This window comes from Nicotiana tomentosiformis, chromosome 8, assembly GCF_000390325.3.
Source record: "Nicotiana tomentosiformis chromosome 8, ASM39032v3, whole genome shotgun sequence".
NCBI classification, from domain to species: domain Eukaryota; kingdom Viridiplantae; phylum Streptophyta; class Magnoliopsida; order Solanales; family Solanaceae; genus Nicotiana; species Nicotiana tomentosiformis.
Window position 1 is genome coordinate 68590440 of NC_090819.1, and position 72089 is coordinate 68662528.

At 40.0% G+C, this 72089-nt stretch overlaps 1 protein-coding gene across 1 annotated transcript; it reads right to left on the minus strand.

Moving 5' to 3' along the window:
* Nucleotides 1-32264: 32264 nt before the first annotated feature.
* On the minus strand, nt 32265-34029 carry LOC138897640 (secreted RxLR effector protein 161-like). The gene is made up of 2 exons (XM_070183634.1): nt 33687-34029; nt 32265-32398 (listed from the first exon to the last, which is right to left on the minus strand). The coding sequence occupies exons 1-2, from the start codon at nt 34027-34029 to the stop codon at nt 32265-32267; spliced, it is 477 nt and encodes a 158-aa protein (XP_070039735.1).
* Nucleotides 34030-72089: the final 38060 nt, after the last annotated feature.

A 72089-nucleotide genomic window follows, 5' to 3' on the forward strand; every position in this document is an offset into this window, starting at 1 on the left:
AATAAATCTGGATAATATATAGGGATTTTTTACACAAATAGCCGTCCAAATTAATTGTTTACTTTTTTAAACCTTATACATAGATTATACATTGATTATACATAATTATACACATTTAATATATAAATTATGCATCTAATATACATTCGCTGGCTATTTTTAGTTTAAGTTGTAGGGTGGTCGACTATTTGGATTAATTCTTCTAATATATAAGGATGAAGAATTGGGCAGAATCAATGTTATTCTTGTTGGGTAAATAAGGTCTTGGTTCCTAAAAAACTAAAATCACACAAACAGAAAATTATCGAAAATCATTAGACGGCTAAACTGAAATTTAGGAAAGACCATAGCTGCTACTTGTATAACACTTGGTATTATCATCAACTAAGTAGAATTTTGGGGTAATAAGGATCAATCAATGTGGCGCCAGTGATCAATGAAAGGAACTAAAGAAACTTCTATTTCAGTTGTGCAGTCGGCAAGTCACAAGGTATTTGAGTACTTTTTATGTTGTAATTATTACTTTAAAACATGAATACTGTTAAACATGAATTGTTTATTGGATATTGGGTGTAATTTGTGATATTGAAATATGTGAAATTACTTTTAAACTCATGGATTGAGGTACAGAATATTGAAACTTAGGTCTAAGCTTAAAGTATAACAGAATTGAGAGTTGACCCATCAATTTACATAAAAATTGAAACTTGAAAATAGATTTGGATTCTTCAACTTATGGGTAACTCGAACACGTCGTGATTTGACCATATTAACATGAAGTTGACTTTTTAGTTGACTTTTATTTGACATTCCAAAAATTATGAAATAACCTCGACTAGCATAATTGACTTCGTTAGTCAATATTTTTATAGATTAAGGTCTTTGGAGGCAGTTTGGTTATTATTTTTTTTTAACGTCGCAAGGTTAGAGGACTTTCCATTTGCGAGGTAAGTGGGACTTTAAGCTTTAATGCTTAATTTTCCAAAATCCGTTGTGAAAATGTATTTTGTCTGCCTGGTTCATGTGTTGGGACAAGCGTGTGCTTAGTAGAATCGATAGTCTTGGACTAGTCACAAATATATTTTTTTATGAAAAACACTAAAAATTATTTTATAAGTTTTTTAATGGCGTGATACGGCTGTGAGCCATGACGTTGGGTTTGATGGTGTGATACAGATGTGAACCATGATGTTGGGTTTGATAGTTTGATACGACTGTGAGCCATGATATTGGGTTTGATGATTTGATACAGCTGCGAGCCATTATGTTGGAGCATTGTGTATGCTTTTGTACATCACGCGAGCATTGTGTTTTCTTCTTAATATTATTGAGGCATTTTATATGCTTCAGTGGGCATTGTGTATGCTCTGTCATATATTTGAGGCATTGTGGTGCCGTCGTGGACTTGTCGGGGTGTTAGTTAATTTGCTTCACTTCCGTTTATTACAAGTCCTTTGTGTGTATTGTGTTGAGATATGTGTATTCATATTTGTTAATCCTTGTTAACTCTATTGATACATATTATTGCATTGTTGTATAGTTATAGTATGTATTATATGTCATATTTGCTTTGGTGTGTTTTTATTTTCTAACACTTGTTCCAGGGGTATTTAAAGTGATGGGTTAAGGATATTACTATTTCAAATATAACTCACTCCTTACCTGCATGTCGATGCATATACTATTCGTGGAGACGAAGCTAGTAGCTGTCGAGTTCGTTAGAGTTGATCTAATTATTAAGGTGTGCCACCGCATTGTTCGTGGAAGCTGCCAAAAGAGTCTTTATTATTTATTTTATAATATCTTTTATTTTGGGGTTTACACACTCGATCTTGAGTCTTTTGTAATTCTCTTAGATGCTCCATAGTCTAGTGTGGTATTTGGGCTAAATAAATATTTATGGAACAATTTGGATTATTCATCAATCACATTTAATTATTGAAATGTTAAGAACTTGCATTTATAAGAGGTTGAGTTTTGAATAAATGCTAAGTGTATGGTATAAGCTGGTTCGCTTAGCAGGTAGTGTTAGTTGGATGCCAATCGCGTCTAGGGGGTATTTTAGGACGTGACAAGGAGCATGAAATCTGATATTCATTCATCATATACATGTGTTCTTGTATATGTGCTTCTGTATGATAAGATTTGGACTGGATGCCTGTGACCATGCCATGTGGATTGTATTGTTATGTCTGTGACCACGCCGGACGGATTGTGATGTTACGCATGTGACCATGTCAGATGGATTCTATTATTATGCCTGTGACCATATCGGGCGAATTATGATACTGTGTCTATGACCACGCCAGGCGGATTGTGACATCAACACGTGAGTTGTCCGTGCGGATTGATATTATTAGCGTGTGAGTCATCCATGCAGCATGTGAGTTGTCCGTGCGATTGATATTATTAGCACGTGAGTTGTCCGTGCAGCGTGTGGATACAGATCCATCCCCTAGAGTCACCATCTCATATTTCTCTATTGATGGTGTACACGTGGATTGTGAGAAACCGACGGGTTTCTAGTTGATGTGAGCTCTGGGAGAGATGGTTACTATTATTTGGATCGGGTTGCGCGCCGCAACATACTATTATGCGGTTATTGCATTTCATCTTTACTTTCAATTTTCTTGACTGTTTACCTGATTTACTCGCATATCTTCCTTAAAGGATGGGTTGTAGAGCAGAACACTTTAAAATAAAGAATCGTGAGCACCAAGGTGGTTTTACCTGAGATTTCCTGATTTTATCATATATATGTTCTATACTTGTTGAAATTATGAACTATACAGGTGATAACGAGCATCATTTATGATTCTTGCTTCTATTACCTCACTCGGGTTAGTTAGAATACTTATTAAGTACATGGGATCAGTTGTACTCATACTACACTTCTGCACCTTGTGTGCAAATCTTGGAGTCGATGTTGATGTGAATGACGGGAGCTGGCATTGAAGATGTACCCGCATTCCATATTTCGCTACCATTAGTTCTTGGTAGTTCTAGATTTGAGATTTTGTTCATGTACATTTCAAACAGATGTTGTCTCATTTTTCATTTCAGTTTGTAAATTTAAGTCCTCGTGGCTCATGACTTGTACTACCAGTCCTGGGAGAGTTGTATAAAGATTTAGTTATTTCACTTTTGAATCTTAATTTTATTATTAAATTGTGTTTACTGTTATTTGGCTTACCTAATGGGTTGGGTTAGGTGTCATCACGACTAGTCAGATTTTGGGTCGTGACAGAAGCGTTGCATTTTGTCGCAGTCCGTTGGAGTCTCATCCCTTATATATATAGTGTTAGTTTTGCTTTCAAACAATATATTATCTTTTTGGATATTTCTTATAGGTTCAGTTAGAGCTCATTACTCTGCACTACCTAGTTCTAGGGAGATGTTTGAGTATTGCCTTTGAATTCTAATAACTCCATGTTCCGCTTTAAAATTAATTCTTGTCTTATTATATCCTGATTTGGTATCCGAGCTATAGGCTCATGGGTTCTACGAGTCATGAGCAATTTTAGTAGGTTTTTGCGGATCGGTACGGAGACGTCCGTACTTATCTTTTAGAGGCTACGGAACTATAAAGAAAATTTCACTTCTCTCATTCCTTATTGTGTGGATTTATTGATTTTGGAATTTGGGCCTTTGTCTTTCTATTCTCTCATAGATGGTGAGAACACGAGGTTTAGTTACTGATGATACTTCTCCCAAGGCCAGTGTTGCTAGAGGTCGGGGTAGAGGTAGATGCAGAGCATGCATCGTAGAGAGGGGCCATGCTAGGTCCGCAACTGAGGCGGCACCAGTAGCGCCGGTAGGGGAGAAGGCGCCTGATGGACCTGTTGCTACCCTTGGACTTCAAGAGACCTTGGTACACTTTCTGAGTATGTTTGGGACTTTGGCTCAGGCAAGGTTGATTTTGGTTGCACCAACTACTTCCCAGGTTGGGGGAGGAGTCCAGAGTCCTGCAACACATACTCTAGAGCAGCTCATGTTAATCAGGCTCCAGGTATTATACTGGTGCAGCCCGTGATTGTGGTTCAGCCCGAGGTCGGGCCAGCTGTGTCAGTTCAGGAGAAAAAGAGGTTCCAGAAGTATAATCCTCCTCATTTCAGTGGCGGGGGTTCTAAGGATGCACATGGTTTCTTTGATCAATGTCACCGTATGCTGCGTACAATGTGTTTGGTGGAGTCGAGCGGGGTCAACCTTACTACTTATCCGGTTGACGGGACCGACATACAAATTGTGGCAGACTTATGAGGCGAGTAGACCAGTTGGCGTAACACCACTTACATGGTCCGATTCTCTGATCTTTTTTTGAGAGAGTTTATTCTACAGACTGATAGGGATGAGTTACGCAGTGAGTTCGAGAAGTTAGGCCAGGGGAATATGATTGTGTCAGTGTATGCCATGCGTTTTACAGAGTTATCTCGTCATGCACCTGCCTTGGTTTTCACTGATAGAGAGAGAATCCGTAGATTTATTGATGGGCTCGCCTACAGCCTCAGATTTGGGATGGCATGGGAGTTGGAGACTGAGACTTCATTCCATCAGGTTGTGGAGATTGCTAGAAGGTTGGAGTGTATTCGTGTGACAACCCAATAGGTGGTTTTGAGCACTAGCCTTTATTTTTATGTTTCGAGATCTCTCATAAATTCATTTGATGTTATATTACATACATGTGTGGTCCGTGTTATTTTTCGAAAATTTTAATGTGAAATTTTGAAGAAAATGTGATTTTTGGATTAAATTAAGGTTTGGGTTGACCACAATCAACGCTCTTAGTAAACAACCTAAGATCAATGTTTTGATGATTCTAGTAGGTTTGCATGATATGTTTTGACTTGTACGCACGTTTGGTTGAGGTCTCGGGTTACCCGAGCGTGTTTCGGTGCAGTATGTGGAAGATTAGAATTTTTCTTTTAATATTGAAATTCTTTATTTGTAATGATTTATTCATGATTCTAGATGTTATTTTGCTAATTTATGTTAGCGAGCGAGTTTGTATGATGTTATTACACTTTTGTACATGTTCAGATTGGAGCCCGAGGAGCTCGTGTGAGTTTCAGATATGTTATGGTTGAGTTTGGAACAACTGATGCTTAGTATTTTCTGGTGCAAAGTTGCAGGTCTCATATTTGCGAGAACTTGATCACAATTCCGAGCCTCACATTTGCAATGTCAAGTTCACACATGCGAACATGGGCTGGGGGATGGGTCTTCACAATTGCGAAGAAAGGTTCGCTTTTGCAAAAAATGTTGTGATCACTTTTGCAGCTCTTGTGTCGCATTATCAAAACTGTGTTATGTAGAGAAGCTTCGCATTTGCGAAGCTTGGATCGCATTTGCGAGTGGGTGTTCCTTCGCAAATGCAAACATAATGTCACATTTTCGACTACTATAAGGCTAAGACACTGATTGGTCCGAATATGGGATTTCGACCAACCGAGCCCGGGGTTGACTTTAATAGACATTTTTAATTTAGTTAAATATTAAACCCTTTTCATTCATGGGTAGTTTCTAAATCTTGTATTGCATTGTTTGAACTATATTTGACTAGATTAGGTTTGCTTGGAGGCTTGTTCTAAGGGAAAAGTCGTGGTTGATTGTTGATTTGATTTCGAAAAGAGGAGTGTCTAGGTTAACTTTGATTTGATGGAATTATGACTTGATTGGTCTATTTTCTATGTGATTTATGTGTGGGGACAACGTATATGCAAGGTGATGAGTGCATATGCGTTGTCATGAGATAAGCATGCAGGGCGGGCTTCTTAATTGCGTGTTTTCATTTATACCATGCTTTCTTTATTCCATGTTATTACTCGTTTAGAGCATTAATTGTTAACTTGTCTTTACTTTTTAAATTCATGCTTTCATTCATTACATACCTTAATTTGCAATATATTTCCATGTATCCGTATCTTCATTTATTGTCTGCCTTTACTTGCCTTGTGTTTTGTATGTTGTTAGATAGCCACTTTTATTTGTCTTATATCTTTATTCGTTTAATTCCCTTATTGCATTTAATTGTGTAATACACCGTAGTTGGTTGTAGTATTATATATATATATATATATATATATATATATATATATATATATATATATATATATATATAAAATATCCGCAAAAGATATAGAAATGAGATTTGGGATCGGGTTACACGCCGCAACAAATATTGATATAATATTTGGAATTGGTTACACGCCTCAACGGTATTGATGTTGTATATGGGATCATGTTGCACGCAGCAACGGTATTGGGGTGTATGTGTGTGTGTGTGTGTGTGTTTGTGGATTAGGTTGGGCGCCACAATGGAGAAGTTATATTATGGAACTGTTCTTAACTGTTGGTTCCGCATCCGGGTGTATTGTGAATTTGAGCATGGATGCTATTTTGGAGCCCTCTATTATGTATTAGTTTTCCAATTCTTATGTTAATCATTGTTTCTCTATTCTGCTATTATTTTTACTTATACTTGATATGTTTATAGTGAGTGCGTTGTTATAGCCTTCTCACTATTTTGTCGAGGTTAGGCTCGACACTTACGGAGTACATGGGGTCGGTTGTACCATACTACATTTCTGCACTTCTTGTGCAAATTATGGTGTTGGTCACAACGGCATTTAGTGGAGGCTTGCTCTGACTGTTATTTACCCAGAGATCTGAGGTAGAGCTACATGACGTTCGTAAACCCTGAAGTGCCCTTCTTATCAATTATACTATTTATTTAATTCGGACTGTTGTATTTCATTTTGGACCTTGTATGTAACACTTTTTTGGTTTTAATTTATCATATTACCAATATTTCACACTTAGATTCTTAATCGTATATGCTTTTAATTTACTAAGACTGGATAAGTGTTTGACTAGGGTTGGCTTGCGTAGCAAGCGAATGTCATGCGCCATCACGGCCCCGTAGTTGGGATTTTGGATCATGACAAGTTGGTATTAGAGCACTAGGTTTCCTAGGTCTCACAAGTCACGAGCAAGCTTAGTAGAGTCTTGAGGATCGGTAAGGAGATGTATGTACTCATCTTCTAGAGCTATAAGGCTTTAGAAAATTTCATTTTCTTTCTTTCTCTATCGTGCGACTTCATTCTATCGCTGTAGTTTATATCATTCTTCTTTTAATCTATCACATATGGTGAGGACACGCACGACATGTACAATTGATCAGGAGTCGGAGCCCCAGGTTGCAGCCACTGCCAGGGGTAGGGGTTAGAGACGGGCCGATGGAGAGCCAGAGCCAGAGCTCAGTCTAGAGTATGCGAAACAACACATATTGTTGAGCCTCAGAACGAGTAGGATGATGATATCCTTGTTCAGACTATGCAGTAGGACTAGCTCAGGTACCAAAGGTGTTCATTGCTACCCCTACTTTAGGATGCCCTAGTCCGCCTGGTTGGCCTTACGGAGAGTGTGGCCTAGGCCGATGAGTTCCCTATGGCACCAGCCATCTCTCAGGCTGGGGGAGGAGACCAGAATCCCGCTACTCACACTCCATAGCAGGTGGCTCAAGGATATCAGACTCTAGCAGTTCCACCAGTTGGATCAGTTCAGCGTGCTAAATGTTAGCCGAGGTACACCTTCTGAATACCCTAAGGATTTATTGGACCATTTCCATGAGGTATTGCGCAACATGGGTATAGTGGAGTCCAACGGATTTGACTTCGCAGTGTTTCATATGCATGGCTTTGCCAAGTAGTGGTGGCAGGAGCATGCCCGGGGAAAACTAACAGGTTCAACTCCACTCACTTGTGCTCAATTCTCATAGCTATTCTTGGAGAAGTTCATCCCCTTCACCTAGAGAGAGGACTTTTCGTAATAAGTTTGAGTGCCTCCAGTAGGGTAGCATGACCGTTACTCAGAATAAAACCAGATTCATGGATTTATCCCGCCATATAGTTATCTTGCTCCCTATAGAGAGAGAGATGGTGCAGAGGTCTATAAATGGCCTTACTTAAGACATCATGCTTCAGATGTCTATAGAGACCGAGGATTATATATGTTTCACTCAAGTTGTGGAGATCGCTAGGCGAATCTAGAGGATTTGTTGCCAGGGTAGGGAGACGGCATATGAGAAGAGGCCTCGTCATTTCGGTGGTTTCATGGTACCTCATCTGGAGGCAAGGGTTCATTTAGTAGAGGCTATCCTATCAAGCTGGTTTAGTTAGTGCTTTAGGTATCACATGGTGATTCGGGTAGTCGTGGTTCTTATAGGTCTTGTCTTGAGCAGCTAGCATTCAGTGCACATTCAACTCCCATTAGTTCATCGCCAATTCAAAAGTACCATAGTGATTACTAAGACCATCAGGGTCAGTCCCAAATTCAGTAGCCACGTTAGCAGAGAGAGTGCTTTAAGTGTGGAGGTATGGGTCATATCATGAGGTACTGTCCTAGGCTTCAGAGAAGTATACCACAATAGGGTACTCGTGCCATAATTCCGGCACCGGTTAATTCACCGCCTGCTGAACCAGCTAGAGGCGAGGGTCAAGCAGCCAGAGGAGGAGGTCAGACAGCTAGAGGTGGAGGCCAGTTAGTGAGAGGCCGTCCAATATGTGGAATTCAGATTAGTGGGGCTCAGCCTCGTTGCTATGCATTCCCGGCTAGACTTGAGGCGGAGTCATCTGATGCGGTCATCACAGGTATTGTTCCAGTTTTCTATAGAGATACATCCATTTTATTTGATCTAGGATATACTTATTCATATATGTCATCCTATTTTACTTCATATTTGGATATGTCTCGTGATTCTTTGAGTACTTTCGTTTATGCGTCTACGTCTGTTGGGATTCAATTGTGGTGAATGAGGTTTATCGTTCTTGTTTGGTCACTATAAGGAGGTATGAGACTAGGCAAGAGAGTGAGGATAGGGAGGCCAAGAAGCCTCATGATTTTGGAGGATTTGGTGGCTCCTACTCTGAGGGAAAGTTTTGTCATGGCAGAGGTTATATCAGTCGACCAGTTCAGTTCGCACTTCAGGTTACTCATAGTGCTCCAGTTAGCTAGGGTCCCTAGGGTACTCATACCAGACAACCATCTTTCAGTGCACATTCTACACGGGGTTCCTACAATGGTTACTCCAGTAGTTTGGAGAAGACTCAGTACTAGCAGTCACGCTCGCCGAGGGGTTGTTTTGAGTGTAGTGATACTAAGAACATCATGAGAGATTGTCCTAGACTTCAGAAGGGTGGACCTCAGCAGGGTACTCGGGCTATGGTTCCCGCTCCAATTGCTACTACACCTGCACAACCAGCTAGAGGTGGAGGACATGCGAGTAAAGGGCGTCCTACAGGGGAAGGCCAGGCCCGTTGTTATGCTTTCCCTAGTAGGGCTGAGTTCGTTGCATCAGATGTTGTCATTACAGGTATTGTTCTAATCTGTCATATAGATGCATTTGTTTTATTTGATCCAGCTTCTACTTATTCATACGTGTCATCCTATTTTGCTTCATATTTGTATATGTCTCGCGATTCTTTGGATACATATGTTTATGTGTCTACACCCATTGGAATATTCAATTGTGGTATGTCTATCACTCTTGTTTGGTCATTATTGGGGTTACAAGACTAGGGTTTACCTTCTGTTACTTAATATGGTGGATTCTGATGTGATCTTGGGTATGAATTAGTTATCTCCATATCACGCTATTGTTGATTGTCACACTATGACCGTGACGTTGACTATGTCGGGGTTGCCGAGGTTAGAATGGAGGGTTTCCTTGGGTCATGTTCCTTCAAGAATGTTATATTTTCTAAAGGCTTAATGGATGGTTGAGAAAGGGTTCTTGGTGTACTTGACCTTCATTAGAGATGTGGGTGCTGATACTCCCACGGTTGATTCTATCCTAGTGGTGTGGGAATTTTCTGATGTGTTCCCTGCGGACCTATCCGGCATGCCACCCGATAGGGTTATTTATTTTGGTATTGACTTAGTGACGGACACTCAGCCCATATCTATTCCACCGTACCGCATGGCTCCAGCAGAGTTGAAGGAACTAAAGGAATAGCTTCGGGAATTGCTAGATAAAGGTTTCATCAGACCTGTATTTCACCTTGGGGTGCACCAGTTCTATTTGCGAAGAAGAAAGACGTTTTCATGAGAATGTGAATTGACTACATGCAATTGAACTAGGATACTATCAAGAAAAGGTATCCACTACCGTGTAGTGATGATTTATTTGATTAGCTTCAAGATGCTAGGGTATTTTTGAAGATTGACTTGATATCGAGGTACCATCAGTTGAAGATCAGGGCTTCAGATATTCCTAAGGCGGCTTTCAGGACCCGTTATGGCCATTATGAGTTCTTGGTGATGTATTTTAGGTTGACCAATGCCCAACAACTTTAATGCACTTTATGAACGACATGTTTCAGCCTTATCTGGATTCCTTCATCATTGTGCTTACTAGTGATATATTAGTGAATTCTCGCAGCCGGGAGGAGCATGAGAAACACTTGAGGATTGTGCTCTAGACATTGAGGGAGAAGAAGATATATGTTAAGTTCTTCAAGTGCAAGTTTTGGTAAGACTCAGTGACATTATTGGGTCACGTGGTGTACAGTGAAGGGATTAAGGTGGATCCGAAGAAGATTTAGGCAGTTCAAAGTTGGCTCAGATCTTCTACCGCTACTGAGATCTAGAGTTTCCTTGGGTTGGCTGGGTATTATCAATGCTTTATGGAGGGTTTTCATCTATAGCAGCCCCTTTCACTAAGTTGACTTAGAATGGCGCCCTATTCAGGTGACCTGACAAGTGTGAGGAGCTTTTAGAAGCTCAATTTTGCCTTGACTACAGCTATAGTTTTGGTTTTTCCTTCGGTATTGGGTTCATATACAACCTACTATGATGTTTCACGGGTTGTCATTGGGTGTGTATTGATGCAGGACGATAAGGTGATTACTTATACTTCGCGTCAGTGGAAGTCCAATGAGAAAAACTACCAAGTGCATGATTTGGAGTTAGCAGCCATTGTTCACGCACTCAAGATTTGGAGGCATTATCGTTACAGAGTGTCTTGTGAAGTGTATACGGATCACCAGAGTCTTCAACACCTGTTCAAGCAAAAGGATTTGAACTTGAGGTAATGGAGATGGTTAGAGCTACCGAAAGACTATGATATCACCATTGTTTATCATCCCGGGAAGGCCAATATGGTGGCCGACACCTTGAGTAGGAAGGCATAGAGTATGGGGAGCCTTGATTTTATTCCAGCTGGGGAGAGACCATTAGCTTAGGATGTTCAGGCTTTGTCCAACAGGTTCGTGAGGCTGGATATTTCAGAGACTAGCAGGGTTCTTGCTTCTGTGGTATCACATTCATCCTTATTTGAGCGTAACAAGGCGTGTCAATATGATGATCCCCACTTGCTTGTCCTTAGAGACCCGGTGCAGCACGATGATACTGAGGAGGTGACTATTGGTGATGATAGGGTGTTGATTCTTCAGGGCCGGATTTGTGTGCCGAATGTGAATGGGTTACACGAGCTGATTCTTGAGGAGGCCCATAGTTCATGGTATTCCATTCATCCGGTGTCGCGAAGATGTACCATGATTTGAAGCTGCATTACTGTGGAGAAGAATGAAGAAAGACATTGTTGATTATGTTGCATGGTCAACAGGTTAACTGTGAGCATCAAACCTGGTGGTTTGCTTCAGAGGCTAGATATTCCGGAATGGAAGTGAGAGCGTATCACTATAGATTTTGTGGTTGGGCTTCCATGGACCTTAAGGAGATTTGATGTTATGTAGGTTATTTTGGACGGACTGACCAAGTTTGAACACTTCATTCCAGTCAGGACTACCTACACTTTAGAGCAGTTGGCTCAGATTTACCTTAGAGAGATTGTTTGCCTACATAGTGTGCCCTTGCCTATTATCTCGGATCGAGGCACTCAGTTTACATCATATTTTTGGAAAGCCATACAGTATGAGTTGGGCACATAGGTTGAGCTGAGTTGTCATTTCATCCACAAACGGATGGACAGTCCGAGCGTACTATTCAAATCATGGAGGACATGTTGCGAGCTTGTGTCATTGATTTCGGGGGCCATAAGGATCAGCTTTTGCTATTAACAGAGTTCATCTACAACAATAACTACAAGTCGAGCATCCAAATGGCTCCATATGAGGCCTTATACGGAAGGCGATGTCGTTATCCGGTTGGTTGGTTTGAGCCTTGGGAGGATAGGTTATTAGACAATGACTTGGTTTATAATGCTTTGGAGAAGGTGAAATTGATTCAGGAGCGGCTTTGTACAATGCAATCTAGGAAAAAGAGTTATGCTGATAGGAAGGCATGTGATGGGGCATTTATAGTGGGTGAGAGGGTTCTACTCAGAGTTTCGCCCATGAAGGGTTTGATGAGGTTTTGGAAGGAGGGAAAGTTGAGCCTTCGGTATATTAGTCCTTTTAAGGTTTTAGAGAGAGTTGGCGAAGTGGCCCACAGACTTGCTTTGCCACCCAGCTTCGGTATATTGTTTGGACCCAGCTTGAGGTCTTCCATGTTTCCATGCTTTGGAAGTACTATGATGATCTGTCACATGTGTTAGATTTCATCTTTGTGTAGTTGGACAAGGATTTGACTTATGTTGAGAAGTCGGTCGCCATTTTGGACAGGCAGGTCCGAAAGCTGAGGTCGAACAACATTGCATCGGTGAGGGTCCAATGGAGAGATCTACCGTTTGAGAAGGCGACTTGGGAGACCGAGCATGATATGTGGAGCCGATATCCTAATATATTTGGCACTTCAGGTATGCCTCTATACTCATTTGAGGACGAACATTTGTTTAAAATGAGGAGAATGTAACGACCCGGCTGGTTGTTTGTGTATTTGATTCCCGTTTCCCCTTTTGAAGCTTCCTATATGTGTATTTTTTATTATTTGACTTGCATGGATGGTTGGTTTTACATCAGGAAAGTTTTGGATTGGGTTGGAACACCTAGTTCCATTTTTAGAAACTTAAGTTGGAAGAGCTAGCCAAGGTTTGACTTTTTTGAAAACGACCCCAGAATGCTATTTTGATGGTTTAAATAAGTTCGTATGGTGATTTTAGACTCAGACATGTGCCCAGAATTGAATTCAGGGGTTCCTAGGATGATTTGGCTCTTTTTGCCGAAAGTTGGCAATTTGAAGGTTTAGAAATTTCATAATTTGGACCATGGATTGCATTTGTGACTATTCTGATTTTGGTTTCGGGACTTGGAATAGGTCTATTTATTCATTTAAAACTTGTTTGAAAGGTTTGGTATCATTTCGAGTTGGTTTGGTAGGAATTGGACTCTTGGTTGTTAATATTGAAGTTCTTGAATTTCATAGCTTGCGTGAAGCATTTTGGTGTTCGATTTGTGGTTTTATATGTTATTTTGATGTTTCGAACATACGAGCGAGTTCGTATGATATTTATGTAGTTGTGTGGACAGTTGGTGTGGGCTCGAGGGGCTCGGGTGAGTTTCAGAATGATTTTGGAGTGTTTTGATCTTTGCTTCAGGTTCTTTAGTGCTGCAGACCTTGCATTTGCGAAGGCCTGCTCGCATTTGCGATGGCCTACTCACATTTGCGATGGCTGCAATTGCGTTTGTTTTATCGCATTTGCGATGGGGATGTTTCCTATGGGGACCTCGCAATTGCGAGGAAACTGGTCATGTTTGCGACAGTGGGAGGAAGCTGGGACTTCGCTTTTACGAAGTGGTCATTGCATTTGCGATATTGATGGGAGCAGTGGGTCATCACAATTGCGAAGTTCTTGGTCGCAATCGCGACATACGCTGGGCTTGGTAGTCTTTTCTTTTGAGATCCGTTGGTCTCATTTACGAACTCTGGTCACAAATGCGGCATCTACAACTTGTTTATAGCTGCTTATTTCTGGACTTATCTCATTTTACAATATTTTGTGCCCTAGACTTAGTAGAAGGCAGTTTTTGAAGGGAAATTTCACACATAGCTATTGGGTAAGTGATTTCACTTAATTTTGATAATACAACTTGATTTCTTATGGATATTTACACCAAAATCATAGAATTTAAAAGGAATGTTTGGGAAGTTTTTACTATGTATGGCAAAATGAAAATAGGAGATTTGAGAGTCGATTTGGACTGGATTTTGAAAACCAATCACATATTTGGAATCATGGGTTTTGGATAGTCGAGATCTACCCCTCGACTCGGGTTTTGAATGGACGAGCTCGGGGTTGACTTTTTAGGTATTCGATAAAGATTGGGCCTTTATTGTTTGGAATTTATTCCTTTAGCACTGTTTGATATTGTTGAAACATTTTTTGGGAATACACCTTAGGATTTGGCCTTAATTGGCTATTTGTATTATGTGAAAAGCGCGTGTACAAGAGCTGATGAGCGTGTACACGGGTGCTATGTGTGGCTTGTGACCGGTTTAGACCTTAGGCTATTGATATGCCTTAATTTGAGGATGTACTTTATATGAAACATGCTTAATCAATTTGTGGCTACATGAATATGATGATTCCAATTGTAGTATTTGTAGCAATGATTTATATGCTAGACACCCATAGACAATTTTACTATTTTCATTTCCTTGTGCATGTGTTGATAAGCTATGAGCTTATGCCTTCGATGAGGTTTTGGTATTATTGTTCTTGTGATAATTGTGAAACACGTGGACATGTTGAGCGGATTGATTGGGGGCGTCAACATGAGGTCTTTACGTGCGATCTTGTCTATTTTTGTGGGGGGGGGAATAAAGGTGGCATTTACTTGGGTTGCTCACGAGGCGAAATAAGGGTGGAGATATGCGCATGTGGCAAAATAAGAGAGGTTGCGAAATAAGGGTGGCATTGTTGATGATGTTATGTAATGATTCGGGGATGTCTTTCTTGTTGTTTTTCATGTGTTGAAACGAGGTTGATATTTTGATTTCATACTTGTTTCTTACAAGTTTCCATCTTGTATTTTAATGAGTTATTAGTTGAATTTGACATACTATCACATGTCTCACTTCTATTAGATGATTTGTTGACAAAAATCGGATTTTTCTACATTGAGTTGTTATCAAATGCTCTACTAGATGGTTGATATTGTTTTCCCTTTCATATTCTATTGACAATTATTGATATATTATACAGGTTATTGAATAGTGAGTATCTCATTACTTGAACCTCGTCACTACTTTATTGAGATTAGTTTTGATACTTACTGGGTACCAAATATGGTGTACTCATACTAGACTTCTTCATATTATTTTGCAGATCCAGTGTTGGTAGCAGGGGACCCCGATAGTGAGTGATTGCTTGTTCCCGAAGATTTAAGGTAGAGCTGCATGCTATCGCAGTCCCTTGAAATCTCATCCATTATATAGATACTGCTAATTTTGATTTCGACCATTATTGTATCTATTTGGATATTTCGTATATGTTCAGTTAGAGCTCATGACTCTGTACTACCTAGTTTTGGGGAGATGTTTGAGCATTGCCTTTGAATTGTAATAACTCCATATTTTGCTTTTATATTAATTCCTGTTTTATTATATCATGATTTGTTGATCTAATATTGTTGAGTGATAGGACTACCTAGTCTTATAGATTAGGTACCATCACAATCCCTCTATGCTCGCATTTTGGGTCGTGACATCTGCCCAACGACTATCGCTTCTGCGATCCAAATATCGCTTATGCGACACTACATTTGCTAAAAATACCTCACAGATGCAGAAATCCACTTATGTTCCTCCCTTTCCTATCTAAGGACAAACCTCTTCTTATGAGAACCTACTCCTGCAGAATTTTGTTCACACTTGTACTAGCATTTCTAAACTCAAACGACCGCTTCTACGGACTCCCCTGCCTAACCAAGACTTCGCTTCTGCGATCAAAACTCCACTTATGTGGACTCACATATGTTCACAAACCTTTGCATCTGCGGACCTTACTACCCCAGGCCCAAATTAATTTTTGTGATCACCTGTCCACATATGCGCACTCACACCTGTGGAATAAACCGCGCAGGTGAATACACACCAGACCAAAACTGCCAATTCAATCTCAATTGATCCGAAACCCATCCAAAATGCACTCGATCCACCTCGAGAACTCTGTCCAATCATACGAACCAGTCCCAAAATATAGACCAACTCAAGATCTCAAATCATACCAAATAATATCAAAACTATAAATATAATGACTTGACCAGTTGTTTTGAGCTTTAGCATTCCAATAAGTGGTTTGTGACTTTGAGTAGCTTCATATGATATATTATGACTTGAGTTTATGGTCAATTTTGGTTTTCGAGTGGTTCATAATTTATTTGGAAGAATGATTCTTATTTTAGAAGTTTTAAGTTGGAAGAGTTGACCAAGTTTGATTTATTGCTTATTTGAGCTAGGATAAGAGTTTTGATGGTTTCGTTAGGTCCAAATAGTGATTTTGGACTTAGACGTATTCTCGGAATGAGATTCGGAGGTTCCTAGGCTGATTTGGCAATTTTTTGCAAAAGTTGGCAATTTGAAGGTGTAGAATTATCATAAGTTTCACCATGGTTTGACCTTATAGCTATCGGGTTTGGATTTTCGTTTCGAGACTTGCAATAGGTACGTTTTCTGTTTTATTATTTAGAACTTGTCTGCAAAATTTTGTGTCACTCCGAGGTGGTTTGAAAGGAATCAGACGCTTGGTTGTGTTTCTAGCGATTCTTCAATTCATTGTGAAATTTCATATGTTTTGATGTCCAATTTGATGTTCTGGATGTTATTTTAGTGTTTTGATCATGCGATCAGTTCGTACGATGTTTTGGGACTTTTGTGGATGTTTGATGTGGATCCTAGAGGGCTCAGGTGAGTATCAAACGTGTTTTGAATTGGATTGAACTTGTTCCAGGTTACTGGTGTGCTGGTGCTGCAGTTGTCACAATTATGAGCACCACAATTACAATTTTGAAGAGGGCGGGGGAGGTTCAAATGTCGTAAATTCAATCGCCTTATCGGATTTGCGACGTCAACATTGGTCTGTCTGGTCGAATTAGCAAAGAAGTTGCCATCACAATTGCGAATGTAACGACCTGGCTAATCGTTTCGAGAGTTATAGCCCTGTTTCCCCCATTTCTATTTCTTTTTGTGTCCTTCAGCTATATTGCATTATACCGGGTTAGTTGGTTCGGGACCGAAGTGGGTTCAGAGTGAATTGAGACACTTAGTCTCTAAAGTAGAAGCTTAAGTTGAAAAAGTCAACCGGATATTGACTTATGTGTAAACGATCTCGGATTTGAATTTTGATAGTTCCTATAGCTCCGTTAGGTTACTTTGGACTTAGGTGTGCGTCTGAAATGTGATTTGGAGGTCCGTAGTGGAATTAGGCCTGAACTGGCGAAAGTTGGAAATTTGGCTATTTTGGTCGGCAGTAGAAAATTTGATATCGGGTTCGGAATGGATTTCAGGAAAACGGAGTAGGTTGGTGGTGTCATTTTTGATGTGTGTGCAAAATTTGAGGTCATTCGGACGTGGTTTGGTAGGTTTCGGCATCGTTTGTGAAATTTGGAAGTTTAGAAGTTTTTAGGCTTGAATCCGAGTGTAATTTGGTGTTTTGATGTTGTTTTATTGATTTGATGATTTGTCTAAGTTCGTATGATGTTGTGGGATATGTTGGTATATTTGGTTGAGGTCCTGAGGGCCTCGGGTTGATTTCGGGTGATTAACGGAACAAGTTTGGAAATTGGAGGAATTGCTGAAGTTGAACTCAGCTGTCATAATCGCACCTGCAGATGTCTCATCACAGGTGCGAGACCGCAGAAGCGAGCAGAATATCACTGATGCGAGATATGAGGAGTTGGGCAGAAGGCGCAGGTGCGATGAAGTTCCCGCACCTGCGATGGTCGCATAAGCAGATTATGGGGCGCATGTGCGTTGTTGGACCGCAGGTGCGATGGCATTTCCGCACCTGCGATGACCGCAGATGCGGTCTAGAGGCGTCGAAGCGGTCCTAGGGGTTTTAAGTGATTTCCAAAAAAGCAGAGCTTGATCCGCAGATACGGTGAATGGAAATGTATAAATTGGGGACTTCGTGATTTTTGCTCATTTCCACCATTTTCAAGTCGGACTTTGGAGCTTTTGGGTGACTTTTGAAGGGGATTCAAGGGTTTTCATAGAGGTAAGTTGATTGAGCTCTAATACTCCGAGATATAGTGTTTTCCCGTTGTTTTCTCATCTAATTAGTGGAGTTTTGAATTGAAAAATTGGGGGTTAGGGCTTTGGATTTTGGAGAGTGCAAATTGAGGATTTGAGGGACCAAATGACGTCGAATTTTAATGAATTTTATATGGTTAGACTCGTGAGTGAATGGGCTTTCCAGATTTGTGACTTTTGTCAGATTTCAAGACGTGAGCCCGGGGGTCGAATTTGAGTCGATTTTGAGTTTGGAATCTAATTTAGTAGTTTTCTTGTGGGATTGATTCCTTTAGCATATATTAATGGTATTGTACTTCTTGTGACTAGATTCGGGAAGCTCGGAGGCTGATTCGAGAGGCAAGGGAATTGCGGAGTAGAGATTTTCTCTGATTGAGGTAAGTAACAGTTGTAAATCTAGTCCTGAGGGTATGAAACCCCGAAATTTTGTGTCATGTGACTATTTGGAGGTGATGCATATGCTAGGTGACAGGCGTGTGGGCGTGCACCATTGGGGATTGTGACTTGATCCGTCCTGTAGCAACTGTAAAGTTGAACAACCTGTTGTAGCTATATGCTCTTTATGTGCTTTAGAAAGATTTACTATAAATCATGATAGATACCATGTCTAGGCTTTATGCCATTATTGTTCGGACCCTTAGAGGTCGTTTCTTGCTGTCCTCCCACTGCTTTAGTTGATATCCCATACTCAGTCATGTTCATGCATTCTTATATCGTAGCTCAGTCTCTGTTATTCTGGTGTCATTCGGGTCCGGAGTGGGTTCGGAGTGAATTGAGACACTTAGTCTCTAAAGTAGAAGCTTAAGATGGAAAAGTCAACCGGATGTTGATTTATGTGTAAACGATCTCGGGTTTGAATTTTAATAGTTTCTCTAGCTCTGTTAGGTGACTTTGGACTTAGGTGTGTGTCAGGAATGTGATTTGGAGGTCCGTAGTGGAATTAGGCTTAAATTGGCGAAAGTTGGAAATTTGGCTATTCTGGTCGGCAGTGGAAAATTTGATATTGGAGTCGGAATGGATTTCCGGAAATCAGAGTTGGTTTGTGGTGTCATTTGTAACTTGTGTGCAAAATATGATGTCCTTCGGACGTGGTTTGGTAGGTTTCGGCATCGTTTGTGGAATTTGGAAGTTTAGAAGTTCTTAGGCTTGAATCTGAATGTAATTTTGTGTTTTGATGTTGTTTAAGTAATTTGATGATTTGTCTAAGTTCGTATGATGTTGTGGGATATATTGGTATGTTTGGTTGAGGTCCCGAGGGCTTAGGGTTGATTTCGGGTGATTAACGGAACAAGTTTGGAAATTGGAGGAATTGCTGAAGTTGAACTCAGCTGTCATAATCGCACTTGCGGATGTCTCATCGTAGGTGCGAGCTCGCAGAAGTGAGCGGGAGATCACATATGCGAGATTGGAGGAGCTGGGCAGAAGGCGCAGGTGCGATGAAGTTCCCGCACTTGCGATGATCGCATAAGCATATTATGGGGCGCATGTGCATTGTTGGACCGCAGGTGCAATGGCATTTCCACACATGCGATGACCGCACATGTGGTCTAGAGGCGCAGAAGCGGTCCTAGGGGTTTTAAATGATTTTCCCAAAAGCGGAGCTTGGTACGCAAGTGCGGTATCGCAAATGCGATGAAGGGACCATAAGTGCGGCTTCGCTGGGAAGAATGTATACATTGGGGATTTCATGATTTTTGCTCATTTCCACCATTTTCAAGTCGGACTTTAGAGCTTTTGGGGTGATTTTTGAAGGGGATTCAAGGGTTTTCACAGAGGTAAGTTGCTTGAGCTCTAATACTCCTAGCTATGGTGTTTTCCCGTTATTTTCTCATGTAATTAGTGTAGTTTTGAAGTGAAAAATTCGGGGGTTAGGGTTAGGATTTTAGAGAGCGTAAATTGAGGATTTGAGGGATCAAATGACGTTGGAATTTGATGAATTTTGTATGGTTAGACTCGTGCGTGAATGGGCTTTCGGGTTTTGTGACTTTTGTCGGATTTCAAGACGTGGGCTCGGGGGTCGGATTTGAGTCGATTTCGGGTTTTGAGTCTAATTTAGTATTTTTCTTGTGGGATTGATTCCTTTAGCATATATTAATTATATTGTACTGCTTGTGGCTAGATTCGGGATGCTCGGAGGCCGATTCGATAGGCAAGGGATTGCGGAATAGAGTTTTGCTCGGATTGAGGTAATTAATGATTGTAAATCTAGTCCTGAGGGTATGAAACCCCGAATTTTATGTCATGTGACTATTTGGAGGTGACTCACATGCTAGGTGATGGGCGTGTGGGCGTGCACCATTAGGGATTGTGACTTGGTCCATCCCGTAGCAACTGTAAAGTTGAACACCCGGTTGTAACTATATGCTCTTTATGTGCTTTAGAAAGATTTACTATAAATCATGATAGATACCATGTCTAGACTCTGTGCCAGTATTGTTTGGACCCTTAGAGGTTGTTTCTTGCTGTCCTCTCACTGCTTTAGTTGATATCCCATACTCAGTCATGTTCATGTATTCTTACATCGTAGCTCAGTCACTGTTAATCTATTTGATGCATCATGTTTATGTTGTTTGGGCTGATTTCTTTTATTTCTGAGAGCCCGAGAGACTGGAGAGGTTTATGACTAAGTGAGGCCAAGGGCCTGTTTATGAGGTATTGTACCTCAGCACGTGAGTTATCCGTACGGATTCTGATATGATATTATTGCTCGTGTGTTGTCCGTGTAGCACGTGAGTTGTCCGTACATATTATAGCGCTTGGGCTGTAGGAGCCCCTTCGGAGTCTAAACACCCCCAGTGAGCGCAGGTACCTATTGAGTGCGAGTGCCAAGTGTCGAGTGCTAAGCGATTGTGAGACATGAGTGATTGTGAGGCATGGGTGATTGTGAGGTTGGAGTGATTGGGAGGACTGAGTGATGTTATCTCGAGGGGCAGTATATGATTTCATCATCTATGTTCATAGTTGCTTTGAGTCCTTGTTTGAGAATTGTTGAAAGATATTTCTAATTGACTTACTTGAACTTGATTTAAACAAGCTGATTTGACTTAAACTCTCGTTGCAAAGCATGCCGCAGTTTACTAAATTTTTGTGATATTAATGGTGCTTGCATTTAGCTCGTCACTACTTCTCAGCCTTTATTTACTTTTGTTGCTTACTGAGTTGGTGTACTCACGTTACTCCCTGCACCTTGTGTGCAGATCCATACATTTTTGGTCACTGTAGCGGCTGCTGATATTCCTGTAGCTGATCATTGGAGTTAGCAAGGTAGTTGCCCAATGATCGCAACCCTGTTTTCTCCTTCTTTATCTTCCCATTAGCTTTATTTTGGAGTTTCCCCCGACTATGTTAGTCTTGTTATTGTCGGACCAGTTTTTAGTAGTTTCTCGTGACTCAGTGACACCCCGATGTTTGGGGCTTTTCATTCCGCATTTCCATCGATAGGCACCATCACGACAGGTTTGACTTTAGGGTCGTGACAGCGAAGCCCTGTGTCGTAAATGCAATATCTATGAGGGCTGACTGGGTTCACTTTTGTGATCCCTATTGCAATTACGAGGAGTCGCATTTGCAAACCCCTTGTCACATTTGCGACTTTTGGAACTGAACAAAAGGTTGGAATTTCGGGACATAGCTTTATTTATCACATTTTAAATTCCTAGACATGGTAGAAGGCGATTGTGAGGAGGGATTTTCACATACAACTACTGGGTAAGTGGTTTTGATCCTATTTTAATTATATTACATGATTATTTAGGAGATTTAACATCTAAACTATGGAATTTGAAGAGAATATTTGGGGGATTTTGTCTATGTTTGGAAAAATGAAATTTTGAGATTTGTGAGTCGAATTGGACTCGAATTTGAAAACAAAAAATATATATAGACTCGTGGAGTTATGGGTAGTCGAGATCTACTCTTGGACTCAGGTTTTGACCTGGCGAGCCCATGGTTGACTTTTGGGAAATTATGTAAAGAGTTTAACTTTAATTATCGGAACTAGTCTCCCTTGCATTTCTTGATGATATTAAGCCATTTTTGGTTAGATTTGAGCCGTGCGGAGTCAAATTTTTAAGGAAAAGTTAGTTGGAGTGATGAATTGGTGTAATTGAGGTAAGTATCTTACCTAACCTTAGGTGGGGGAACTACCCCGTAGGATTTGGGCTAATTTCACTATTTGAATTATGTGAAAGCCGTGCACGAGAGATGACGAGTACACGGGTTTATATGTGGTATTTAACCGGTATGGATTCTAAGGTAACTTATATGCATATAAGTGAAGTTGTTGTTACATGTAATATCTTTCATTGTTAAGTTTATTCTTATATTCATTTAATTGAAGTTGTTAATATATGGATTATCTTTCTTTGTTGAGTTTCTTCTTATGAATTTATTTGAAGTTGTTATTACATGTTATATCCTTCATTGTTGACTTTATTTTTATGCATTTAATTGAAGTTTTTATTACATGGATTATCTTTCATTGTAGTGTTCATTCTTCCGTTTCATTGAGGTATTGTTGAAATTCTTGTACACATTGTTGTTGAGGCATGGGCTATGTATAGTTGTGATATTGGTATTGTTGTTTTGATAATCTTGTGGCATATTAGCGCGTGTGGTGCTAGTTCATTATTGTATTGAGGTGATGCGAATGCAGCGATATAAGGGTGGTATTGATGCGCATGCGGCGAGATAAGCGGAGTTATGCGCATGTTGCTAGTAAGGGGATTTACTTCATTTGAAGCACACGCGGCGAGCTAAGGGGGCTAAAGTGCGTGAAGCTATTTCGGGAAAAATATTTGTTTAGAATAAATGTAAGGCTCACGCGGCGTTATAAGGAAGATTTGTGATTTGTGATTTATAACTTGTGTATTGTGATTATGAGGTGTGATACCTCGGGTTGACTCTTGTTGTAATTTTTGTCTTGGAACGACTGTGACTTCTTGTGTGTGTCATACATTTTAAGTGATTTGTTGCGTTGCTTTAATGTGCTAATTTGGTCCTCCGATGTTACTTGGTGAGTTGGTTATCAAGATGGATTTACTTGCATGGAGTAAGTATCTCATATTCTGTTGAGTTGTTGGTACACAATGGATTTAAATAACGAAATTGTTATCATGCCTTACCTCACTCGATTCTTAAAATAAACTCATTATCTCATTTGATACTTTACTATTTAAATTGTTATCATACTTTACTTTATTTTATTCCTAAAATAAACTCATTAACTCATTTGGTGCTTTACTATATTTAAATTGTTATCATACTTTACCTTACTCGATTCTTAGAATAAATTCATTTTCTCATTTGATGATTCACTTTATTTAAATTGTTATCACGTTCTACTTTATTTGATTCTTATAATAATCTCATTGACAATTTACCTTACATTAAATTGATATCATGCTTTACTATATTTAAATAAACTTTGAACATTTTATTTGTAATTGGCATGGATAAGATATACATAACAATGCGTGGTCTTGGCAGTGCGAGTGTGATTGATGTTGTGGCACGAGGTCTTGCCATGTGAAGGTGATTGATAATGTAGGCACGAGGTGCCATGTGTGTGAGAGTTGTGATTTGAAACTTGTGATTGGTGGTTATGAGGTGTTGTGCCTCAGAATTGTTCTTGTAGTAAATTCTGTGTTGGAATGACTTGATGATTTGAACTGTTGTTGTTTTCCTTAGTGTATTTCACTTGTATTTTAATTGTGTTTTGAGTATTTAAGTTGTTTATTTCACGTTTACTCTTGTTGCCATTTTTTACCTTTACTTACCATTGTTAGCTTTATACTAAATGTTTTTTCATGTTTAGCTTTATATTGATATTTTTTCCACTGTCAGCTTTATATTAATACTTTGCTCAGGCTTACTATGTCTAGTGAGTGTCTTCACTAGTACCTCGTCACTACTCTACCGAGATTAGTCTTGATACTTACGGGGTGCCATTGTGGTGTACTCATACTACACTTCTGCATATATTAGTACAGATCCAAGTACCTCTAAACGCGCCGGTCGTTAGCTGGTTGTTGTTTAGATTTGCTATGGAGACTTCAATGTATATCTGCCGTTATGTTCACCGGCCTCGGAGTCACCTTCTGACGTTTTACTTTACTATTGTTACTTCCACAAAACTGTGATGTAATTAATATTCCTAGTTACTCGCGGTAGAGCTTATGACTCTGTACTATTAATTTTGGGGTTGTATGACCGTTGTTCCATTTTGGCTTTTATTATGTCATTTATCAGTTTAAGTTAATAACTTAGTTGGTTATTTATGTTATTTCTCAGCATGTGCTAGGCTTACCTATTCTTAGAGGCTAGATGCCATCACGATTCCTAAGGTGGAATTTTGGGGTCGTGACAATATATCGCACTTCAATTCAAGCTTAATGAACTAATCAAACTTTCAGCTTCCAAACTCATGCCGAAACACGCTTAACCAATTCGGAATGATCTAAATTTCTGCACATAAGTTTCGAATGACATAACAAACCTATTTTAACTCCCGTAACAACAAATCGAACCCGATAACACCAAACTAACCTCCTGGGCAAACCTATAAATCTTGCAAACCTTCAAATTTTTAACTTTCGCGAAATAGAGCCAAATCAACTTAGGATTCTCCAAATCCAAATCCAGACATACGCCTAAGTTTAAAATAACCACAAAAACCTATTGGAACTATCAAAAGACAATTTTGAGGTCGTTTACATAAAAGTCAAACCTCAGTGAACGCTTACAACTTAGGTCACAAAATAATAAACACATATACGAAACATATCAAATAAGGGAACGGGGCTCAAATACACAAAATGATCGGCCGAGCCATTACAGTTCTTCATGATATTTGAAAGTTATATTTTAAATTTGAGCTCATTTGGAATAGAATTGGGCATTGAATCGTGTATTGGGTTGTTGAAATTCAAAGAACAACTTTATGTTTCAGAACATAAAATTGGAAATCTAAAGTTGCATTCAATAGATTGAACCACTTAAGATTTAAATTTCTGAAGTTGCATTTGAAAGATAGAAGAAGTTCATATATTGTTTCTGAAGTTGCATTGAAGATATTGAACTACTTTAGATTCTAATTTCTAAAGTTGCGTTATAAAGATAAAAGAACTTCATATTTGTTTTCTGAAGTTGCATTGAAGAAATTGAACTACTTCAGATCCGAGCGGGTATACATTTTAAACTTGTATGCAATGCTGGTATAACTTCAATAGTGGCCCCAAAAGTGGGTATATATGAAAATTCCCCTAATACCCATACAACATGTACCCATTATATGACGACCCAATAGGTCATTTTGAGTTTTAGCATTTTTTCCATGTTTCGAGATCTTTATTAGCTTCATTTGTAAACAACCTCGTATCGGTATTTTAACGATTTTATAAAAAGCAAATATACCACTAAGTTAGGCATTGAGTGGTGGTATTTTGACGATTCAGGTAGGTTCATATAATATTTTTGGACTTGTACGCACGTTTGGTTGGGGTCCGGGGTGACCCAATCGCGTTTCGGGGCATTAAACATGAAATTGTGAAAACTTGAGTATAGGTGAAAATTCTAGAGTTTTATAGATCGATTCTTGTTATTTGATATTATTTTGATGATTTAAGGTAGTGAGCAAGTTTGTATAATGTTATTACACTTGTGTGCATGTTCGATATGGAGCCCGAGGGGCTCGTGTGAGATTTAGATTGTCTTCGGACCATATTTGGACTTAAAGGACTATTGGTTTTTGCTTCTGGTGTCCAGAGCTTTGCGATTGCAAAGCTTCTCCCGCGATTGCAAATGAAAAATGTTGGTCTTGGATAGGTTGCTCTTCGCGAACGTGAGTGGTAGGTCGCGAACGCGAAGCATTGGGGGGCTTACCCTTTGTGAACGCGACTCACCCATTACGAATGCGATGCTTTGGGAGATCTGGGGGAAGGTAGGATAATCCTTCTTCGCGAACGCGACCAACGGGTCGCGAGGCTTGGCTGGGGATTCCTTCGCGAACGCGGGTAGGACTTCGTAAACGCAAAGGCCAATTGGAAAATTCTCTTCGCGAACGCGTAAGATGCTTCGCGAACACGAAGAACACCTGGCGTTCAACTATTTAAAAGATGAAAGTCGGGATTTTGTCACTTTTCACCATTTTTGAAATATAGATCTCGGCCTAGAGGGGGTTTTGAGGATATTTGCATCCCAACTTCATTGGTTAGTGATTTTTAACTAGTTTTGATGTATTTTCATAATCACCCATTGATTAACCTTTTAGTCTATGAACTTCATGGTAGAAATTAGGAGTTTTGGGCGAAACGAATCATATAACTGGACTCGAGGATGAATGAGTAATTGGGTTGTGGTCCGAATTTTGTGTTTTGACCAAGCGCGCCCGGGGTTGACTTTTGTTGACTTTTTGCAGATTCATTAAAGATATAATTTTTTTCATTCGTGGGTAGTTTCTAAAACTTGTTATCCATGACTTGCTTGTTATTTGTTATTTAAATGTTACTTGTTTCAAGTTTTTCATTTTGCACTGAATATCTGCTTACCTGCTACATGTTCCTACTTGCATTAATTGTATATTTTCGTTGTCTCATGTTTTACTTGCTTTTATGTCCTTATATTCCTTGATGCACCTTGTTAAGTTATTTCGTTTATGTGAGCCATTTAGCTATTCCGGTATTAATATCTTGACAAGGTTTGGGATTACGAGGTATTGGCTATTCCCAGTTTGTACTGGTAGTTCCTTAATGTTCCGCTTGTTTCATTTCTCTTTGTGTTGAGATTTCGTAACTAGTGGTGTTAAGTTGATATGTTAATGATTGATAAAGGGAACGGGTTGCGTACCGGATCGGGTTACACACTACAATAGATGATGATATGATATGATATTGGGATTAGGTTGCACGCTGCAACAATTATTGTTTTAAATGTTAGGATCAATTTACATACCACAACAATTATTGTGTTAAGTGTTGGGATCGGGTTGCGCATCGAAACAAAGTTGGTGTGTTGTAGTTGTTTGTGAGGTTAGAGTTTATTCTCGGTATTGTTATATGAGACTTGAGATCATGTTATTCTGGGGCCCTCTGGTAGTTGACCTTCGAGTCCGTTTATATGAATTTTCCGTTGTATCTATATTTTTGCATTATGTTATTATTATTCCTACAGGTTTATTGTGAGTGTCTTGTTATATCCTTGTCACTACTTTGTCGAGGTTAGGATCGGCACTTGCATAGTATATGGGGTCGGTTGTACTCTTGCTACACGTCCACACTTCTTCTGTAGATCCCGATGTTGGTCCTAGCGGCGCATAGCGGAGACTGCTCAGATTCGACTACTACAGGAGACTTGAGGTAGTGCTCGACGTTCGCAGTCCATGAAGTCCCCTTCTACCTGATTTTCATTGTTTATTTTATTTCAAACAAATGTATTTCATTCAGGCTTTATTTGTAGTATTTTAGTTGTTCATGTACTCGTGACTTTGGATTACTGGGATATGTTTGGACTGTACTACGTTTGTATTTATCACATCTAATTCAGTTTATTTCAGTTTCATATTATTAAGGTTCTACTTTTAAACTGTTAAAACTGGTTAATTAATTTGCTAACGTTGGCTTTCCTATCAAATGGATATTAGGAACCATCACACCCCACAGTTGGGATTTTGGATCGTGACAAGTTGGTATCAGATCCCTAGGTTGCCAAGGTCTCACGAGTCATGAGTGAGATAAGTAGAGTTTAGAGGATCGGTACAAAGACATCTATACTTATCTTCTAGAGTCTATAGAGCTTTAGGAAAATTTCACTTCTTTCTTTCTCTATTGTGAAACTTTATTGTATCACTGATGTTTAAACCATTTTATTCTTGTTCTATCGCAGCTGGTGAGCATATGCACAACATTAACCGTTGGGCAGGAGCCGGAGCCCCGAGTTGCAGCCACTACCAGGGGTAGGGGCCAAGGTAGAGGTGGAGCTCAGCCTAGAGCACACGCAACATCACCTATTGCAGAGCCTTAGATTGAGCTGGAGGAGAAAATCCCCATTCAGATTGCACAATTGGACCAGCTCAGGTCCCAGAGGGGTTCATAGCCACTCCCGTACTTCAGGACGCTTTAGTTCGCCTGGTTAGCCTAACGGAGAGTGTGGCCCAAGCTAAATTATTTCCTATGGCACCAACTATCTCTCACGCTAGGGGAGGAGCCCAGACGTCCGCTACACAGACTTCGGAGCAGATGGCTCCAATGTATTAGACTCCAGCGGTCCTAGAAGTTAGAGTGGATTAGTCCGTTATTGCTACACAGTCCATAGAGAGGCCCATAATGTCTTCTGCAGGGCTAAAGAGGTTGGATAACTTCACCAAGATATTTTCTATTCATTTGGTGGTATAGATTCTGAGGACCCATAAGAGTATTCTGACCGTTGCCATGAGATATTACGCAACATAGGAGTCGGCTTCGTAGTGTTTCAGATGACCGTCTTTTCCAATAGATGATAGCAGGACTATGTTTGAGGCAGACCAACAAGTTTACCTCCACTCACATGGGATCAGTTCTCATAGTTATTTTGGAGAAGTTTATTCAATTTACTCTGAGAGAGGAGTACCTTAACCAGTTTGAGTGTCTACAACAGGGTAGCATGATTGTTATCCAGTACGAGACCAGATTTGTAGACCTATCTCATCGTGTACATATCTTAATCACTACTGAGAGGGAGAGGGTGAGGAGATTCATAGATGGACTTAATTTTAGTATCAGGCTACATATGGCCAAGGAGACTAGGGATGATATTTATTTCCAGCGGGTTGTAGAGGTCACTAGACAGATCGAGAGGATTCGTGGTCACGGTAAGGAGGATGTATCTGAGAAGAGGCCTAGTCATTTTGGTGGTTTCAGTGATGCCTTATCTTGAGGCAAGGGTTCATTTGGTAGAGGCCATCCTCACAAGTCGATTCAGTCAGCGCTTTAGGTAACACATGGTTCTTTGGGCAGTCGTGGTTTTTATGGATCTCGTTCTAAGCGGCCATTATTCAGTACACCTTGAGCTCCTATTAGCGCACCACCGTTACTAAGTTATTGATGTTTTATACTTCAATACCACACAACATGGAGTGATTTGTGCGGTGTCCAATTTTCGCGTGCAATGGATTATAGAAAGACCTGGTTCTTCTATGCCTTCCTTAATTTTTTATTGCGGAATAAATAATGTAGAAAGTAAAGAACACAAGTATTTTTATTTGGAAAACACCTGGCTCAAAAGGTGAAAATACCACGACCTACTTCCTAGTAGGATTTTTCCCAAAACTTCACTACAACTCTGAGCCAAAACAACAATGTTTACAAACTCTTGTAAAACTAAGGATTACCTAACCCTAGTAGCAACCAGTCATAGAAAGTTGCGACTACTTCAAGTTAACTCGAACTTGAATGATACAACTCAAATACCTAATACAATTAGATTATAAGAAAGAGAAAAGGTACAATTCAAAAGCTCCTACTACAATTGAACTAGAATAAAAGACAGACACATGGAACTAGTTCGACTATCTGGTTGATGTAGCTTCGGGTTCGCACTCTTGAAACACACAGGTAATGCTTGCTATTTTGCTGTCAATTCTTTCCTAACTTTAGCGTGTGTGTGTCACGTGTAAAAGAGAACACAACTAATATGTATAGAGTTAGTAGGATTAAGATTAGCTAGAAACCTAATGCTTTACTCTTCGTCGGTGGAAGAGGTTTAGTAACTTCAATCTCTATGCCTTTCCTTATCTAGGATAGAGTTCTCATCAAGTAAGGAGTCCAACTCCTTATCAATTATGCATTCTTTTTCGTTCAGGGAATATCAGAAATAACCACGTATACTTATCCCTTGCATGTGCATGCCTTTTGCTTAAATCTGACCGTAACCTGTGTACACTGTGCCTGGACCTGGTTCATACATGTGTTCCTTTGTCAATCATCAAAACCAAAATCACTCAGCTCAACAAATTCCACCTTTTTAATGATGACAAACTCTGTGCTTTTCAAAAGTATGGAACATGTTTCAGCTCAGCTCAACATCAAACACAATGTCAAAATACTTTCCATGTAAAGTCACAAATAATCAAGGACCAGGTTCATTAGGTTACATCATAGTCCAAAGCAAAATCACAACTTATCTTCCCCATTTTTGTATCATTGAAAAGTTGTATAATTAAGTTAAGTCACCAAATTTTAGTAGATATTACTCATGGCCACTGAGGCTACTTCAAATGCAATCATAGATTCAATATTCTCTTATCAACCTAAGGATATTAGACATCTAAGAAATATCAATAAATAATTAGAGCAAAATAAGTGAATATTATTGATAAGATTCTTCCACAAAGCATAAAAAGAAATAAAGCATAGAACCATGAGAACCAAAGCACAAACGAATCCCACTTGGGTCACTGGTTACAAACTGGGCTAGGAAAGGTTAAGGACTAGGAAGGACCAGGTTTTTGGCTCCTGGCCTTAAGCAGGTTCAACATGTCTTGAAAAATACCCTCATTCTTTTGTTCCTCCTTTGGAACCATAGACTTGAGAGAGTCCCTCTAAGCTTCTACTTCAGCCAGTCTTTTCTTCAGATTATCAATCTCAACATTCTTAGCCCCACTCTCCTACTCCAATACTCTAACCTTGTTGTTCTTAGGTACCCTCATTGATGAATCAAGTTCTTTGGGAGCAGTTTGGACTTCATAGATAGAGTCAGTCAAAGTATCGGCCCAAAGTAGTCTTTACTCATGCTAACATCCCATTTATTGAGGGGACCTTGAAATAGTCAAACACATCAGTTAGGATAAAGCCATAGGGAATGTCATGAGTTTTAGTGCCACAAACAACCTTATGAAAGATCTGGATTATGAACCCTGACCAGTTCATTTGCATGCCAATATCTAGGCATTCCATAAGGACCAGGTCCATAAAGGTAGCAATATACCTTCTTTCCTGCTTGGGCAGAACCACTTTGTTGACAAATTCAAATAGCACTTTGTGGGCAGGTTTCATTTCACTCTTATAAATAACCCTGGGTTCTTGCTCTAACTCCCTATTAGTAAATTCCCTGGTGATGATGGCCAATGAGATAGGAAGCTTTTATATACTAGTGCACTTCAACTTGGTGTAGTCATTATACCAGGTCTATCTCCTCTTTCTCAACGGGTATAGCTATAATCCCCCTAGTTCTTTATAATCAAATATCACCTTCACTACTTTCACTTCATCGTTGACCCTTCCATTTACAATCTCACAATTTGCAAGAATTCAACAATTTCAGCCCTGTCCAACCTTTCTTCTAGATGAAGGACCATGTCCTTCCAACCTTGTGTTTTAAATTTCTCCAGTAGTAGAACCATCACTTATTCTTTTTAAATCACTAAGAAGCTTCCCTTTCATAACTTTTCTTTTCTGGAACTTCACCAATTTTTCTTTTTCCTCATCAGTCTCCTCTTCTTCAATTTCTTCTACCATTATTTGAATTTTTCTTGATTTCCTTGCAAACCTAGTTCTTTTGGACAAGGCAGAGTCCTCTATTGCAATGGACTTGTCTTGAGACTTCTTCTTAGAAGTCTCTCTGTTTTTAGCACTGGGACTCACAACCTTCACTTCCTCTGCTTCATCATTATCATCAAGGACCAGGTCTATCTCCACTTTCTCAATTGCCTCACTCATTTCACCAACCTTTTTCTTCCCTTTAGCAGTAACTTTCATGGCACTCTCAGCTAAGGCCTTTTTTAGGTTGGCCTCACTCTGTTTCTTCTGGCTCCTTATAGTTCTTCCTCCTGTGGGAAGAGTCTCTACAGGGATAGAAGAAGAAGCTTTCCTTTTCTTTCCACCCGCTACTTTTTCAGGGATCTTAACTACTACACTTTTCTTTTTATTAGGATTGTAACTATCCATACTTTCTGCAGTAGGTCATGGAGACGTTCCTTCTTAGATGGAATAGATTCTTGAAACATTTTCCTCAACCTAACCAGCCCCTCCGCTGTAGAAGAATCCCTAGGCCCACTACCTCTTTCTTTTCTAATACTCTCTTCCTGATCAGCACTATCCTCACACCACAAGACCATTGCCCATGTTTTTTCTGTCAGGTTCAATCACTCATTCGTCTCCCCTTCCCATCACATCTAATTCAATACCCTCACTCTCGTTTTCTTTTCCTTCATCATTTTTACCACCTATTTTTTCAGTCACACCAGTTTCTACACCAACAATTGTACCACCCCAGTACAAACCTATTCTCAAGCTTGTCAACGACTTCAGAAGAAACATAAAACAATTTCAGCCCAGAAGTTACATGTTTAGTCTTAGATGAAACTGATTGTTCCCCCTTAATTGCACACTTGAAGGACTCATCAAATTTTTGTGCTTCTTTTGTGTGGCTTGCCTGCAATTTCTCATTCAATATCCTGGTCTGTTCTTTACTAGACTTTATTTTTCGTGCAAGCATCTTCGCATGTTTTTTTCTTGGGGGTTTGAGTGTTTGAAGGTGTGGGTGAGGGTTCTTTGGGTGGTGAAGACGTTTTTTCAATGTTGGCATTTTCAGATGTGTTTTCCATTTGATTAGTGTCGAAGGCTTGAGAGAAATTAGTGTTTTGATCTTTCAAAGTTTTTGAGTGAAGAATAGGGTTAAGTTGAATCAATCTAAAGAGGGAAGAGATGGAGTGTATAATGGCAGCTTTTGGAGGTTAGAAGTCTAATCATCTTGGGAGTGTTAGTTTGAAGAGACGTTGGACTCTTCCCCAAAAATCTCGGCAATTATGGCACGTGTGTTTAAGGGTGAAACTGGTTCATTTGCAACTGATTGGTTCAAAAGTATTTTAAGATAACGTGGGACTATTTTCAGAACATCATCCATATGCTGTTATTCAAATTATGCAGTGTAGAATACATACCTTATAAGCTCAATGAACCAGGTTCGTCACTAAAAGTTTTCTTATGTAAGACTGATTTGTTTCCAAGAAAATAAGAGTAATATCATTAAACATCAGTGAGACATTTTAGCACATGGCACAAAAGTATACTAATAAAAGTAAGAGACCGAGGAATATCTAATCTAATTATTTAAAAAATTTACAAATTATCTTACCAATCATTGAGTTAGAGCCGATTTCTTTTAAGTGATCTTAATCATCCATAATTCTAAAATGTTCCTTTCAAAGTGATCTCCACTCAAGGCTTTTGTGAAGATGCCAACAATTTTCTTATCAGTAGTACAAAATTCCAAAGTGATCAAATCTTTCTCAAAATTAACCCTAATAAAATAATGTCTAATATCTATGTGCTTAGTTCTTTTATGATGAACCGGGTTCTTGGTCATACTGATTGCACAATTATTGTTATAAAAGATAGGGATACATCCTACATCAATTCCAAAGTCCATTAATTGTTGTTTATTCCACAGTATTTGAGCACAACATGAGGCAACAACCACCTACTCAGCTTCAATAGTAGATAAAGTCACATAATTTTGCTTTTTGGTGTCCTAAGGCACTGGACATAAGCCAAGAAAGTGTGACATACCGTAAGTACTCTTTCTATCCATAAGAAAACTTGTATAATCAGCATCAACATATCCCACTAAATCAAAATTATTACCTTTTGGATACCATAGGCAAAGATCCGTTGTGCCTTTTAAGTATCTCAAGATCCTCTTGGCAACCTTCAAGTGAGACTCCTTTGGATTTGCCTGAAATCTAGCACAAAGGCCTACACTGAAAATAATTCCAGGTCTACTAGTAGTGAGATATAATAAAGATCCAATCTTTCCCCTATACATTTTCTTATCAATCCATGAACCAGGTTCATCTAAATCCAACTTCGTGGTTGTTGCTATAGGAATGTCAGTTTCTTTGGAATCTTCCATCTTAAACATTTTGAGAACTCTTTCACATATGCTTGCTGATGGATCATTGTTCCATTTGAATTTTTCTTAATTTTGTAGGCCTAAAAAGACATTAATCTCACCCATTATACTAATTTCAGATTCCCTCCCCATTAGCTTAACAAACTATTTACTTAACCCATCAGTAGTTACTCTAAATATTATATCATCAACATATATCTGTACTACCAAAAGATCTTTACCTTTTTCTTTCAAGAATAAAGTGTTATCAATTTTACCTCTCTTATAGCCATGCTTAAGAAAATATTTGGACAATCTTTCATACCATGCTCTTGGAGCCTATTTGAGCCCATAAACAACCTTGTCAAGTTTGTACACATGCTCAGGACATTCCTTACTTTCAAAGCCAGGAGGTTGCTTGACAAATAATTCTTCCTTTAGATATCCATTGAGGAAGGCACTCTTGACATCCATATAATGAAGAGTGAATTCCATGTAAGCAGCAAAGGCTATAGGAGTCTAATTGCTTCAAATCTTGCAACTAGAACAAAAGTCTCATCATAATCTATGCCCTCCTCTTGACTATATCCTTGAATCACCAATATTGCTTTGTTCCTTGTAATTGTTCCTTCTTCATCAAGTTTGTTTTTGAAGAACTATTTAGTGCCAATCATTGTTCTTTCCTTGGGTCTTGGTACCAGATGCCAAACTTGACTTCTCTGAAATTGGTTGAGTTCATCTTGTCTTGCATTCACCCAATCTATATCATGTAAAGCCTCAAAAATATTTCTAGTTTCAATAAGTAAAAAAGCATCAAAGGCACAAAGAATCTTTAAAGAAGATCTGGTTTTGATTCTAGAGGTTGGATCAGTGATTATGTTCCCTACAGGGTGAGAAATTTGATACTTGTAAGGTTTCACAATCAACTGGTTTTCTCCAGATGTTCCTTCATTGTTTTGTTGCTGAAGAACATGTTCATGGATAGGTTCCCTCAAGGCTCAAGGATCAGTTCCTCTTTGGTCAGTTCCCCTGGTCAGGTTTCCCTAGGTGGAATGACCTATTCCATCACCTGTTCCATCACATGCTCCTTCCTATGATAAAGCTTCATATTGGACTGTGGTTTCATTAGTTTAATTTCTTGTCAACCTAATCTCTTCATCATCTTGTTCCTGCCTCTCAGAAAGAATGTTAGTGTCATAAAAAACAACATGTACACTTTCTTCTACGCACATAGTACTTTTATTGTATATCTTATAAGCTTTACTATGTGAAGAATATCTCAAGAATACTCCCTCATTACTTCTGGGATCAAACTTTCCTATGGAGTCCTTTCCATTACTGTGCACAAAGCACTTGCATCCAAATGCCCCAAGATGAGATATATTAGGCTTTCTCCCATTAAGTAACTCATCGGATGTTTTCTCAATAAGAGGTCGAGTCATGCACCTATTTATGATGTAGCATGCAGTGTTCACAACTTCTGCCTAGAAACTGTGGGGCAGCTTACTAGCAAGTAACATGGTTCTAGCCATTTCTTCCAATGTCATATTCTTTCTATCAAATACTTCATTTTATTGTGGAGTTCTAGGAGCAGAGAAATTATGATTTATGCCATGATTTATCAAAAAATTTATTAAATTTTGCAGTCTCAAACTCAGTACCATGATCAGACCTAATTGATGCAAGTTGATTACCTAGTTGTTTATGAGTTTTTCTAACAAATGAAGTAAACATGTCAAATGGTTCATCTTTAGATGTTAAAAACATTGTCCAAGTAAACCTAGAATAATCATCAACAACACCATAATTTATCTATTACCACCTCTTCTTATTGTCCTCATTGGTCCATACAGATCCATATGGACCATTTCCATCGACCTGGTAGTACTTACCATTTTCTTACTTTTAAAAGATGATCTTACATGCTTCCCCCTTTCACAAGCCTCACAAATTTTATCTTCCTTGAACTTAATGTTAGGCAGCCCTATCACTGAGTCTTTAGAGACTAGTTTGTTGCATTTACTCAGACTTGCCTGTCCAAGTCTCTTATGCAATAGGAGGGGATCATTGTCCAACACACTTAATCAAGTGAAAGCGTGGAACGATCCACCACATATATGTTGTTTACTCTTTTTACCCGCAATACTTTTTTGTCAGTGGTAAGATTTATCATAAAGCACTTTGTAGAGGTGAAGGCTACCATGTTTCCTCTATCACATAGTTGTGATACACTTATCAAGCTATATTTCAGTTCAACTATCAGGTAGACATTCTCAATGGATTGAGAGTCAAATTTATCTACCTTCCCAACTCCAATGATCTAATATTTCTTTCCACTTTCAAAGGAGACATTACATCCTTTAAGATCCGCAAGTGAAAGGAACTAGTTCTTAATTCCTGTCATGTGCTTTAAGCAACCACTATCCATGTACCATATTTGGATACTCTCCTTCACTGGGACCTGCAAAAGGAAATCAGGGGTTAGTCTTAGGAACCCAAATTAGTTTGCGTCAATTTCTATAGGCAAAAAGATAAATCATATTCTTCTTTGCCCAACTTGGCAGCCTATTTTTCACTAGAACAGTTATTTTGTTCTTTAGACTTGCCTTTTCTTTTGTAGCACATTTAGTCTTATAGTGACCAGTGTTACCAGAGTGAGTACAAATATTATTCTCAAGGAGTGTGAGGTACTTGATTTTTGGATCGCATTTAGGTGCAGTGCTCTCAAAGCCAAGTCTCCTTCTGTTGTTACTATGGTGTTCTTATAGTCATGACAGTGCATCAGAGGACCGGTTCCATTTACATATTCTATCTAGCTCATTCTTAACCTTAGTCAAGTCCTCTTTCAAAATTCTTACATGTTCATCTCTTTTATATAACCTTATCTTTTACCTTTCCAAATTCTCCTTCTAGTGTGAGTTGTGTGTCACTAGGTATTTCTTTACCTGTTCCCAACTTCAATTTCAGATTTCATATCTAAGTTCTAGAACAGATGTGTGAAGTGCATGAATCTCGTTCTTCAACACAACATTTTCATTTTTAGTTTCGTAAGCCCTAATTCCAGATTTTTTCCGTTTGCTTTCAAAATGAAACACTCATTTGACAACAGTTCCTTTTCATTATTAACTTCTCCAGACTCATCAATTAGTTCTAGTAGTAATTCAGATAATCTTTCTTTAGACAAAAACTTAATCTTACCTTTTGATTGAAACATACTTACCTCAAGTTTTTCCACAGATTCTCCAATAGACATTAGAGCTCGTCCATCATCATCATCATCATCATCATCATCATCATCTGAGCTCTCATTTGAGATATCTCCCCAAGCAGCAACCATTTCCTTGGTTTATCCTTTGTTGTTGCCTTTCTTGGGATGAACCTGCTCCTTCTTCCTATTTCTTCATTCAGCTCTTTCCTTTTTCCATTCAATTTCCCACAAGGGACAGTTCTTGATTATGTGATCAAGCTTACCACATTTATAGCATTCGTCATTTACCTGCTTCTTTGGAACTTTGGCCTTGCTGTAGCTTCCATTTCTTGAAGAACCCTTTCCTATCCTTAGGTACTTCTTGAAGTTTTTGGTAATCATTGCCATTTCATCATCTTCTAAATCAGAAACTTCAGTGATTATGTGTGCCAGACTCCTTTCCTTCTTAGGTACATTCATGTTCATAGTTTGCCTTCTAAGTTCATAAGCTTTGAGATTTCTAATCAACACATTCAAAGGAAGTGTAGCAATATTCTTTTATTCCTGAATAGTAGTGATTTTTCTTTCCGAAGTGATTGGTATAACCCTAGTTACAATCTTCCTAACCCTTTCTTCTTTGGGTATAATCCTTCTAAGAGACTTTAGTTCATTTGTCAAGGTAATGAACCTTGTGTACATCTCCTGAATGGTTTCTGTATCTCTCATGGAAAAGTTTTCATATTGGGAAAACAACAAGGTTCCTATTGATCTTTTTGCCTGAGTTGTTCCTTCATGAGCCACTTGCAGTATGTCCCATATTTGTTTGGCAGTGAAGTAGCCTTTGATTCTCCTATACTTACCTTGACCAAGTCCACAGATAAGCCATTTCTTGGCTTTAGCATTCTTCTCCCATTACATCAAGTCCTCGCCAGTGTAGTCAGCTCTTGTCTTTGGAACATCGTCACCTTCACCATTTTTATTCAGTGTTGGCTATGGACCATTAATGATTATATCCCATAGCTCGTAATCTTCTACCTACAAGTGGTCTCTCATCCTTGTTTTCCACCAAGAGTAGCACTGGCCATTGAAGAGTTGTAACCTAGTAGTGGATTTCCCTTCCCAATTTCCTGTTGGTGCACTCATCTTGAACTTTTCCTAAGGTGATAGCCTCTTCAAGGATAATCATCTATGATACTAGTTACTACAGTGGTCATTCGGGTAATCAGGGATCATCTCAGACTCAGTTGTTAGGCCAGCCGCGGGGTTGCTTTCAGTGTGGCGACGCATATTATATCGTGTGGTAGGATCCCAGATTGAGGAGCAGCAGAGAACAATAGGGTACTCATGCCATGATTTTGGCACAAGTTCCAACACTACTCGCTCAGGCAGCTAGAGATGGGGTCAGGCAGCTAGAGGTGGTGGCCAGGCAGTTAGAGGTGGTGGTCAGCCAGTTAGAGGCTGTCTGAGAGGCGGGGGTCAGAGCGGTGGGGCTCAGCCTCATTTTTATGCATTCCAAGCTAGACTTGAGGTAGAGTCGTCGGATACGGTCATCACATGTAATATTCGAGTTTTCTATAAAGATGCATCAATTCTATTTGATCCGGGTTCCACTTATTCATATGTGTCATCCTATTTTGCTTTATATTTAGATATTTCTCGCGATTTTTTGAGTGCCCCTCTTTATATGTCAACTCCTGGCGAATATTATATTGTGGTAGGCCGGGTATACCATGCTTGTTTGATCAGTATTAGGAGTTATGTGGCTAGGGTAGACCTTATATTCCTTGATATGGTGGATTTTGATGTGATGTTTGGCATGGAATAGTTTTCACCTTATCATGCTGTTTTGGACTATCAAGCAAAGACTATGACATTAGCCATGCTGGGGTCGCCTCAATTAGAGTTGAGAGGGATGTCTGACCATTCTACTTGTAGGGTCATTTCATATGTGAAGGCTTGATATATGGTCAAGAAGGGATGTCTAACATATTTGGCCTATATCTGTGATCCTAGTACGGAGGTTCCTTCCATGGATTCGATACCAATTGTGTGCGATTTGCTAGAGGTGTTTTCACAAATTTGTCGGGGATACCACCCGATAGAGATATCGACTTCTGCATTGATATGGTTCTAGGCACTCAGCCTATTTCTACCATACCATACCATATGGCCGCAGTTGGGTTGAATGAAATGAAGGAGCAGTTGCAGGATTTGCTTGATAAAGAATTTATTAGATTGAGTGTCTCGCCTTGAGGTGCACCGGTGTTGTTTGTGACGAAGATGGATGGGATGATGAGAACGTGTATAGATTACAAGCAGCTAAATGAAGTCACTATCTAAAAAAGTATCTGTTGCTGATGATTGATGACTTATTTGATCAGCTTCAGGTGCCAAGGTTTTTTCGAAGATTTACTTGAGATCTGGCTACAGTCAGTTGATGATTAAGGCATCGGATGTCCCTAGGACAGCTTTGCATACTCGGTATGGTCACTACGAGTATATGGTGATGTCGTTTGGCTTGATTAATATCCCATCAGCCTTTATGGATTTGATGAACCAGGTGTTCAAGCCCTATTTGGAGTCTTTTGTGATCTTTTTCATTGATGATATTTTGGTTTACTCCTGCAGTCGAGAGGAGCATGAGCAACATCTGTTCATCGTACTTCAGACTTTCAGGAATCGTCAGGTTTATGCCAAGTTTTCAAAATGTGACTTTTGGTTGGAATCAGTTTCCTTTTGGGCCATGTTGTGTCTTTCGAAGGCATTAAAGTGGATCCTAAGAAGATTGAGGTAGTTTAAAACTGTCCTAGACCTACTTTAGCTACATAGATTTGGAGGTTCTTGGGTTTGGCGGGTTATTATCGCGAGCTCGTGGAGTGGTTTTTACCTATCTCATCGTCATTGATCAAGTTGACCCAAAAGGGTGCTCTTTTGAGATGGTCTAACGAGTGTGAGTTGAGCTTTCAGAAGCTCAATACTGCATTGAGTACAACCCATTGTTTGTGTCACCTACATGTTCGGGATCTTACACCGTGTGTTGTGATGCATCATTTATCAGGTTTGGTGCGGTATTGATGCAGGATGGTAGGGTGATTGCCTAAGTGTCTCGACAGTTGAGGGTTCATGAGAAGAATAGCCTAGTGCAAGATTTAGCGTTGGAAGCCATGATTCACGCGCTGAAGATTTGGAGGCACTATCTATACTACATTCCATGTGAGGTCTATACCAAACATCAGAGTCTCCAGCACCTGTTCAAGCAGAAATATCTTAATTTGCGGTAGTGGAGATGGCTAGAGTTGTTGAAAAACTATGATATCACCATATTATATCATTAGTGGAAGGCCAATGTAGTGGCCAATTCATTGATTATGAAGGCTAAGAGCATGGGTAGTTTGGCATACTTACCGGTAGTGGAGAGGCCACTGGCTATGGATGTTCAGGCCATGACCTATCAATTTGTGAGATTAAATGTTTTGGATCCTAGTCGGGTTATTGCTTGTGTTGTGACACATTCATAGTTGTTGGAGCGTATCAAGGCTCGCCAGTTTGATGATCCTCACTTGTTGGTGTTGAAAGACACAGTGAAATGAGGTGATGCTAAGGAGGTTGTGATTGGAGATAAAGGTGTTATGCGGCTTCAATGCCGGATTTGTGTTCCAAACATTGATGGGTTGAGAGAATTGATCCTAGAGGAACCATCAAAACACCATTCCAAGGTCATTATACAAAAGTCAAACCTTGGTCAACTCTTATAATTTATGCTTCCATAGATAACACTAAGTGTTCCAAATCACTAACAAACCTTCCCAAAGCCAAACCAATCAACCCCGCAAGTCACAAAACCACAAACAAACATACAAAAACATCAAATAGGGGAACATGTCTCAAATACACAAAACGATCGGCCAGGGCATTATAGCGATAGATCTTTAGAGGATGCCAAGGACTTCTTGGATCGTTTCCATGAGATTTTGTGTAACCTGGGACTAGTTGAGTCTAATGGAGTGGATTTCACCGTCTTTCCGATGCATGGGTCAGCCAAGAGGTGGTGGCAGGTTATGACCTAGGTAGACCAGCAAGATCACCTCCTTTCACATGGGCTCGATTTTCTCAGTTGTTCTTGGAGAAGTTTATTCCCCTCACTTAAACAGATTATCTACGTAGCCAGTTTGGGCGCCTTCAGCAGGGTATCAAGACCATTACTCAATATAAGTCTAGATTTGTTGATTTGTCTCACCATGCAGTTATCCTGATCCCAACTAAGACGGAGAATGTGAGGAGGTTCATAGAGGGTCTTACATATGGCATCAGACTTCAAATGGTTAGAGAGGTAGAGACTGAGATTTAGTTTGCTCAGGTAATGGATATCGCCAGGAGGATTGAGCACATTTGAGGCTAGGGGGGTTGAGCGCATTATAAGCATGCAGGGTGTTCTAGCTTACTTCATGCCATGAATTGTACTACATCTTTTCTTATTTTGTGTTTTCCCTTACTATGTTCCCTAACTTGAAACATGTCTTACGTTATATATATATGCTTACACTTTCTAATTATCTATATTTGTTACCTGCTACCATTTACTTTATACAATGATTCGATGTATGCATTTACTTGTGTAATGACCAGGACGGTCATTTTGTGTATTGTAGCCCCGTTCCCCTATTTATTGCCTATTCTATGTTCATTTGTGGTTATATGACTTGTCCGGGTGGTTGAATTGATTTTGGGAAGGTCTTGGAGTGCATTGGGATACTTAGTCCCAAGGTTGGAAGCTTCATTTGAAAGAGTTGACCAGAGTTTGACTTTTGTGTGGATGACTCTTGAATGCAGTTTTGATAGTTCCAATAGCTTCGTATTGTGAATTTAGACTTCGGGGTATGTCCGGATGTTGATTTGGAGGCTCGTATCTTGATTTGGTGCTCTTTGGCGAAAGTAGGAAAGTTGTAGGTTTAAAAGGGTGAAAGGTTTGACCGGGAGTTTGACTTTATTAATATCGGGTTTGGATTTTGGTTTCAAAAGTTAGAATAGGTCCGCTGTGTCATTTGGGACTTGCATGAAACATTTGAGGTCATTCGGAGTTGATTTGATATGGTTCGCCATGAGTTTTGGAATTTGAAAGTTCATTAGTTTCATTAGGCTTGAATTGGGGGGTAAGATTCATGATTTTGGTGTTGATTGATGTGATTTGAGGCAGCGAGTAAGTTCATATTGTGTTTTCGGACTTTTTGGTATGTTTGGTTGGAGTTTCAGGGGGCCTCGGGTATGTTTCGGGATGAGATCAGATCAATTGTGGACTTAGTGAGACTATTGAAGAAACCTGATTTGTGTTGTTTACGCATGCGAAGCTGCAGGAGCATCCATTTGTGCGCAGGTGCGAGGAAATGTAGAGACTGTTTTGGAGCGCAGGTTCGGGGGAATTTCTACATTTGCGAGATCGTAGATGCGGACCACGGAGTGCAAGTGCGGATACGCATGTGTGACAAGGTGCGCGCAGGTGCGGACATTGAGTTGGGTGGGGAAGTCCGCATAAGCGGATGAAGGAGCACATATGCGCTTTCGCATGTGCGAGGGTTGATTCGTAGAAGAGGACGATCGACGATTAATGAATTTCCGTATCTGTGATGGATTTTCCGCAATTACAGCATCACATGTACGATTATTTTGACCGCATATGCGGTTTTGCTGCACAGATTACATATGTCGAAGAATTCTTCTCATTTTGAATTTTTAGAGATCGTCTAAGGGCAATTCTTCTCAGATGACATAAGTGAAGTCTAATCACATTTGATGATAAATATTGATTACCTATTGATTATTACACCTAGTCTATGTGAATATAAGGTGAAATTTGGGGATTTTTCGACTATGTTATTAGAGAGTGAGATTTGATGATTTGAGGGTCGATTTGTGGTTGGAATTGGATGAAATTTGTACGGTTGGACACGTAATTGAATGATGTTCAAAATTTTATGAGTTTGGTCGGGTTTCGAGATGCGATCTCGAGGTTGGATTTTTGGATTGACTTTTTGATTTTAGTTTAAGATCTTAGCTTTATCACATTGAATCAATTCCTTGGTTTTTATTGATTATATTAAGTTTTTTTGGCTAGATGTGAGATGTACAGAGGTTGATACATGCAGGAAGGACTTGTTAGCGGAGTGATTTGACTTGCTTGAGGTAAGTATCTTACTTAAACTTGGTTGAGGCACTAGTTTCCTAAATTATTTATCATAGATACATGTTATGGGTGCGCATGTGTGTGGGGATAGAGTCCATGTGCAAGCTCCAATTTATTTATACATGCCCGGGGTAGTGCTTAGGCTATGATATATCTTGAGTTGATAATTAAGCATTAAGCTGTGATTTTTCTCATAGATGTACCCTATTGTGAGCTATTTGATCCATATTTTGAGATTACTGAGCGGCTAATCTCCTTATTTAACTTGATATTTGCTATATTCGTGATCAAATTGCTGATTTGAGCTATGATAGTATACGTTGCACATGCATACACTTTAGCAAGTCACTTATACCAGTCCAGGAGCATGAAATCCAATATTCATTGATCATACACATGTATTCTTGTATATTTGCTTCTGTGTGATATGATCTGGACTGGATGCCTATGACCATGCCGGGCACATTGTGTTGTTATGCGTGTGACCACGTCAGGCGGATTGTGTTGTATGCCTGTAACCGTGTCGGGCAGATTGTGTTGTTATGCCTGTGACAGCACTTAGCGGATTATGTTGTTATGCATGTGACCACACCAGGCAAATTGAGATATAGCTTGTGACCACGCAGGGTGGATTATGATATTAAGCATGTGACCACGATGGGCTGATACCACGTTAAATTATGCATGCTGCGTGTGGATATGAATTCATCCCCCTAGGTCCACCCTCTCATGTTTCTCTCTTGATGATTAGGAAAAATTGATAAGTTGTTTGGTAGTGTATTGGAAATTCTGAGGAAAATATGTCCAGTGTTACTTTGTTATTGCATTTCATCTTTACTTACAATTTCCATGATTAGTTAACTGATTTACTTGCATATCATGCTTATATGTTGGATCGTTGACTGAGAAGAGTACATGTATAATTGTGGGCACCAAGGTGGTTTATTCGTGTTTACATGATTTGGTCATATCACTATTTTGTAGTTGTTAAATTTATGAACTGTACATGTTATAGCTAGTATCATTTATAATTCTTGCTTTTTTTAACTCACAGAGGTTTATTCGGTTGTACTCATGCTACACTCTGTACTTAATTGTGCAGATCCAGGTGTCGAACCCAGTCACCAGTAACAGAGTTTGCTAGTCGAGTTGGTCATCGAGAGACGAGGTAGAGTTGCTTCCTCGACCGCAGTCATGGCGTCTCTTTCCACATTGTACTGTTGTCTTCAGATAGTGTTGTTATATAGCTTTCAGACTTGTATTTCCCATTTAGAGCTCATGAATCTGTGTTTACAAGTTCCGGGGGATTTATCATGTATTGGTATTATTAACTTATGTTAAGGTTTTAGACTTATGTTAATTCTATTATTTCTACTATCTTTGTTCATTATGGTTATATCCAGCTTGCCTAGCAAGTGTGTTAGGCACCATCACTGTGGGTTGGGATATTGGGTCATGATAAGTTGGTATCAGAGTCCGAGATTCATAGGTATAACAGGTCATGAGCAAGTTTAGTAGAGTCTTGCGGATCGGTATAGAGACGACTGTACTTATCTTCGAGAGTCTACCTAATTGTTAGGAAAAATTTCACTTTCTTGCATTCCTGTTGTGCAGATTTGTTATTTCCAAAGTTTGAACATTCACTCTTCTATTCTCTGACAGATGTTGAGGACACGTGCAGTTGAATCAGGAGGACATGCACCAGTACCACCAGTTAGGGCTGTGAGAGGCCGAGGTCGCGGTAGAGGCCAAGGTGGGTCTCACTCTATAGCCAGAGCAACTCATATGGAGCCACCAATTGCTCAAGTTGTGGACCAGGTTACAGATACTACTGAGTTTGTGGGCCCAGCTCAGTCACCAATTGTGCCTATTGTTGTTCCTAACCTTCAAGAGGCCTTGGCTTAAATTTTGACTGTGTGGACGAGCCTCACTCAAGCGATTTCAATTCCAGTTGCACCAGCTACCTCACAAACTGGGGGAGGTGCCCAGACTCCTACCGCCGATACTCAAGAGCAGCAAACTCAACACCATCAGACACAGGGGGTGTTACCAGTTCAGCCGGTTGTTGAGTGATGAGGAGCAGAAGAGGTTGGAGCGGTTTGGGAGGCTTAAGCCACCAGAGTTTAGCAGGGGGGAGGGGAGTCAGAGGATGCTTAGGATTTTCTAAACTGATGTCAGTTGATTCTTCGCACAACGGGTAGTTTGGATACTTATGGGGTTGCCTTTACAACTTTTCAGCTGACAGGGACAACCTATAGATGGTGATAGACTTATGACCTAGGCATGCCAGTTGGCGTAGTGCCACTTACATGGCATGAGTTCTCAGTTCTCATTTTAGAGAAGTTTGTTCCATAGACTTGTAGAGAGGAGTTGCATAGGGAGATTGAGAATCTACACCGGGAGGGTATGACTGTGATACAGTACGAGATGAGATTTGCAGATTTTGCACAACATGCTATATGGTTAGTTCCCACTGAGAGGGAGAAGATTAGGAGGTTCATTGATGGATTTAACTATTGTTTAGGTTATATTATGGATCGAGAGGTTGCAACGGATGCTAGGTTTGACCTGGTTGTCGAGATTGCTACACGGTTGGAGCAGGTTTACAAGCTTGAGCGTGAGGCCAAGAGGCCTCGTGTTTTAGGTAGTTTCAGCAGTGCCTCAACTAGAGGCCAGTCCCATTATGGCAGAGGTCATCCTTCTAGACCCATTCAAGCAGCTCATCATGCTCCCCGTGGATCTTCAGCTAGCTACAGTTCTTACAATGCACGCCCAACTTAGTCATCATTCAGTGCGCTACTGGCACAGAATTCTTATCATACTCCATCTGCTCAGGTTTCCATAAGCAGTTCTTCGAGTTATCAGGGTCAGTAGCCTTACAGAAGGGGTTGTTTTGAGTGTGGAGACTTGAGTCATCTCTAAAGGGATTGCCTCAGACAGTTGAGTAGGGTCCCACAATAGAGCTCTCATCCTATGATGTCAGCACCAGCTACTACACCACCCGCACAACCAGCTCGGGGTGGGGCTCAGTCAGTACGAGGTCGCCCTAGAGGGGGAGGTCGTTAAGGCGGTGGTCAGAACGGTTTTTATTCATTTCCCACCAGGCCAAAGGCAGTTGCTTCCCACATTATGATCACATATATTGCTTCAGTGTGCCATAGGCATACATTAGTGTTATTTGATCCTGGTTCCCCTTATTCATATGTGTCATCATACTTTGCTCGTTATTTAGATATGCCTTGTGATTCTTTAGTTATGCTTGTTCGTGTATCTACACCGATGGGTGATACTATTATTGTGGACAGTGTATGGTGACTATTGGGGGTTATGAGAAGAGAGTTGATCTTTTATTGCTTAGCATGTTAATTATGACATGATTTTGTTCATGGATTGGTTGTCTCCATGTCACACTATTCTTGATTGTCATGCTAAGACCGTGACGTTGGCGATGCTAGGGTTGCTTAGGGTTGTGTGGAGAGGTTCCCTAGATTATGTTCTGAGTTGGGTGATTTCATAGTTGAAGAGGAAGAAGAAGGTACGCAATTTCCTATCTATTATGTTAGTAGGACACTAGGCGAGGCCGAAACAAGGTATCCTCACTTGGAGATATTGGCGCTCGCTTTCCTAAGTGCCTCTAGGAAGTTAGTGCCATATTTTCAATGCCATCCCATATGTGTCGTAAGTACTTACCCATTGAGAAACATTATGCAAAAACCCAAGCTCTCGGGATGATTGGACAAATGGGCCATAGATATTAGCGGGTACGATATCGAATATCGACCACGAACATCCATCAAATCTCAAATTTTGGCAGACTTCGTGGCCGACTTCACACCAACCCTAATACCCGAAGTCGAAAGGGAATTGTTGTTGAACTCGGGAACTCCCTCGGGGATCTAGACCCTCTTTACGGACGGTGTCTCAAATGCATAAGGGTTCGGACTTGGCATCATATTGAAGCCACCCACAGGTAACGTAGTTAGACAATCTATTAGAACTGTGAAATTGACTAACAATGAGGTCGAGTATGAGGCCATGATTGCAGGTATCGAATTGGCTAAAAGCCTAGGGGCCGAAGTGATCGAAGCTAAATATGATTCCCTCGTTGTGGTAAATCAAGTCAATGGGACATTCGAAGTAAAAGTGGAATGAATTCAAAGATACTTGGATAAACTACATGTAACACTATAATGATTCATGGAATGGACACTACAACACGTGCCCTGGGATCAAAATAGCGAGACCAATGCTCTGGCTAACTTGGGTTCGTCGGTGGATGACGATGAATTCAATTCGGGGACGGTTGTGCAACTCATGTAATCGGTAGTAGAAGAAGGCCACGCTGAGATAAATTCAACAAGTTTAACCCGGGACTATAGAGACAAGTATATAGACTAACTGAAGACCGGGAAGCTACCCTTGGATCCTAAAGAATTGAGAGCTCTGCGCATGAAGGTGGCTAGGTTTAGCCTGTCTGAAGATAGTACTCTGTTCAGAAGAACTTTCGATGGCCCACTCGCCATATGCTTGGGACTGGGAGACACCGAATACATTTTGAGGGAAGTCCACGAAGGCACCTGCGGAAACCATTCGGCGGCATAATCATTGGTTCGTAAGATAATCAGAGCCGGCTATTACTGGGTCGACATGGAGAAAGATGTGAAGGACTTCGTGCGAAAATGCGATGGCTGTCAGAGGCATGCGCAAATGATTCACCAACCTGTGGAGTTACTACACTCAGTCATGTCGCCCTAGCCGTTCATGAAATAGGGAATGGACATCGTTGGTCCCCGCCATGGGCACCCGGTAAGGCTCAATTTATGCTATTTATGACTGATTAATTCTCTAAATGGGTTGAAGCTCAGGCGTTCGAGAAGGCACGGGAAAAAGAAGTCACCGACTTAATTTGGGACCACATAATATGCCGATTCGGTATACCGGCCGAGATACTATGTGATAACGTGAAGCAGTTCATCGACAACAAGGACAACAAATTTTTCGAGGACCATAAGATTAAGAAGATCTTGTCAACACCCTATCACCCTAGTGGGAACGGGAAGGCAGAGTTGACAAACAAAACAATCCTTCAAAACCTTAAGAAAAGGTTGACCGATGCCAAATGAAAATGGAAGAAAATCCTTCCCGAAGTCTTGCGGGCATATCGCACGACCTCAAAATCCAATACCGGGGCCATCCCATCTTCATTGGTCTTCAATATCGAAGTACTAATACCGGTCGAGGTAGGAGAACCGAGCCTCAGGTTCTGATATGCAACCGAAGAATCAAATAGCGAAGCCATAAGCACGAGCCTAGAATAACTGGATGAGAGGCACGAGGCCGCTCTAGTCCGGCTGGCCACCCAAAAATAGAGAATAGAAAGATATTACAACCAAATAGCACTTCAACATCTGTGACTTGGTATTAAGAAGAGTAACGTAGAGCACGCGGAACCCGAATGAATGGAAGCTAGGATTGAACTGGGAAGGTCCGTATCGAGTTATCAGGATTATCGGTAAATGTTCGTAAAAACCTGAAGCCGAAAACGACATACAACTATCAAACAACTGGAACGTGACCCACTTAAAATGATACTACTACTAAGGTACACCATCATTCATTTTATTTTATTTAATTTTGGTTAACACTTGCAGGCAACAACCAAAGGAGAAAGTAGTTGATTAGGCCTGAAAGCATGCGTTTCACTCTTTTTTCCTTGAACTGGTTTTATCCCAAATGAGTTTTCCGGCAAGGTTTGTAATGAGGCAACAATAAATTGTGCTAACGTAGAGTCGAAGACCGATTTTAAATCAGAGTCAGTGGTAACATCAATAGTATCTAGTCCACTCAAAGAAGGAAGGAAACTCTGTGCTAGAATAGTCTTGGCTCGGTGGTTAGGATTCATTGTAAGAGACAAATGGTCAAATAAACTGTGCCCGCATAGGTCATCCCAGCCACAATACGAGCTTTTATACAATCTTGTACGTTACACATAGAAATGAAAGAAAGTTTCTACCTTGCTAATAAACACTCTTTGCTTCTTAAAAGTATCGAGCCTCAGGGCTATTCCTACCTGAGAACTATCGAGCGTAAGGGTCACCCCTGTCTGAGCCCAAAGGGCTAACCCCACTCGGGGGCTTCCATCCTTGATAAGTTCGGACGGCTTGGGTTATCAAAATCCGGAGGCACAAAACCTATTAGGCAGTGCCCAAACATATAAGGCTACGACCACCCTAAAAACAATTTGGAGACGTCTGAATCCGATTATCAAAACATAAGGCCTTCAACAAAATTTCAATCTTGTTCAAAGGTTACCCACGGCAAAGATATAGTCTAAAAATATTTAAACGAGCATCTTGGGGAAAGATTTCTGTCACTCCGAGCCCCCATAAGTTTCAAGCAAAACTTGTATTAAGGGCGATTCTTGTTCGGACCTCCGAAAAATGACTTTTTACCACTTTTGATTCAGTGCTAAGACATTTGAAATCTTTGCAATTAGGATGCCAAAAATAATAAACTTCAAAATTGCCAAAAGGGAAAAAACTTAATATACATTCCGGAATTTATTTACAAAGGCCAATGAAAACGGCCTCAACAAAATAAATGTGCACGATACAAAAACAAAGACAAAAACAATTCTAAGGCCTCTACGCCTGATCTTCACCAGGACCTGACTCGTCACTAGAGACGCCGGGGCCTTCTTCATCTTCGGGTTCTTCGGAGCCCTTGGAGCCTTCTTCATTGTCGGGTTCAGCTAGCTTCTTGGCCATGACCTCAAGTATTTTCGCCTCCTCGATCTCGGCTGACAAGTCGAAGCCTCTGGCATGGATCTCCTCAAGGGTCTCCCTTCGGGATAGCCGCCTTACGTACTCAAGAGTAGTCTTCAGGAGAGCCTCGGCTACTTCAACGTCAGCTATATACTAGGCCACCATCTCTTCAGCATCATCCAAGGTTGCTTCCGACTTAGACCTCGCCATTTTGAGCTCCTTGCCAAGGGCATCCCGTTCGGCAATAGCCGAACCCAGTTGATCTTGAAGGTGCTCGTTTTGTCGAGCCCGAGCATCGGCTTTCTCTTTCGCCACTCGGAGTTGAACCTCTACCGATGCTAGTTGTGCCTGGGCGGTCTCCTTCTCTAAAGCCAGTCGGTCCATTTTGCTCTTTCAATATCGGCCATGGCATGGACCTCAATCATTTCAGCTCAGAGTTGGTCAATCCGGTCAATATTCTGCTGAACCTATGAGGTTTGGTCATTAGTCTCCATGGCTAAGTATTCATTGCTAACTTCAAAACCCTTTACCTTTTCCACCAAGTCGGCATGCTCCTTCAGAGCCACATCTAGCTCGGCTTGGAGGTTCTTGACGACCCCTTCATGTTGCTCGCTGAGAAGCTTATACATGTCTCTCTTCTCGAAAAACTCCTTATCCTCAGCCTCGAGCTGGTTAACCTAAATCCGGTACCGAATAATGCTTTCGAGATGGAGTACCAAGGCCCGCAAAAGGGTAAAAGAAAGAAGACATGAGAAATATCAAGGACTAAGTCAAAGGTCGAAAGAGCATAATGATGCCTTACCCGATTTAGTGCCTGCTGCGCCTCATTGAATAGGCACAACACGTCTACCTCATTCATTTTTGCATGGTCTTCTTCGGTCACCAAGCATCGAAGGTGGCTCGCTACTCTCACAGGAGGAGAAAGAACCCAGGCATCCTTCGGAACAGTGATGATTATCAACCTCTTACGACCGGGGTCCGCACTCGGGGTGGGGAACTGGTTGACTAACTTTGGGCTCAAGTTTAGCCCTCCGATTTCTGAAGACTGATCTTTTCTCGGCACTTCTAGGTCGCCCAGCCCGGAAAAGTCTTCCAAGACAAACAAGTCCACACCGTCAAAGAAGGAACGAAGGGGATCGTCCATGCCATGAGCCCCTTCATTAGATTTCTCCTTCCTTACTTGGGGTTCTTCGAGCATCGACTTGGTGTAAGACGGCATCCCAGAAATCTAGATTATGCGGGCACTTCCTTCGGTGTAGAGCCGACATCCTGGAAAGTTTCACCTCGGGGATAGCATTGGCTTTCTGAGTTAGAGGGGGGTCGGTCTCGCTAGTCTCCCCCTCGGATGCCTCCCAATCCCCGGGATAGGTAGTCGTCCCATGAGTTACGAAGACAGACTCATCCTCCGGCTCATCCCTATGCCGGAAGAGGGAGTCGGAGGCAGGCGCACGGGATCTGGATCCCCTCCTAGGCTTGCGGAGCACCTAATTCTTTGGTTTCTTCGTCTCAGAGCACGGGGAGCCCAATGGTTTTCTTTTTCTCTTCTTTGTTCCCACTGTGGAAGCAACAGAGGGATCAACGGACGAGGTCACATCTTCGTACCCTTCCAAAGGCCTAAGTTTGGTGGTCTTAGGCAAACCTACAATGATAAAGAGAGTGGGTTAGTATAATATAAGATGGAGACGTAGTGATGACCATTCAGAAATAGACCTTACCATGAGAACGGGCTTCCTATCGGCCCTTTGAGAGTCTGTGCCATGTGCGCTTGAAGTAGGACATCTGGGTACAGATGCACTCGATCCACTCCTTCAATCGGGGGACCGCATTCAGAACTCGGGCAACAGCTGCATAGTGACAAACACGAATGCGAAGATTGAAATAAAGGAAGAAGAAATTTTGATGTTAGAAGAAGGACTTACACTTACTAGACACATTCCACTTCTTAGGGAATGGCATGTATTCTGAGGGGATTAAATACTCGGTCTTTACTCGGACGAAGCATCCTTGCCATCCACGGTCTTGGTCTTCGTCGATACTAGAGAAGGGGGTCTTGCTAGCCCGGTGTGTGAGATTAATCAGTCCCCCTCGAAACATTCAGGGATTGTATAATTGGAGTAGGTAGTCGATCGTGAACCAACGAGATTCGGTCTTGTTCACGAAGTAACAGAGGAGGGTCACGATCCTCCATATTGATGGATGGATTTTCCCGAGACATACTTCATACCTCTTGCAAAAATCCAGGATGATCGGGTCCACCGGGACCAGCATGAAGGGATAAGAGTAAATACTTAAGTACCCCTTCACATGGGTAGTAACGGCGTCCTCAGGCCCGGGGACTACTATGTCCTAGCCTTCCCAATCACAGTCCTTACTAACTATGTGAAGAATTACCTCAGTCACGGAACATATTTATCTCGAGACCCCTCCGCCACGGTCCTGTTTACGCGAAGGCTCCTCGACCTTGATGTCCTCAGCATTTGAGCATCCCCCGGGGATGAACGCCGACAAAGGAGGCTCGGGGGACGATACATTAACAGCCGCAACAAGGAAAGACATTTTGAGGGCCACCGCCTCGGGGGCGACCGCTTCAGTACCAGCATCCGGCTGAGAAGATGAAGAGGCAACTTGTTGAGGAATAGGTTTCAATGTTTTTGCCATTGTCATTTAAGAGAAAGTTTGAACATTTGATGAATAAAGACAAAGCTTTGGAGAAATGGATTTTGAAGATGAAGAACAGGGTATGAAGATTTGAAGAAGTTATTGGTAGAAATCTAGATATTGCTATGAAGATTGAAGAGCGGGGATGAAGATTTGAAGACTTGATGAAGGTTTTGATAATTGGTAATGGCTCGAAGATAGCGGTTTGATAGGAAAGTGGAAAAGGGACAAAGGAAGGGGTTTTTGTAGGGAAACAGTCGACGCTTCGCATTCGGAAGCAACCTGGTGGTGAACGACATGAGTCCGAAGTCAGAACGACGCTATTGATGGGACGTTTCTGCTCCCCGTCGAAACGTACAAAGGAAGGAATTAGAGGCATCTGTTGTTTCCTATCGTTTCAGCAAGCATATTCTCTGAGAAACGAGGGGACTATCTGTATACGGGTAGAATCGAGCCCACTGTATGACTCGTCTTCCCGGTGGAGCAGAGTAGTAACATGATCGTAATACACCAAAGTCAGAACGAAGAACCCCTCGTATTAGGGCTCAAGCAAACACCTGCCCTCGGATTTAAGGGTTGAGACTTCGGAGAACGTTATCAAGTAGCTGCACACGACTAACAAAGGGCCGAGATATTCGTGCCTAACCGGATATCACAGCGTGAATTTCGGCCAGTATCAGCGAAAAATCCGTAATCGTCGAAACGAAAGATTTTTACCTTGTTTATAATTTTATTTAGGGTAAGACTCCCCTACTATATAAAAGGGAAAGCTTATTATTCATAGGGACATATTGTAACGCGCATATCAAGGCAATATACTCTTATTTTCTCTGTTATTCAAAGTTCTTACTTTTGTTCATCACGTCTTCATTAGTGTGATCCCGGGATCGAAGGCATGCATTTCATTAAGGCGTTACTGAGTCCGGGATCACTCTCCTTATTGGTTTGACAATTTATTACGTCCTTTACCTGTTTAATCTAACACCATTTATCATTTATATTGAATTAATCTGCATATCCTTAAAACTACATACAAATTTAATTAATTGTTATCCGTTTTTTAGGGTAAGCACTTAGAGTTAATGTTCTTAACATAAATTAAGTAAAACTCACTAGCTTAACACAGTAGTACTAATCCTTAGAACTTTTCAGGATTCAAATTCATGAACTAAGATGCAGCATCGTTAATATTTACAGTTTACCGTTCGACATATGATAATGAAATCCACAAAGAATTGGATTTATATAATTTACCAGTAATCCCAGAAGGTTTCTCTAATTCTAATTTGGCAAGAGGCTGTAAGCTTTGACAATACAATTAATGAACTGTCATAAAATATTTTCTCATATTAATTAATGAGACTTCATTAATGTGAAAAGAAACCGAGCGATACATCTGCATACATGAACTTTTTCAGCCTTTAAAAATGAATGAAATGTATGTTCATGCGGTACAGGTCAAAATACTATTAATTGCTCTTTTTATTTTTATTCTACAACCTTGTCTTGAAAAAGGTTAAACGTTGTTGTGATATATCAAAAGAAAGGGGTAAGCAAGAATTTTTTATTCTCCTTTTATTTATTAGTTTGTTTATGTTTGCTTCTTAATACTGTGCTTCTATATTTGGAACAATCTCCATTTCCATACACTTGAATATTTTAGGTTGAAAATGTCTTATAATCGATCTTTTCAGGGGTTAATTTCACTGATGGTCATTGAACTATCTTTCAATTTTACTAAAGTCATATAACTAATTTTTGTCACTTAAAAATAACTATACTTTATCATTGTCACTTAAAAGTCATTTTGCCTCAAACCCCTACCATAAATATGACATGGCATTAAATTTTATGATAAAAATCCAAAAATAAATGCCACATAAGCTAATATAGGTCATACCCATTTTAGATTCATTTATTCTTTAATGTGATTTGATCCATAATCCAAATGAGTTTTGATAAAAAAAATATTAATTCCACATTAGTTTAAAATGATTATCCAATACTACAAAATTTTGCCTTTTCTGTCACACCACATTCATAATTATTCTATACTAATTATGGTAGGGGTTTGAGGCCAAATGACTTTTAAGTGAGAATGATAAAGTTTAGTTATTTTTAAGTGACAAAAAATAGTTATATGACTTTAGTGAAATTGAAAGATAGTTCAATGGTCATTAGTGAAATTAACCCGTCTTTTCAGTTAATATACAATAACAGTATTTGGAATGATGCCCATTGCAATTTCGCATATATACATCTGCAATAGCAAAATTGCTATATCACATATTCTAACTTGTAAATTGTACATAAAATGAGAGCAACAACGACATTCGGGAGCAATTGCAACAATTTGAGGTTCCTTCAAGAACCAAAATTAAGCTAGTCCACGTGCTTACTTGCGAAGATCTTATATTTTTCAGAAAAAAGTGAGCGTGTTGTTTATTTATATTTGAGAGGATTTCTTGAATGCTTAATGCTTTACATGTTTAGCATAATATCTACATTGATCTGGTAATATTCTAGTTTATACAAATTCTGAAAGGGTGCTTATCAAACTTTTTAACGTTATTGGGTAATTATTTATCTTTGCAGGAAATACAAACACGAGGATGTCTGGTATGCAGATGAGGATATTAGAGCAGACTTGTGTGCTTTTCTTCATAATGTGTATGACATTAGTAAATTGTAAAACATACCCTCCATCAGTAGAAGAAGATTGTGTTTGGGAATGTGTTGACTATTTAACAGTAACAAGAGGCTTAGATCATACTCCTCAGTCGGAGTTGGAAAGAAGATGTAGAGATGGAGAACCACATTTTTATTGTGACTCCAAGATGTTTTATGATGGATATTTTAGTGATGTCTCTAATCCTAAATCCTTAGATGCATCCTGTTCGCCCCATAGTAAGGTAACTTTGCATATGTATTTTTTGCGTATGGGATTAACTTTATCTTTGTAATTTCAATTCAATAATAATATTATGGTAAGACAAATGCAAGGCATAACGAAAGCTTTAATCAACATTCTGATTTCCTTATTTTATAGCATACGATCTATTATTAGAGGATCCACTTTAATTTTCTTTATCAGTTAAACTAGTATTAGAATACGCACGTTGCGCGTGATCCCCATATTATTAAATATAAAACTTTAATAAACATTAATTAAAATGCTTTATAAAAAAAAAAAAAAAAAAGAATATGTGCCAATGCCTACAAATTAAAAATAAAACATATCTTATTTAGCTAACTTAGTAAAGAAAGAAATATTGTCATGCGAAATTCTTTAAATGCCTTATTATTAGACTTGGCCAGTAAACTTGAATTACATAACCTTGTTTTTAGCATATTGCTAAAATCGGATTCATAGAAACTAAATTATAATTAATGAGTTTTAGTTTGATTTGGCGCAACCACTACATTTTTACTATTTAATCCACTATACTATTAAAATTATGAGTTTCTAATTTAATATTTATTTAAATTTTATTATTTTTCACATATATTTATATTCAGTGTCGAAAACGTCATATGAACTTAGCTCTTATAGTACTCTCAATCCGCCATGCATATAGTTTAAACAATCAATGACAACAGGCAGCTGATTGTATTGGAATAACTATAACATCTTCAATACTTTCACAAAACTTGAATATATCCCTATTAAACTTGAAATGCCTAAACCAAACTGATAGTACTTAACAATATCCTGTAACCGTGTAACCGCAACATAATAAAAACCAGATCTTGGCTTTAATACATCAGCCTTTGTATTTTTATTTTCGGTCTACAAAATAACCAACCAACCTTCGGAGAGATCAATTTTATTCGCGACATAATGATATCCATTCAAATAATTAGATATTTGATAATAATCAATCGAATTTAAACTTTCAGTTTTTCTTCTTTGCGAATGAAATAAATAAAGTGGTATAGTAATTTTACATAATTCAAGTAAGAAAAAAGATTTTAAATTCTTAAATATTAAGAGTTACACATAGTTCAAATAAGAAATTAAAGACTTAATATTCAAAATTTTAGTTAACTTCAAAGTGTTAAATATTAAAAAATAATTAATAATAATTTTATCTAATGTGTAATATACTTTTAAAAGTTAAAAAGTACTTGTATACGTGCGTAATTTTTGCATGCGTCAATTGCTACAAAATTTGTACCCAGCAGTAATGAATGTTTTAGCTAAAAAATAGATGCTAAAGAAAGTTCTTGAGTTGAGAAATATTGATTTAAGTGTACGAAACCTTCTACTCATTCGAAGTTACAATATATCGATTTGAGTGATCAAATTGTTTATCTATAAAACGGTACAGTTGAATTTATACGTAGTTTCTAGACAAGTGAATTAATTTGATCCTGAAATAATAAAATAATTGAAATATTATGCAATACTCAGTCTTTAGATGGGACTAAATAACAGAAACAGCAGTTCCGAGAACAGGGTTTCCGGGCACAACAGCAATGGAATCGAAAAGCAGGAAGATAAGATTGTATTAAACTTTGAATAGAATGTAGCATAAGTTTGTTAGAAAATTCGTCTCCCTTACAATGATAACTGAGCTTACTATTTATAGCTATGTCTAGGGAAGGAGGTCCTAGGATTGTATCCCTCTTTTAATGTCAATTATGAGAGTCATTGATGAAGATGTAACGGTGAACATAAATGCCAAATTCTCTATAACGGGTAATCGTTCTTAATGCCACGAAATATTCTCTGTTAAATGCTATCGGGCGAAGAGTATTTATCACATCTTTATGAGCGTTATTCTTTTTGGTGACAAACGAAATATTTGCCTTCGGTCTTAGTCGTACCCCCATCTTGGGTTCCACGTGTTCCTCTTTTGGGCGGCTTTCTGTGCTCAAGATAATCAATAATTTTATTTCTCCATTCCCAAACCAAATTAATCCCATTTACTTCATAGTAACCATCTGTATTCAGGACTGAGTTCATCAGTTGTACTACCGTCCTGGATTCTGATCCCTTTATTCCCATCGATGATCCAAGGTTAGCCAATGCATCTGCTTCTGCGTTATCTTCCCTCGGGATATGAGTAATCGACCACTCCCGATATCGCGCCAACAATGCATGTACCTTAACCACGTATTGTTGCATGCGTTCCACTTTGGTTTCGAAGGTTCCGTATACCTAATTTACCACCAGCTGTGAGTCGCACTTGATTTTGATGACCTCGGAGTTAAGTCCCCGGGCCAATTTAGCCCTGCAATCAAAGCTTCATACTCTACTTCATTGTTAGTTCAAGGGACCGTTCTAATGGCTTGCCTTAGGGTTTCCCCTGATGGCGTGATTAAGACTATACCAAGCCCATTTTATGTTGGAAGATCTGTCTGTAAATAAGGTCCAAACCCCTAAAGTTAATTCTGATACCATTACTGCATCCTTGGTTTCTAGAGGCACTGAAATCGGCCACGAAGCCAGTCAATACTTGCGACTTAATTGCAGTCCTTGATTTATATTCAATGTCAAGATCACTCATTTCGACAGCCCATTTTGTCAATCTACTCGAGAGCTCCGGTTTATGGAGGATGTTCCGCAAATGGAAAGTGGTCACCACGGCTATCGGGTGGCATTAGAAGTAGGGCCTCAGCTTCCGAGCAGTGACTACGAGAGCTACGGCCAGGTTCTCCAAATGTGGGTAGCGAGTTTCTACTCTCGTTAAAATTTTACTAACATAATAAATGATAGATTGCATACCTTCTTCGTCACGGACTAAAATCGCACTCACCGCAACTTCTGAGACCGCAAGGTAAACTAACAACATTTCATCTTCTTTTGGTCTTAAAAGCAATGGAGGGCTTGACAAGTATTTTTCCAAATCCCTCAAAGCCAACTAGCACTCCGGGGTCCATTCAAATTTTTTTTTTTGAGCACTGCGAAGTAATGATGACATTTTTGTGATGAGCGGGAAATGAACCTGCTCAAAGCTGCCAATCTCCCCGTGAACCTTTGTACTCCCTTCACGTTTGACAGTTGGTACGGGATGTCTTCTATGTCCTTGATCTTATTAGGGTTAACTTCAATTCCCCTTTTCGATACCAGAAATCCCAAAAACTTACCAGAGCTAACACCGAACGCGCGTTTCTCGAGGTTAGGTTTCATATTATGCTTCCTTAGGATGTCAAAAGTTTTTTGCAAATATTTAAAGTGATAACTTGCATTCAAAGTCTTAACGAGCATATCGTCTATATAAACTTTCATAGTTTTTTTATTTGATTTTCAAACATCCCGTTCACAAGCCGTTGATAAGTGGCTCCGGCATTTTTCAATGCAAATGGCATCACATTGTAGTAATATGTACCGAAATTTATTATAAACGAAGTCTTTTCCTGATCCTCCGGGTTCATCTTAAATTGGTTGTACCCGGAATAAGCATCGAGGAAACTTATTAACTTGTGCTCGATCGTGGCATCAATCATTTGATCGATGTTTGGTAGTGGAAACGAGTCTTTCGGGCACGCCTTATTAAGATCTTTATAATCTACACACATGTAAAATTTATTGTTCTTAGGAACTACTACTACATTGGCTAACCAGTCTGGATATTTTACCTCTCGAATTGTATCGATATTAAGTAAACGGGTTACCTCTTCTTTAACGAATTTATTCCTGGCTTTGGCAATAGGGCTTTTCTTTTGTCTTACCAGAGGTATGGTGGGGTCCAAACTTAACTCATGTACGACTACCTCCATCGGGATACCTGTCATGTCCTCATGCGACCATGCAAAACAATCGGCATTAGATTTAAGGAATTTAACAAAGCCAGACCTGAGTTTCGGGTGCAGTCGTGTCCCCAAGTGGAACTTCCTTTCTAGAATTCTTCAAACAATGCAACTTTCTCAAGCTCTTCCACTGTGGATTTAGTTGCATCCGTCTCTTTTGGAACTTGAAAATATCTCGGCACCTGATAATATTCCTACGCCTCTATTCCCGGGCAAACTTCATCTAGTTTGGGACCAGGTGTCGGTTCCTGTAATTATTATGCCGCGCGTTCCTTTCCTTTGTTGCTGGAGACTGAAATTGGATTCATCTCCCTTGCTGACAGTTGGTCACCCCATATCTACTTAATTCCTTCGGGTGTTGGAAACTTCAGCAATCGATGATATGTTGATGGTACAACTTTCATCTCGTGCAACCATGGCCTTCCCCAAATGATGTTATATCCCATATCACCATCTACCACTTCGAAGAGAATTGTTTTTATTACTTCTTTGGCATTTATTAGTAATAAAATTCTCCTCGAGTTATCACGCTCGCGAGGTTGAATCTGGCGATGAGCTTTGTGGCCGGAATAATGCTTCCGGTGAGTTTAGCTTGCTCCAATACTCTTCATTGTACGATATTAGCCGAACTTCCTGGATCCACTAGAATATGTTTAATCTTTAAATCTAGAACATTTTACAAAATTACCAGTACGCCATTGTGTGATAGCAGCAATCCGTCTACGTCTTTCTCCGTGAAAGTGCTATCGTCTTACCGAAGTCTTTTGCTATGGGTTATTGATACTTTTGTCTCCTTTGCTCCCAAAAAGGTGACCCAGTTGATCTCGTTCCCTACAAAGATCATGTTGATCGTTTGGTGTGGGGGATCTTCTCCTTCTTTCGAGGGTTCCGCCTTGTCCCGGTTAAGACCATAATTGTTCTTAGCTCGGTCACTCAAGAATTATCTGAGGTGACCATTCTTCAAAAATGTTGCCACTACTTCCCTAAGGTGTCGGCAGTCCCCTGTCCGGTGGCCATTTGTCCCCTGGTATTCATACCATAAGTTGGGATCCCTCTGGATGGGTTCAGATCTTATTGGTTTCAGGAACCTTTCTTCTTAGATGTTTCTCATAGCTGACACCAACTCCATTATACTGACGTTAAAGTTGTATTCCGACAACTTAGGTTAAGAAGGATCCCGTGACCCTGGCGCTTCTTTATCCTGTAGTGATCTATTATTCCGACCGCGATCGGTCTTTCTGTCAACGACGGACCTGTCTGCTTTCCGAAAGTTTCTGCCGTGGCCCTCAGTCCATTCGTAGGGCAAATTCCGGCCTCTCGAAGTCCGTCTATCCATGTCATAATCATCTTTTGATTTTTTTCTATTCTTCTCCCGGCCTTTGGTCGACGATGGAAAACCAACCTGATCATCTTCGATCCTTATATTTGACTCGTACCCGTTGTGGACATCCACCCAAGTCGTTGCTTATAACTCAAGCAGGCTTTCCTTTGGTTTTCGGGAAGTGTCTGAACTTCTCGAATTCAATCCATTGGTTAATGTTTCAGCCGCCCATACAATGGGACAACTGGGAGAAACATTCTCTCTTTCTCGAATTGGGTAATGAATTCTCTTAGTAACTCGGACTCTCCTTGCGCAATCCTGAATATGTCGTCCTTTTAGGCCTGCACTTTTCTGGACCTGGCTTGAACCTTGATGAAATAGTCCGCAATCATCTCAAAGGAGTCTATGGAGTGCTCGGGTAATAGTGAATACCACGCCAAGGCTCCCCTCGTAAGAGTTTCTCCAAATTTCTTCAGCAAAATAGATTCAATTTCGTGAGGAGCTAAATCATTTCCTCTCATCGCCGTTGTGTAGGTGGTAATGTTCTCTTGATGGTCTGAAGTTCCATCATTCCTTGCCACATCGGGCATTTTGAACCGCTTCCGGATTAATTTTAGTGCCGCACTTGGCTTGTATGGCAATTGAGTATACTTCTTTGAGTCCGGGCCTTTTAGCACTGGTTGCGTGCCCGGGATTTGGTCCATGCGGGCGTTCACTTCCCTCATAAATCGTAAAAGTTCATTCTTGAAAGGATCGTTCTCGTTATTTAGGCCGGATTTGCTCCCCCCAGCACCGTCGGAGCCGACTTCTCCCCTAGGAGTGTTGTTGTCGACCCTCTGCATTGTTCGATTCTCAGGAGCACCAGGAGGAATCAGTTATCATCTATTTGCATTATTAAAAGCGACTGACAATGCCTGCTTCAACTCCGTCATAACCTTATCATGTCGCGTGAGGTGTTCTAGAATGATCGCTTGTTTCTCTTGCAAGTCCCTTACTGCGTAAATGACATGTTCCTCCTCAGCATCATTGGGAGTTATCCCTCGAACATATTGAGGATATTTCCTATCATGCACCGGTGTGGCGCCATTCGCCTAATTATGGGTGTCACTAATTGAGTCCTCGAAATGATGTTAATCCCCTCGAATCTCGGGATTGTATGTGTTGTCAATAGTGTTATCTGCCATTTCTCATGATGTTTTCTACGACAAAATAATCAAAACACGTTAGTAAAAAAGGCAAAGATCAATATAATCAGACTCCTATCTAAGCCCCACGGTGAGCGCCAAACTATTTACCCGTAAAACGGTACATTTGAATTTATACGTGGTTTCTAGACAAGTGAAATAATTGATCCTGAAATAATAAAATAGTTGAAGAATTATGCAATACTCAACCTTTAGATGGATACTAAATAATAGAAAAAATAGTTTCGGGAACAGGGTTTCCAGGCACAACAACAATGGAATCGAAAAGCAAGAAGATAAGATTGTATTAAACTTTGAATAGAATGTTGCATAAGTTTGTCAGAAAATTCGTCTCCCTTACAATGATAATTGAGCTCACTACTATGTCTAGGGAAGGAGGTCCTATGATCGTGCCCTCATTTAATGTCGATTTTGAGGGTCATTGATGAAGATGTAACGATGAACATAAATGCCAAATTCCTTGTAACGGGTAATCGTTCTTAATACCACGGAATATTCTCTATTAAATTCTACCAGGCGAAAAGTATTTATCACATCTTTATGAGCGTTATTCTTTCCTGTGACAAACGGATTAAGTGCATTCGGTCTTAGTCGTACCCCCGTTTTGGGTTCCACGTGTCCCTCTTTTGGGTGGCCACGTGTCACATCATATTTTATCCTATACACTAATTGTGAACTCAATGATTTGATATCTTTTAAATCTTAAACGAAGTATGGAGCTACGCATAAATTAAAAAGATTAGAACGAAAGGATTTATATAACCCAAATTGTGTTTATCCCTGTCGAGTTTAGATAAAGTTTCAATTGATTCACAAGTCCTAAATATTAAGACTTCTTAAATAATAATTCAAATAAGGAAAGATGTGCAAAATTTTAATTTATTTCTAAGTCCTAAATGTTACGACCCAAAATCAACTATAGGTCATGAAGGCGCCCAACGTGGCCGTTAGACAAGCCACAGTGAACTACGAACTTAATTATTCATTTTATTATTTTTGAAATCATGAATATTATTATATAGAGAGATCAATGCATTAAAAAATCGTAGATAAGGACAATTTAATTGTAATATAAAGTAATATTGTGTCAATGATAAAGCATACCATAAACAAATTCTAGAACACCCCCAAACCCGGTATCACAAGTGCATGACCATCTACTAGAAAGTACAATAACAATACAATATATGTTTGTAATACAAGATAGATAGGATAATGTAAATAATTATGATGGAGACTCTGTATGCTGCTGATGGTAATATGGGATGCAGCTCACCGTAAAGTTCCCGCAATCGCTGCGCCTTTGCACCCAAAAGACCACCAGAAATATATATACCTGCACAATAAGTGCATAAGTGTAGCATGAATACGTAAATCAACGCATACCCAGTAAGTATCTAGCCTAACCCCGGAGATGTAGTGACAAGGGGTCAACATCGACACTTACTAGTGGTCCAATAAATCAAGTACAGTACAAAGTAAATAAGTATGAAGTATGGTAATTAAACAGTGAAAACAAATATAGGTACATGATACGATCCTCATCTAAAAAGAAACACAAGTCCTCACATATCGGTTACCTCCTCAAATGGAGTATATAATAAGGTCCCCACCAGGATAGGTCGTCACAGGTCAAGTCATGAAAACTCATGGATAGACTGACTTCTTGTCAAATATTACGCACGATTCTACCGAGGCGAACGGCCCGATCCCATAAGAGTATTTTATGATGTTACTGAGGCGAACGACCCAATCACATAAGAATATAATACATGATGCTGTCGAGGTGAACAACTTGATCCCATAAGAGTGTTTTATAGAAATACCGAGTCAAATAGCCCGATCCCATAAGAATATGGTACATGATACGGCCGAGGCGAACAGCCCGTTCCCACAAGAGTGTGTTACAATAATATCCCGCCGAAGAGTACGTCCCGATCCCATAAGAATGTGGTACATAGTCCTTCCAGAGCGAACGACCCGATCCCATAAGAGTGTGATACATAATCTTGCCGAGGCGAACGACCCGATCCCATTAGAATAAGAAGTTTTAATGGGTCCTTGACCTCACTCACGAATATATGTGTGGGTTATGAAATTTAAGGAAATGTTTTGATGAATACACACAACGTGGGAGAAATTCGTAAGGCAAGCATAACTTTCCGCGGCTAATCAAGTATCTAACACAGCGAGTCCATTACTTTATGCGAGTCTACTCTCAAGTCGTAGTGCAAATTAAAATAATCAACCAAGCAATAATAACTTTAATAGTACAATTAAAGTATGGCGTGAGTCTATGTCTACCCGTACATAAACAGGAATTATAGTATACGCACGGACACTCATCACCTCATACGTGTGTAGCTCCCACAACATGTAGCACATAATAAATATAATAGCTATAGGGTAAATTACCCCCTCACAAGGTTAGATAGGAGACTTAACCGGCTCTAACGCCTCTCTAATACCCCAAATCAATGCCTATCGATCCAAACTAGTCAAATAACGTACAAACACATAAAACTATACTCATAATTTAACAATTCATAACAATTCCCAACTCCGCTCGAAAAGTCAACAAAGTCAAATCTCAAGCCCTCGTGCCCAGATTTCAAAACAATTTGAAGTTAAACGTTATCCATAATACCACGAACTCAAATATATAATTTATTCCTAATCCCGTGTCCAATTTCGTGATCAAAATCTAAAAATATCAATTCTAGGTTTTCTTCCGAAAATTCCATAATTTCTATCAAATTTCCATGTTAAAATCCATATGCGACCCATGTATTTAACTCGAAACAAGTAGGAATAACTTACCTTATGATATATGATGAAAACAATCTTCCAGAATCACCCCAAATCGCCCCACATGAGCTCCAAGACCATAAAAGTGATCAAATGAGCTTAAAATCCCAAAAATAGATGTTTAACACACCTGTCATACCTCATTCTTCGCGATCGCGGTCAATATCCATGCGATCGCGATTAACAAAAGTTCCAGCATCGTTTCCTTTATCGCAATCGTGACCAAAACCTCACGATCGCGATGTACAATTGTGTTTCCTCTTTACAGATACCCTTAGATATAATGGCCATATCTTTTGTAAAAATTTTCACATGACGAATGGTTTGAATTTTCTAAAAACTAGATTCAAAGGGCTACAACTTTGTTTTTTGAACAATCTCCAAATTCCTTATATATTGCAAGATATAAGCTCCCGAAGGCAGACCAGTGATAGCAAAAATGCCTTCTACTCGATCGCGAATTTCTTTCCGCGATCACAATTCACAAGGCCTGGAACAAAACTTTGCTCTCTGCGATCGTAGCCATTTCTTCACGATCGCGAAGAATGATGCACCAAATCTCAGAAAAAACAATTCAAACTTGGAGAAATGACATGTAGCCCATCTGAAACACACCCGAGGCCCCTGTGACCCCGTCCAATCATACCAACCATTCCCAAAACATGATGCATGCTCGAGGCCTCAAATCACACCAAACAACATTCAAACTATGAATTCATAGTCAAAACCCTTCTTTCAACTTTCAAGCTTCGCCGAACACGTCCGAATTACACTTAAACATTCCGGAATGATGCCAAATTTCACGTACAAGTCACAATCACAATACGAATCTATTCCAAGGGTTGGAATCCCAAACGGACATCGATAACACCAAAGTCCACTTCTAATCAAACTTAGGAAATTCTAAAACCTTCAAAATGTCAAGTTTTCACAATAACCACCAAAAAGCTTTCGGACCATCCGATACTCAACCCGAATATACGCCCAAGTACGAAATTATCATAAGAACCTATTGGAGCCTTCAAATCCCGATTCTGAGGTTATTTACTCAAAAGTCAAACCTTGGTAAATTCTTCCAACTTCAAGCATCTGAATTGAGAATTTTCCATCTGAATCATCTCCGAAATTCAATTCCGACTACGCATACAAGTCATAAAACATGAAGTGAAACTACTCAAGCCCATAATAACATCCTCCAATCATAGAAGCTGCAAATTTACTAACTTGATGCATGTAGTATACCTTATAATGCGTATAAGCCATGATCCAACCTGCGCGATACTGCAACGATGAAAGCGACACGTAGAAGCTCATAACCACCAACCAAGTCAATAAATCATGGAGTGTCTCTGCTTGACAAAAACCATTACCTCATTCTGAATTGAATAGTGACATTTTCTCTTTAATATGCCTTATATAAATCTGATTACACTAACTCCAGGTCCAACCATCTCGTCTCACCCAATACAAGCTGCTCGACCGACAAGCCACATCAAAAACCACCCCAATCTCCTACGACCACATCAATACGCCAATAAACTACAACTCGAATATGACTTATAAGAAAGAATGAACTCTGGCAAAGAACTACCCATCCCATAGAACAAATAAAATGGACAAAAGGATGATATGAGCCTATCTCAGAGATGAGAAACGAGGCATACAAAATAGGTATAAGAAGTTGTTTTCAACATCTCACTGTTGCGGCGTACAACCCAATCTACAAATCATACCCGTGGCGGCGTGCCACCCGATCCACACATAACAATAAATAAGGAAATACCCATCGAGCCAAAATGCTCATACCTATGAAATGCCCGAATATCTACCACGAGCATTCTAAGTGCATAAATACAACCTTGGGGAGCCGGATAGCGCCGTTCTCTACAAAATTTAAGCTCGACTAAGGTGAAATAAATGACAAGCTGCATAGCACCACAACACACGTATGAATAATCAAGTTATCTCACAAACCACGTGGCATAAAAGAGTAGCACTTGAAACAGACGACGTCTGGAATACCATTCACTATGCCCGAAGACCCTTCCATAAGCGATGCTATGCCGAATAAGCATATCTGATCTGGTATAAAATATACGTTCATGTTAGGCCTACCAATGGACCTACAGCCGATTCCGATCATCTCCAAATGGGTTTATAACCTCCCAAAGATCCACAATGACCATATCCATGACATATACGATCAACCGTCAAATTAGTAATAAACTACCACAGTCCACACCCAGAGAAATAGAGTGCCTCTCAGACATAAAATCTCCCATCAGCAATATTACAATCATCCTACGAGAGTCAGTCCATGACCTCCTGCACCAGGTAGCAAGGTCTGCACATCCATACCACCAACCGTACAAATTCTCTAATGTAAATCAATAATCCGCAAATCAATACACCATGCCTCTTACATAGAACACCATTCTCAGGCGACACTAAGATAATGCAAGCATACTCTAAATATCTGAAATCCCCCCCCCCTTCCCCGCCGCTTTTTTGAACTCTTGACATTCTTATCAAAACTGAACTGAAACCCTAATCCTCAACTTCCAATCTCTATAACGCTCATTGCACATATCATGTTGCTACTCTAGAGTACAAGAATTTCATCATAATCTCATGAACCATCAGTAGAGTTAACACTTCATCGGCTCGAAACCTTTCACTTAACTCATCTTAGAAGAAGAATCACCACCCATAACCAACTTCCCATAACTGCTGAAAACGCAAACCTCAAGTCGCGGTCTAAACGCCATAAATCTTTCAGGATCCATTCACACATAACCAAGCCATTAGAATCAAATACCTCCAAATCAATCAAACCACGGTGCCTTTCAACCCCGCACATACATCAACAAACCACTGGTATAGCCTTACCACACTGAAGAAATTGATCATTTCAACAACCCTGTCGATTCAAACCATTACTAACTAATTCTACTTTTCCCAATTTACTCTTGACATGCCTTCAAACTAATAGTTCTATTTAAACACATAACCCCAAACTACACTCATCTCGAGTGACCCAAATCACAAGACCACATCGTCTCAATACCCATCAGCCATCTCATACCATCGACATTCACTCAATAGTATCTCCCACCGATATACCCGTCTGGAATCCCTCCTACGAATCCGAAGTTGTTTCTCCCATTTCTCTAGAACTCCACAGTAGACTTGATGATACATAGAAATTCCCCAAATATTCTTCATACTCTATTGCAAAACCCAGTCCTTAGCCACATAACGAACCCAAAATCCTTAAACACCGCACTTTATTTCTTGTACCCACTAGAACCATTGTTGAGAGTCACCCACCCTGACCTGATCCCGAATATATAATCAAACTCTAGTGCCCTGCTAATACATGAACACTTCCAAAGAAGCAACCGGACGAATTCGTTTCCTTGCACATCACATCCACAAGAAACATAAATTCTGAGTCATCCCCAACATCTGCACATGAATCGATAAGGTGAAATGTAGCACATTTACGTCAAATTACTTGCCCAAAATACCCTTGATGTTTTTTCTTCTCTTGGTCATAACTAATACATCAATGCATCGATGACCAAAAACTGCACAGGCACACAACCACGTGACCCAATCGTACACGGTGGGCTCCCCCACTTATCTTCATGCTACAATCACAGAGGTCCAGACCCCACAACGACTTCTTCTTCCCAGTTACCATGATCCCGTACCTTTACTTGGCCAACTTTTCGCAAGCTCTTATTGCACCAATAATAACACATCCTGAATTATCAGCTAACATCGCACCCTTAACCTCCCAGGGGTCATACTATCTTCTTCAAGCTACCCAAGCTCGCATCGCAATACGTGCATCCCATGTTGGATAGAAAGTAGAACTCTTCACAGGAACCTCCGCAAAACCACATAACCGCTAACCTGCTCAAAGGAGATAGCCGACCTGCGTAACCTCATATCGACCTCATCCAACATCATTGCTATAGTTACTTCCATCATGAAATCAATTAATCTCCCTGGGTCCACACTGATCTTCCAGCCATAAGAATCCCTTCATTCATTCATTAACATCACCCAAATGTCCATCAATGTGTTTGAAACTCGAAGTTGTATTGCATCCAAAACAATAATCGGATACTCACATTTTCCCTCATTCCAATCATGCCCATCTCGTCACATTCAAAATTCCTAAGCACAGAGACCACCTCAGGGATCATCTCTCTCGAACCATCAACACTGGAAACACTAATTCAATCCTGATGTCACAACACACATCCATCTCTGATAACTTCCTCATAAGTTCCATGTCACAACACCATGCCCAGAGGCAAACAAATGAAGGCTAACATGCCGATGAGCCTCAATGCATTCAATCAAGGATGGAGACACCACAATATTAAAAAGAATTCCACCAAATTTAGAAATATCAAATCTCGATCGTAGGCAACTCCAACACTCAGATGAAATGACAGAACACTCCTCCACAAGGCGACGATAATGGTCCGCTCATATTCGCAAGGAAAAGCATCTAACATTGCATTTGTAGCATCTTCACAACTCGTTAGTGCTCAACTGATAACAAATGCTTGATGTCGCATACGAATAAGTAGGAAGGAACCGAAGTCATAAGCTTCAACGAAATAAAATCGCATGATGAGGAATTAAGGAAGGGAAGTTCTCCTAACAGCCATGTAGCCTCTTGAAGATAAATACAGACGTCTCTGTACCGATCCGCAATACTCTACTAGACTTGCTCATAACTCGTGAGACTTAAGTGAACCTAGTACTCTGATACCAAGCTTTCAGGATCCAAAACCCACTATAGGTCATGATGGTGCCCAACGTCGTTGCGGCCCAGCAAACACATCATATCCTTCTTGCTCTTTGGCGGTGGTAATTCCTGAATAGCTTTGATCTTTGACGGGTCTAACTCAATGCCTCGATAACTGACGATGAAACCCAACAACTTTCCAGCAGGGACTCTGAAAGAACATTTTGCAGGATTCAACTTCATATTGTACTTTTGTAGTCGGTCAAAAAACTTTCTTAGGTCTGTTGTGTGATCCGAACTCTTCTTAGACTTGATGATGACATCATCCACATATACCTCTATTTATTTGGGTATCATATCGTGAAAAAGAATAGTCATGGCCCTCATAAAGGTCACCCCGACATTTATTAAACCAAATGACATCATTTTGTAGCAGTATATTCCCCATGGTGTGATGAAGGCTGTCTTTTTGACATCCTCTTCATCCATCCAAATCTAGTGATATCCTGCAAAGCAATCCACAAAGGATTGGAGTTCATTCTTGGCCCAGTTGTCGATCAGTATGTGTATGTTGGGCAATAGGAAATCATCCTTAGGACTTGCTTTGCTCAGATCTTGATAGTCAACGCACACCCTGACTTTACTATCCTTCTTTGGAACCGATACAATGTTGGCTAGCCAGGTTTGGTACTCGACCACCCGAAGGACAATGGCTTTGATTTTCTTATTAACCTCTTCTCTTATCTTTAAACTCATATATGGATTGAATTTCCCGAGCTTCTGCTTTACCGGAGGACACATAGGGTTGGTAGGTAGCTTGTAAGCCACTATAAATGTGCTTAACCCAGCCATGTCGTCATAGGACCATGTGAAATTATCCTCATATTCCTTCAGAAATCTGATGTACGCTTCCTTCTCTGATTGTGATAGATGAATGCTAATGTGAGTTTCTTTGACTGTTTCAGAATCCCCTAAGTTAACTGCCTCAGTTTCTTCCAGATTGGATTTTGGTTTGTGTTCAAAATTCTCTTCTTATTTGACAATTTTCGCAGGTATTATATCATCTTCCCAATATTTCGAATCACTTTCCTTATATTGCATTGTCTCATTACATGTCACAGTCGTAGGTTCATCAGGATATGTAATAATTATGCCAGGTGCTCGGTGAGCCCAGGATTGTACAGCAATCTAGTTCCTGAGAACAACTCCATCTCCCACTGTCTAAATGGTAAGGTCTTCCTCCTCCTCCTCCTCCAAGATCGCATTGCAATCCATATTTTCCTCATCCAGAAGCAGATTCCTCATGCCGGCCAAAACCTCATCTTCCTTGATCACCAAATCACATCAGTTTGGCAGAATGTCAAGTGCAGGAGTGGTATGGGTTGTTCCAATGGATAGTAGAAGTCACACCATGGTGGTATCCAATCATAATATTCGTGCACGGTGTATTCATATCCGAGTTTAAAGGTTGTGCCATGATATTGTGGTCGTATTGGTTCTGTGATTCCTTGAAGCATGGGGCTAAGACCCTTGCCTGGTTCATACCTTAACCACATCAGTATGCTATATATCGTTTTGCTCCACCATCGCCCTTTCTTGATTGCGTTTATCCGCTCAAATGTTGTGGAATGTCTCTCCTCCAAATTTCCTTCTATTATAGATAGCTGGCACAGTCTGGTTGGTGTAGATAAGGTTATTTCCATCTCTGTGAATAATCACCTCCTGATGGGTCCACTCGAACTTCACATCCTATTGCAAAGTAGAGTGACTGCCCCAGTCGTGTGTATCCATAGTCATCCCAGTAACAGGTTATAGGTAGCGTATATATCCAGCACCTAGAATTCAATGTCGAACCAGGTTGGGCCCATCTTCAGATCCAGATTGATCTCTCAAATAGTGGCTCTCTAAGACCCGTCAAATGCTTTCACGTTCATACTTCCCATACGTATCTCATGTAGACCAATGCCCAATCTTTTCAAATTAGGCAGCAGGCATATGTTCAGACTTGAAACTCCGTCTATCAGAACCCTAGCAATGAACTTGTCTTCATATTGCACAGTGATGTGCAATGCTTTATTATGACTTAATCCATCCTGCGGCAGCTTATCTTCGTGGAAAGTAATCTTGTGACTCTATAGTATCTTCCCCACCATGTTCGCCATCTTTCCACTAGTGATACGAGTAGGTACATAAGCTTCACTTAACACTTTCATCAAGGCATTCTTGTGTGCATTTGAGTTTTACAATAGTGACAGGATAGATATTTGGGCAGGAGTCTTGTTTAGGTGATCAACAATAGAGTATTCCCTTGCCTATACCTTCCTCCAAAAATCATCAACACCTGTCTCCACAATAGGTGGTATTGGTGTGGTCTCTTTACTCATTCCTCCAAGACTTTCTAGTGTATAAACCCTACCGGTTCTAGTCATTCCT

Excerpts from the sequence above, each read along its gene's own strand:
- LOC138897640 (XM_070183634.1), bottom strand. The coding sequence starts at position 34,029 with ATGGAAGATTCCAAAGAAACTGACATTCCTATAGCAACAACCACGAAG. Across the intron at positions 32,399-33,686 it reads GGATAGAAAGAGTACTTACG|GTTTGTACTGGGGTGGTACA; the intron begins GTATGTCACACT and ends GCTTGAGAATAG.